The following is a 60948-nucleotide window of genomic DNA, read 5'->3' as shown; positions in this document are numbered from 1 at the left end:
TTTAATAAGTTCCTTATGCAAGTATAAACAATAAAAATAAAGGAACAATGTAATATTTTTTAAGAACGTGAATATATATTATGAAAAAAATTAGCTTTAAAAACAAAAAAAGAAGAAGATCATGGGGAATTGGAACTGGGCAATGGCTGACAGCACGGGGTCATAAATATCAACATGAGATCTACATAGATTCAGTTACATGAGAGAAAGGCAGAACAGAGGTTGACATACTAGTGTTTCGTTGATGAATTAGAAATTAGTGTTAAATACATTGTTGAAGGCTTCTAGATTATAGACCAATATTGATAATTTTCCTTGAGAGCATAGGGCGGGCAAGGGTTGAATCCATAGGGAAAAAGTATTGAATAAGTGAATTTATCTTTAATTTCTACCTTAAAATTTTATATTTATTTTTATGAATTAAAATTAAATTAACAACAGAAAAATAGGGAAAAGTCAAAATGATTTTAGGGAGGTCAGAAAATATTAATCATATATAACATAATTTATTCAATTTTTATAGAATAACTTTGAGAATTTAATATAAGTTTTAGTGGAAAAATACTAATGAATTCTAACTTACACTGCCTTAGCCGACACTTTGGAAGAGGTGGATGACAGAAGATGGAGAAGAGTGGAGTGGAGCAGATGAAAGAGACATCATGCTGATTGGGACATAGATGATGGCCTATACACGTTGATATACGGTGGAGCGAGGGTGAGCGTTGATGATTTTACCGTCGCTGGTGCAATGGAGATGTAGCCGGATACATCCTGATAAGCGGCACAGTTGGCGTTGGCATGCATGATAGAAGAAATGTAGGTTGTCGGTGATGATTACTTGGGAAAGAGGACAAAGAAGTAAGTTAGAAAAGACACATATCAACCTAACTTTGTTGTCACGTGCCCAACTCACTGAGTGGTGGCTTTATACATGTGTATTGATCTTAACAACAATCATTCAATCCTTCACTCTTAGAGTGCAAGAACAGACCCCAATAAGATTTTGAAAGAGAAAATCACTCTGTTAATCATAATTAGGAAAAAATTCAAGGGTGCCTATTTTAAAAGGATGGGGGTCCTATTTAGCGATCCAAGATATAAATGGAGAGAGAAAAGAAAGTTGGAACTACCCTCTAAATTTCAGCCCAAAACTCATTTTGGATTGTAAGATCTCATCATTTCTATTTCGAGCAATCTTAGGCATCTTATTTTCTCTCTCCTCTGATTTTACTGCAGACTCGCTGTGTGGTGTGCAATTATGGAAGTTCTAAAGTTCAATAAATTCATTAAAAATATTTAAATAAATTCAAAATTATATTTTCTAACTTGTAACATGGTGTTCTTCAAGAATCTAACATCGGAAAATTCTGTAAAAATACCAGAAAATCTAGAAAATTCAGAATATCATTAAAAAATATAATGCCTTAGATAAATATTCGATTTTAGAAATTTATGTCATAAAATTATGTTAAAATACAGTACAATATTTTTAAAAAACTTCATCTGAAAAGTGTATTAAATAATTTTCAGACTTAAGATGAATAAACATATATAATTTTAGATGGAGGTTGTCTAAGTGCAAAGCCTTTCAAACGAAAGGTATAACAGCCGTGAGAACAACTTTTTAAAGAAAAGTTGCCTGGCAACGAAGTGAACAACGGTGAGATAAAGGTGAGCCAATGTGTTGGTGATTGTCATGGGGGGAACGTTTTGAGGATTGAATGGATGTGGTAACTAGGGATTTAAGTTGGGTTAAAAAGGAACTTAAATTTTGTTTCCTACTTAAATATGAAGGAAGAATGATGTGACTAGCAACAAATAAAACAAGGGTGCCAAAGATAATGTGCATTTTGCCTTCCATTATCTAAGATGGTCCACATTGAGGTAGTGATGGGTTCAATCAGTTATACCAATAAAAATCACAAAGCTATCATCATCAACACATTCATCAACAACACAAGTATTAGCGCTATATTCTTCCTTATCAACACACTGATCATCAATGGAATGCTGAAGTTTATAACAATCATTTCCAAATTGCAATGCTCTAGACACAAACTGGGAGGCTCTATGCCCACACCATTAGCATTTGAAGCATATCTTCCGCAGCTGACTAACCTGAGATGGGAACAAAGTGGCAGGTGATAAGGCAGAGGACCCAAGGGATGACAAGGTGCATCTAGTGGGGGTTATATGGTAGAATACTGGTCTATTGGAATAGTAACACATATGTAGAGGAGAAGGTAGTTGGGGGGTAAGCACATATATGTAGAGGAGAAGGTAAGAGTAGGTGAAATTGGGGGTAAGCACATGGAAAAGACTGAGTTTGGTAGGATGGATTAAGAGTTGGTATGCCAAAAATGGTAGAAGTAATATGAGATAAATTTTGATAGATTTCTAGATAATGTAAAATCATGTCTTCAAGTGGATATGGTCTGTTATAATCATGACGAGTCCAATCTCAGGTGTTTAACTAACAAGTTTGTTGAGCATTCCGATGAGTGGCTAGATGGTTCCACGTGTTGGTTATTCATGTATTAACATCGCAAAAAATTTTCAGGACAATATTTAACGCATGACCAATATCATCACACGGTGGAAAAATTCAGGATATGGTTAAAGATCTATATAAGGATAAACGTCTCATGGTAACCTACAGAATAAACAGCCATGGCAATAGTTCATTTTTCTGAATGTAGATGCATCCAAGGTGATATCATGGCCAAAGTAAGGTCTTGATACCAATTTGATACACAATGACTAGGTTTAACATGGGATGAGATGAAGGACAACCTAGGACTGTACAAAACATAATAAAAATCAACACAATCACTTGAAACATTTAAATTTGAAGTAAATAATGATGGTAGAGCTCTGTTTCATGCTCAAGAGTGGGAGTACTATCTTACAACCATTCTGATATATCAAAACTCCAAAGCCAAAATCCCAAATGGTTAAATAAATGGTGACACAAATCTATTCTACTAGTATATTATACTAAATTAGATGGCGGACAAAAAATATGTGTAACACACTAGATGGAGGGAAGAAAGATAGGTGACCCTAATTAGAAACTCTTTTGGATCATTTGATATCACCTTCGCCCTGGCATTCTGAGATGAGGAGAGAATTGAATGGAGGAGATTGCTCAAAATTCAATTGGTGATATCAAATGATCCAAAAGAGTTTCTAATTAGGGTCACCTATCTTTCTTCCCTCCATCCATTCACCAGCTCAGATACATAAATAGACCCCCATCGTTGTAAAAACTCTTGTATTTATTCTTAATTACAATGAGAGCAGTGATTGGTTCATTCAAAATCTCTTTTGACTTCACTCTTGTATTCCAAGAGCAAGATATTAAATGAGAGCTGTTCGGATTGGTAATTGTGAAGAAAATGAACCAACCAACCTGTTGAGAATGTGATGATGAGATTAGGGTAATATTCATATTTTTTTACTCACATCTTTGTCCTTTTTTCTAGGTTATCATCACCGATAGAATAGGTTTTCATCATCATATACTCCTCCACGAAATTAATTAATAGAAATTCATTCTAAATGAATACCTTCACTAGTGATTCAATGGCACCACGTGACGGTTGAAGGTGATGGATGTGAGTGGATTGGAGTGGACTAGATGATGAAATGCCACCACTAATTACAACAGAGAAGGTGGCAAATACATGGTGGCAAGTGGCTGAGTGAAAGCTAGTGATGCAGATTTCCCATACATGGTGATGAAGGAGATGAGGCAGAGATCCACTAGCGAGAGGCAGAATTTTGTTGAGGTTGATGTGATAATGAAAACCTAGGTTGTCGACAATGATAACTTTGGAAAAAGGACAAAGTCAAAAAAGACAAATATCACTATAAACTCATCATCACATGCCCAACAGGCCAATGGTGTTTTTTATTGACGAGTCTTGATTTGAACATTACTCCTTCAATCATTCACTATTGGAACTCAAGAATGGACTAAAATGAGATTTTGAATGACCAAACCTTCCCCTAATCATAATTGGGAACAAAATCCAGGCGTAACCTTTTGTATAATGAGGGGGATATTCTGATAGATCCATGATTTGTGGATGAATAGATGGCATAGATGGCATAAATCCGTTTGGATCGTTAGATATCAGTTGTGAATTTTGGACAAATTAAGCATCCAATTTCTTCCTCCCGTTCTTGCGGCAGATTGTTTGTATGATGCACAATTTAAATGTCAGAGAAGTCAAAAACATCTTTGAAAATATTTAATTAAATTTAAAATCACATTTTCATCTATATAGGGAATATACATAGGGAAATTATCCCTGCTAAAATTGTAACTAAGAGAAGACATGATTTAACAACTAATATTAGAAGGATGATAAGGAAAAATATATGTTATATTTAATGTAAGTATTTTTTATAAAAATGGAATGATGGATAATATGAATTAGAAGAGAAGGATGTATGTTGATGGATGTATGTGGATAGATGAATTTATGTAGATGGATGGATGCTAAAATTATGATGATGGCATAAGTGCAATAAGACTCACTACAGATCCTTATTCCAATAAGATTAGGGTGATTGTGGCAATGGGAGAGACCCTCCCTTTTTAACCTAGACATTTTTGTGGATAATGGAATCATTTCCTTCACTCAGTCTACAAATGTAGAACAAGTTATAACATAATTTTACAAGAATAGAGGTCTCTGGATGGATAGAAGGGGCAGAGGGAGACAAAGGTGACATTAAAATGTGAACCTCAAACACCTAGATTTTTATGTATCACAATGTGAAATCATTTGTGTTTTTCAGTCCTCAATTTTTCTAAAGATCCTAATTGATTCCTAAATTTTCACCATCAATATGACTGGTTTATTTTTCAAAAAGGCACTTGTTTGGTGAAAAGTCCTTGAATATTATTCTGCAATCTTCTTGTCATAGGGTCACATGTGTAATTGTACCTACAAAAAGAAAATACACCATGTTAAATCACATTTGATGTAAGAAATGGTGACAAGGCCACACCAATGCACAATTTCTTTCTCAACCAACAAACCATTCCCATGTATCCACATTCTTTTTGACTCGTGCTGACCATTTTGTTTTCTTATGGTGCTTCCACGTGTCCTTTTTTTCAAACTGCATTTATTCTTTTTTCAATCATGGTTTCTTTAGTGAGCCATATATCCTGTACATAAAACCGCAAACATGAACTGGCGATTGGGCCCTTATGAAATCATTATTTATGGATTCCATAATAGCATCTTTGTAATGATTAGTGCTGCAAATTATTTGATATTACACACAGGTACAATAGGTGAGGGCAATTATTATATGAACACGAAAAAAATTCAAACGAAATAGTGACCATGATAGACATTTTTATTCCTCGTGTTATAAGGACCTCCTAATTTCTATGTTAGTTTTTGCCTTATTCTGTCCACAAAATTGGATTCATGACTAAGATATTTGAGATGTAAATATATGAGGATTAAGAGGAAAGAGAATTAAATAATAACTTTGATAAAATGATTGATAAGTGCCATATTTTGAGTCTATAAATCATGTGATGGTTGAATATTTGGCGGATTCAGCAATCTATTTCCATGTACATATTAATGACATTTTATTTTAAAAATAATCATGTAATGGTGAAGATTGAAACATGGACAGAAAGTTCAAGAAATGGATACACAGATAATGAATGTGCTATACAATTTGAATGAGGTATTATCTCGTGGATGAATTATGTTACATCAACAAAGGTCAAGAAATGAAAAAGATATTATGTTATGATCCCTAGGGACATGATTTAACTCCTACATATTTTAAAATTAATATTTAAATTATTGTGGATTCTACACACATAATAAGGATCTGACCAACATCATTGGAAAGTTAGAAAAAAATTTCATCCAATTCCCTTACTATCTTTGTTAAATCCTAACAGTATGCACACCATTTGATTATCATGATTTTGCTTCACTTCATTAAATATCCTAGCCACTTGGATGTTAACCACATCATTTGAATTCCTCATGCATTTTTTTAACATTATGTTTGATACCATACACAACTCCTTTTAATCTGCTATAAGAGTCCACATGATTTGAATTAAGCCTAAATTTCTTTACACAATGTTATACTTGCATCATAAACAAGGAAATTTTGAGTAGAAAACTAACCCATTTTATGATGAGTGGATAAACAATATGGAGGTGAAAAAAAATGGTATTAGTGAATGCGAATTTCTGCCATAGCTATTAGTGAATGATTATAATAAAAAAAAGTTTGTGCATCATTTTTTAATGATAGTATGATTCAAGAGTTTTCATTTTATAAGCTCTAATAGACTTTACTTTGGGCATTTGTATACTGACCCCTCTTGAATTCCAACAAGTCAAGTGGTAATATCTATGCATATTCTTGGGATTTTGAGTGAATTAAATGAGCATTATGGAATCAAACGGGAGAAAATAAGTCCAAGCCAAAATAGACCCCAGGAAGAGGTCTAACCGTTAAAATCGGCACTCAAGTCACAAAAAAGTCTTTATAGGAACCCAATTATAGATATTATGTAGCCATAAAGCGTACCACACTTCCATGCCATGTTTAAGTTCATTAAAATAAAATTTTATTCATTAGTAACCTCAAGTTGTGTTTATCATTAAATCCTTGAATTTTTTGAATGACCTATCCAACTATAATAAGACCATAATAAATTGATTTCTGGTCTTTAAACATGTATTCTAAACATTTATATTGAATAAAATTTTCAAAATTAACATCAAGTTTTCCAAAAAGAATAGCAATATATGTTCCTACTTGTACAATAAGTATGGCTGATATGTGGCCATTAGGGTAGATTCTCAAATGATGGAAGTTGGGTTCTCTTCATGAAAAGAGTTCACTAAATTGATTAGTATGATTTATGTATGAATCTCTCATCACAAAATTCATATGAGTCTAGGCTCAAATATAGAAAGAAGTACACATAGGTGATTAAATGGTCAAGATGATGTCGTCTGCCCTAGGCACCAAAGGACATTAACTCAAGGAATAAGATGTATTATATCCTTAGAAAGGAAAATGGATGTATCAGAGAAGATGTTCTCTAATGATTTCCCTGTTGGGTTATGATGCCTTGATTGGAGGGTAGAAAACTCTTGTCTATGTAACAAAAGTTTTCATCGATTACAAATCTATCTCTAAAACATCATACATCATATGTACCTTCTAGATAACTTGTTTCACCCTTGATTTTCTCCCTTGGAGTTTGTTCTAAAGGTTTTCAAGTGTTCAGAATTTAGAAGTATCCACGATATCAAATTGCTCTTGGATCTCCACTTCTTCTCGAACTCTTCTTGAAGCTCCAATAGATCTTTTCACCATGAAGAATCTACTCTTGGATGAATGAAGAAACTGAGAAGGAAGAAGGGGGGTACGCTCTGGATGGCCTAGGTGCCTAAAATGAGTGTCCTCCCCTATTGATACTTTATTTAATATTTTTCGTAAAAAAACTCTTTTAATAAAATTTTAACCACCAATGACCCTATGATCTTATGTGTGTGACCCTCTAAGCCCATTTTTTGTTCTATTTAATAACATTAGTGGCACAATAATAGTTATAAGTTAGCCATATTAATTTACTATATCAAAATATACATTAGTTAACTACGGATAAATTTAACCCAATTGATAAGTTAAGTTTCAAGCCCACGAGGTGCCAAGCTACACCACGAACTATAGAAGATGCAAAATAGTTTTTGAACTCTACCATGGAACCTTTACAACTATTGGTTACCATATATGTATAATCCTTCATTCGCATAAGACTCTCGAATGACTTAGGGTATGGTTAATTGTCAAATCCTTATCTGTTATTCAGTTAGGTCTAGTGTGTAACATAGAGCATTGGAGAACGCCTTCTCTAACATCCTCACTAGCCTAGCTAGGGTTTTAGCTACATTGTCTTCCTACCGAGACCCTATTATCCCCTCTTGACCACTCAATTACCTCAGTGTGCTTCTTATTCTATCCAAGATAAGACATGTTTGAATCCTATGGTTAGGGTCTCGTAGGGCATAGTCAAAACATACTCATCCATCTTTGAGATGTCCTTGGTATATCAGGTCAATGGATTACAAACAACTATGACATGAATCAACCTGATTGGCATTTGGATACAATACCATTCCGGGATTCATACAGATCTATTCAGTGAACTCTTTCTCCAAAGAGCACCCACCATTCGTCCATAGTGTTTTTACCCTAATGGCCACATGATCAACCATTTTAATCGTACATGTAGGATTAAAGAGTGTTATGCTATCTCTAAAGAAAGGCAAAGCGATACATTGTACAATACCTAAAGAAAGAGCGAGCCAGAGAAAGATGAGGCCATAGAAAATTAGGCTGGAAAAATCAAAGGCTCACCTAGAGTGGAAGGTTACTGCACTGCTATTTATCAAAATTTAATTTAAGATAATGCAAGAAAACACACAAAAACAAAGAATATTCCAATCGCCAATCGAAAATCATTTCAAAAAATGCAAGCGAACACAGAAAACGGAGTTTATTCCAAAGAAGTTCGACGTGCGATCAGAGATGTTCGACGTGCAATGAATTTTGAAGTATTATTGGCTGCATGATTAGCGACTTAAACCACACCACAAATTAATAAAAACTAAGGCATTCAATGGGAGCAAAAAACAAAGGATTAAGGATCTTCAGTCGGTTATTCTTTCTCCCTCTCTCTCATGGTATTTCTCTTACTCTATCTCTCGGCTAATCTTCCTCTCCCTCTCTTTCTCTCCCTCTCTCTCTCTTGATTACTCTTCCTCTCGATGTCGCTTTCTTTCTCTCTCTCCTTCAATCTTCCTCTCGCTCTCTCTCTCTTTCGATTTCTCGGTCAATCAATTTTGAACAGCTTGGCATGATGTGGCAACACCAGATCTATGGAATAACCGATTTCTGTGGCAACACCAGATCTGTGGCAACACCAAACAGGTTGTTCCAGAGAGAGAGAAAAAGAGACAGAGCGAGTGAAGGATTGACCGACAGAGAGAAAGAGAGAGAGAGTGAGAGGAAGATTGACAAAGAGCGAGAGGAAGATTGATGGAGAGCGAGAGGGAGATTGATGGAGAGCAAGAGGGAGATTGACTGAGAAATTGAAAGAGAGAGAGAGAGCGCGAGAGGAAGATTGACCTGCAAAGTGAAAAAGTCCGGAGTAGCTTCATCTGCAAAGTGAAAAATGCTTTACAATCCGACTGCATCTCTGAACAACTGCTTCTCTCTTGTGCACGACATAACCTACGGAACAAAAGATTCTCTCTCTTGTGCACGCCTCCACTTACGCATGACATATCCCGCGTCATGACACGTTGCCAACGACAACTGCAGAACCATTCGTGACGTGACGAGTCGACATGTCGTCTTGTCCTTGACGGTTATTTTATTTCTTATTTTCTCTTTCCTCCAAGGCCTATATGTAGGCCAATGTTGCAAAAGAACACTTAGAGAGTTTATTTCAAGAATTGAAGTTTTTTCTTCTTGGAAGACTCGCCCCATCCTCCCTGTCCCATTCCGATCGTCGTCGCCACAGATCACCGCCACGTACAGTGCCCTTGGCCACCGCCTTGCGCCCCAGCTGGCTGCGCCCAGCACTCTGGCCTCCGCGCCCCTTTCCTTGGTCCCCTGCGCCCTTGGTCGCTGCCCCACGCCCAGGCCGGCCCATGCCCTAGGTCGTTGCCCCGCGCCAGGCCACCCCGCACAAGCGCCGGACGCATAGGCATCCGCCCTGTGTAGGCGCCCGCCCGCCAGGCGCACGCACAGGCGGTCACCCGCACAAGCCGCCCGCCTGCACAGGAGTCCGCCCCGCTCAGGTGCATGCCCGCACAGACGTTCACCCCGCGCAGGCACCTGCTGCACCCCGTCCGCTTGTGCCCGCAAAGTCCCCGGCCCCCAGCCCACGCCCGTTGTGCCCCCGGACGCCCTCGCAGCCACTGGTCGCCACGCATACCGTTTAGGTGTCAGGGCGCTGCCCCGCACCCCGCAAGGGGGCGACTCCCCCCTTGACCCCCCGCCAACTGACACCTTGTCGAAGCACACGTCATTCATCCCGCCAACGATGTGTCAAGAATTCCCTGCAGCCTCTTCATGCACTATTGAGTGCCTAGGTACTTCTACACTCTTTGGTGCCATGTTCTTCGTCCATTATTCTTTGGGTGTTCATCCACCGCCTTTGAATTAGATTTGGATTTGAATCTTCAAGCGAATAGATTTAATAGGTGTTTGAATCTTCTAGCGAACGCCCATTCAAAGTTATTGATTTTGGTGCTTTGCGTCACTACGGTGGTTGTAAGACAGTACTCCTGGCCTCGACGAGGAGAGGGGCTGCACCATCAGTATTTTCACCGGATTTAGTTTTCAAACTCGATCGTGTGATTTGTGGTCTGTTTTATCTCGTCGTCCCTAGTTGTCTAGTATCCAGTTCCCGTCATCACCTAGTTCTGTCACATCTAGTCATTCTGCATCAATAGCTTGGTGTTTACATTTTTTGTAGTTATGTATTTGCATATTAACATATTCATGTCATTTGTGTATTTGTTTATTTACATTATTTGTGTATTTGTATATTTGTATATTGATATTATTTTCATATTTATGTATTTTCTGTATTTGTTATTTGTGCATCTTATTTTCGAATTAATGTTATTTGTGTATTGATGTTACTTGTGTATCTATCTTATTTTTTGTATTTATGTATTTTTTATATACGTTAATTGTGTCTTTATCTGATTTACGTATTTATGAATTTTTGTATATGTTATTTGCATATTTACGTTTGATGTAACACGGCATACGTTAGGACCATTTGGCATGTGTTACGACACAGAAATTGCAGTTTAAGACTGAATGCTAATGAGATGATTGCTGGATTGATGAAACTTACGAGAAGTTGTAAAACATCTGCTGAGTAAGAAGGTGATCAATTAAGGTTGGGGATTGTGGACTAATCAAGCTCAGACTCCCAATGACCAGGCAAATTAACTGGATGTTGATAACATGCAAATTTCTGACATAAAATCATCCATTTTACACTTATATTTGGCTCAAAATGACTACATTTGCATGTTATATTGAACTAAATTGATTAATTTTGCCTTCATTGTGTTTTTATGATGTCGTGACATTTCCTGATTTTTGTGTAATTTATTTCATATTTTTTTTTCGGGGTAAAAATCATAAGGAGATGAACCTTTAAAGGCAAAATATAATTTTCTGTTTCTTTTTTTTAAAATGATCTAAATGATTTTTAAGGCTTTTATTTATGTTGTAGGGGTTATTTATAATTTTTCTATCCTTGTAAGGTCGCAAGGGCATAAATGCAATTTATGCCATTTGAGCCGAGAAAACCCCTAACTCTTCAAATAGTTTTTTTTTTCTTCGATGGGGGTCTTTTGGCATTCCTTTGACTCAGGTCACCATCAGGAAAGGGGGGAAAGCTTAGGCCCAAGCTTTGGTATTGGCAGATGCTCAAGTTTGCTCTGGAGAGGGAGACCAAGTCGAGCTCAACATCGTAGCGGATCAAGCACCACCCGGCCTAGGACTGGCATCAAAAACGGGGTTTGTGTGATGGTTCTGATGAGAGATTTCCTTGTAATCCCCTCCAAGGAGAGTGTACTAGGACTTTTTTCTTTATCTTAGGTTTGGTTTGATTCTCATTCCAAAGTTCTCAAGGAAAATAAACATCATTTCCATCATTCATACACACACCCATTCCAGTTCTCTCATCTCTCCATATCACCCTCTACACCATCATTCCGCCATTCATTCATCACTATTTCGACTACAAAGAAATATATCCTCAGTTCTGCGCCCATATCCATCATTTCTCCTCTCCATTGTCATCAAATTCGTCCACCTTTCTCATTGCCCATAACGTGTTTGATGAAATTCCTCTATGGGAAGTTTTCTCTAAGAGGCCCCTAAATCCTGTAAAAACATATTCCTCTCATATCAGTATTACTACGGTAATTAATCTATCTTGTTTTAACCTCCTTAAATCTTTAGAATACCTCTCCATTTTCTTACCTACAAGTATCTCTTCTTCTCTTTATTAATCATCTACCTCATTACCTAAGCTCCCTGAGGATTCAACCCTTACTTGTCTCTATACTAGTGAGGAAAATATAAATCTATTGCATGAACTCAATACACAGCAACGACACAAATCAACGCAATTTTGAGTTTATCAATTGGCTCCGTTGCCGGGGAGCAAGGTGTCCTTGAGGTTAGTTATTTCTTTTCCCTTACCTGCATCTTATTTTCTCAAGTATTGCGTAGTAGGAATACCTTTGTGAGGAAATAAGAGAGTTGGGATATATTTACTGGGGTAAGAATTTGATTTTGGTTTATGCAAGGAACTAGATCGAGGAAACCTACATTGATAGATCTCAACTCTCTAGGAAGATCATCAAATTCTGAGGAAAGTTGTAGCCGAGTAGAGGAAATGGATCAAGATCAAAATCAAAGGAATCAAAATGACGATCAAAGGGAGGAGAGGAAGAAATATAAGGAACATTACACTCCTATAGGAAGTGGTGGCTTCACCAAGATCACTACCAATTTGGGAGACAATGTTCACTTCAAAATAGATGTTTCTTTCTTAAATGCTTTACCTACCTATCATGGCTTACCTAATGAAAATCCTTATACCTTTTTAGAGGAACTGATAGGTAGGTGCTCCTTATTCCATATTCCGGGGGTTTCACAAGATGTACTCAAGATGCGGATATTTCCAGAAACCTTGAGAGATAGAGCTAGGGAGTGGTTTAGGAATCTTTGCCGAAAATTTGAGAGTTGGAATGAAATTGAAGAGTGTTTCATGAAGAAATTCTATACTCCCGGTAGAACCAACCAAGTTAGACAAGAAATACAAGGATTTAAACAAGGAGATTATGAGTCATTTTGTGATGCGTGGGAGCGGTTTAGATCCTCAGCTAGGAAATGCCCTCATCATGGGTTTAGCACATGGCATTTTGATGAATATTTTCTATAATGGTTTAAATGAGAATTCTAGAAATAGAGTGGATTATTCATGTGGAGGTTCAATCATGGAAAAATATGATGATGAGATAGAGGAAATTATGGAGAAACTAGCTGAAACCGATAGCCATTGTTTGAGTCTAAACCATAACGGAAGGAATGAAGAACCAAAGAAAGGTGGTGTGGTTGATGTTCATGGTAAGGAAGTTGAGATCATGGTAGAAAGGAATGAGCACCTGATAGGGAAAATTGAGACAAATATTGAAAAATTGACTAATTTAATGGAAAAGATGGTGACTCATGCTAATGTGTCCAAGGTGCAAGAAGTTCCTTGCTCTTTATGTTTGAGCAGGGAGCATAAAGATGGAGAGTGCATGGGGAGGGAGGAGATCAATGCAATGAATCACGCGTACCCGTACAAGCCATGGAATGCACGAGGGAACGAGAACTACACTAAAGAGCATCGACCTCCTTACCAACATAAACAATATCCTGCCTCTTACAACCAGCCGCCTAAACAAACAAATGACTCCAATATTTCTGATTTTCAGGTCATGAAGGCAATGATGGAGCAATTAACGAAGAACATTCAAGGGATGAGCGAACAACTTAACCTTGTGCAAAACCAAATGGATCAAATGGAGGAACATATTCAACAACCCATTGCATCCATGGGAAATACTAGAGGTAAAGAAAAAGAAATGGGCTCCAACAAAGGTCAATTCCCAACTCAACCCTCTGTTAATCCTAGGAATGTGTTGACTATTGAGTCACAAGAGCTTCCTTTTTCCAAAGAAAAAGTAGGAAAATCGTCGCAAATCCCCCTTGATAGTGCGCGTGCCATTACTAGATTGAGGAGTGGGAAGCGATTAGAGAAGGATGAGAATGAGGAAATCGAGGAAAGAAATGAAGGAAGAGAACCTTTGGGGAATGCAGCTATACGGAAGGAGTCGAGCCTAGGTGCATATCAGCCCCCTATACCTTTTCCCCATGCCTTAAAACCCTCAAAGCCTGCCATTGAAAATAATAAGCTCATAGAATCCTTTAAGGAAGCGACCATAACCATTCCTTTAGAGGAAGCAATTAGGTATATACCATTATTTTCTAAGTATGTGAAAGAATTATGTACACCCCAGAGGAAAGCCAACCGGATTAGGCTTCCCGAGAGTGTTAGTTCGATAATCTTAAAAGAATTACCTGAGAAAAAGAAAGATTCAGGGCCTCCGCTAATTACATGTGATATCGGGGGGATGAAGTTTTCAAGATCCTTATTAGATTCAGGAGCGAGTATCAATCTCATTCCCAAAGCCCTATACGATCGATATAAATTTGTGGAGATGCAACCCATTCATGTGGAGCTACAATTGGCTGATGGATCTATCTGAAAACCATGTGGGGAGCTAGTAAACATGATGGTCAGAGTAGAACAATGTGTCTTCCCTGCTGATTTCATTGTAGCCGAGATAGAGGTACCCGATGACGTAACAAGAGCACCCATCATTTTAGGGAGACCTTTCTTAGCCACGGCTAGGGCCATCACCGATTGGGAAAGGGGAAAAACAATTCTAAGAGTAGGAGAGGAGAGGGTAGAATTAAACATTTCTAGATTGATGAAATATCCTAGTAGTAGTCACGAAGAAGTGGGAACTTTAGACTTATTAGAGGATGATCATGACTTGGGGGATGAAATTTTGGAAGTTTGTGGAATAAATCTAGTGAACGAAACTTTAGATGCTAATGATCCCTTTGATTTAGAACTTAAACCACTACCATCTTCCCTAAAATATGTCTTTCTAGGCCCTAGAAATACATTACCTGTCATCATCTCTTCGTCCTTAACGCGAGATCAAGAGGAGAATCTAATGGGGACATTAAAAGAGTATAAAGCAGCAATAGGATGGTCATTTGACGACATAAAAGGGGTGCCTTCTAGCATATGTGAACATCGAATCTTTGTCGAGGAAGGATCTAACCCTACTAGAGAACCTCAGAGACGATTGAACCCCAATATGATAGAAGTATTGAAAGAGGAGATTCTAAAATGGCTTAAGGGAAATGTTATATATGCTATATCCGATAGTTCATGGGTGAGTCCAGTGCATATGGTTCCAAAGAAATCGGGAATCACAGTAGCAAGGAACGAAAAGGGGGAAGAGATTCAAACTAGGTTAGTTACTAGTTGGCGTGTATGTATAGATTATCGAAAGCTAAACCTAGTAACTAAAAAAGACCATTACCCTCTACCTTTCATGGATCATTATAAACATCACATGTGAATAATAATGAATAATTATTTCATTCAATGAACTGAAATAAAATCAGGTTGGCGCGTTTGACGACCACATCAATATCCACCAATCGTTTATGTATCAATACTTAAACGATATGTATCAACACTAGAATAAAGATTGGTGTTAGATAGATAACTTTAAGTCATTTGGGAGTCCCAATCGCATGAAGAATCATAAGCATATTGAAACCAATGATGGTAAAGGTTCAAACACTACATTGGATCATCTAGAACTTGGAACTCCATGGGATGGAGACGCGTTATTGATTGGGTTAAATAAATTTGATGATGATAAAGTAATAAGTATTATCGGATTATTAAATTTATTCACTAGATTCATACATTGTCTCAGAGAGTTATGTAAGTCAGATCTATGTATGTTGGTGGATACATTTAAGTTATATCCACTTTTATGAAATATTCCAAAATAAGTATAAATAAGGAGGACTTATTTGAGGTTCCCATGTCAGACAAATATGAGCCGCCCTTATCTTCCCTTCTTCTCAAACCATTGTCGTCCACTAGTGAGACATGATGGTGGGAAGATGTACAATATATTGAGGGAGAAATGGAGAAATTCAAATGAAGATCCAATGCCACATCGATCACGTGGATATGTCTAGAGGCCAAGCATCTGACCATCTTGAAGAGACACTTACAAGAAGAAAAAGTGAAATGGAATGAGATCTCCACAAGGCACATTCTTATGCTCGATCTTACATAAAATGAAGTGGAAGAGGAAACAGGGATACTCTCTAGGGGCTAAACATTTTTGGCACAACCCAGCCTATGATTGTCACAAAGGGGCAGTCTTCACCATAAGCCGTAGAGGAATTAAAAGTAAAATTCATATTGTTTGTAGATTAGAAAAACTTTTTCCATCCTCAACTCCAGGTTTTCACCCATCTCACCTACTCTACGTAACATCAATCATTTGTCTAATGTATCATCCTAAATGGGCCCCACTACTCCATAATAGCTGCATGTAAACAGCATTTTCAACACTCTCAATTGTAAATACACATACAAAATCCTCCCTCTTAAATATTTTTGTACTAATCCCATATGCAAATGCCACTATCAAACCCTTTTCGTCTCTACTCACTGTGCATGCACTTATCCTAAGTGTGACTGTGCTTTTGCATGTCTATCATCAAATTTTACCACAAGCACTTTCATGTTATTTCTGCAAGACACCACCACACACCATACATGTCAAATCACCAACCAAACATCATTAAACACCCTCCATCACTAGCAGAGGTATTATTTTTAGTTTTTGATGGCTAAATTATATATAATCCATCACTTCAGGGAAAACAGTTTTTCATGGAAAATTTAGAAAAAATTAATTATAGATATATATAATATTTATAAACCTAGCATGACTATTTGATGTGTTAATTTATTGATTTCACTACGAATCATCCTTAGGTATAGCACCCTATATTAGATATAACTATTTATTGATTCTTAGATAAAAACTCTAAACCTGAATTCTGGTTTATTGGTGGAAAAATCATGACACGGCCATGAAAAAAATCCAAGCTCAATAATTTAAAATTTTCAAAAAATTATGCAAGAAATGGAGCGAATGAGAGGTAAAAGACGCAACCATAAAATGAAGATTAATAAAAGTGCATCCATGGCTCATGTAACCTCCGAACTTAACCTGAATTTCTTCCTAAACAATAGTTTTCATAAAAGTAATAATTTTTATTTAACAGACTCCTGAAATTATGTGTGTTATTCCATAAGTGTGAACTACAAGATTTGTTACTGAAATATAAGAATCTAAAAACAAAATTTTAACCACGTCTAATAAAAAATGGAAGAGAATGATAAAGGAGAATCCAATTCATAGGATTTCATTGCTTCTACTTTATTTGCATATGATTTTATAATTATAATGTACAACATAATCCTTTTGAAAAGAATCTCAAAGAAATATTCAAGCAATTCATTAGAGATAATTTGTCGATGTAATCTACATTAGATTTTTAAGTTCAAACCTTGATAAAATTTCTCATTCCCTAACCTACTCTCTATAAATAATATTTTTCGAGGTTGATCATATGGGAAGCTATATTTTAGGAAAATAAAAAATCTCTTTTGAAAGAAATACATTTAAAATCTCCTTTCCAGGCTCTATAATATAGCTTTCCATGTGTGAGAATGACAATTCACATATTTAGTGAGTTAAATTGACCATACTTATATGTTTTCATAAACTGAATTAATTATATGTACTTCTTATCATGCCTATAATATTTAAGTTTATTTTCAGAATATATTTTTTTAATTTTGTAGATTTTAAGGTCTTTCTGTAGAAAATTTTGACATCATATTCTTAAAGAATTTTATTTGGAGTCATAATATAGTTTTTTTATGAATTTCCTAATATTCAATTCTCAAAGATCTTAATATCCTATGTTATAAATATATATATATATATATTTTAATCTATATTTGTATGAATTTATTAAGATTTTCTCAATCTTAAACATTTTTCATACCATGTGATAGGGATCTCCGATATCCGATACCGGTATTGGAGTACGGTATTGGGACGGATACGGGAAATCAAATTTCCCGTGTCCGGTTTTTTCTGATATCCAGATATCGGATATCGATATCAAATATTGATATCCGTGTTGATGTCATCATCCGCCTTCGTCTCAGGGGGAGGATGACAATATTGGAAATCTATGTTGGATATCGAAGTTCGATATACAACATCTATAGCGGTATAACCTAAGTTTCTTTTGAAAATCTTGAAATTATTGGCGGACGGCGAACGGTGGACTGCATCAGCGGACAGCCGGCAGCAGCAAGGCGGCAACGGCGGCACGGCGGCATCGGTGCATGGCGGCAGCACTGGTAAGCAGTTCTCTTCTTCTTCTTCTTCGTCTTCTTCTTCTTCTTCTTCTTCTTCTTCTTCTTCTTCTTCTTCTTCTTCTTCTTCTTCTTCTTCTTCTTCTTCTTCTTCTTCTTCTTCTTCTTCTTCTTCTTCTTCTTCTTCCTCTTCTTCTTTCTTCTTCTTCTTCTTCTTCTTCTTCTTCTTCTTCTTCTTCTTCTTCTTCTTCTTCTTCTTCTTCTTCTTCTTCTTCTTCTTCTTCTTCTTCTTCTTCTTCTTCTTCTTCTTCTTCTTCTTCTTCTTCTTCTTCTTCTTCTTCTTCTTCTTCTTCTTCTTCTTCTTCTTCTTCTTCTTCTTCTTCTTTCTTCTTCTTCTTCTTCTTCTTCTTCTTCTTCTTCTTCTTCTTCTTCTTCTTCTTCTTCTTCTTCTTCTTCTTCTTCTTCTTCTTCTTCTTCTTCTTCTTCTTCTTCTTCTTCTTCTTCTTCTTCTTCTTCTTCTTCTTCTTCTTCTTCTTCTTCTTCTTCTTCTGCTTCTTCTTCTTCTTCTGCTTCTTCTTCTTCTTCTTCTTCTTCTTCTTCTTCTTCTTCTTCTTCTTCTTCTTCTTCTTCTGCTTCTGCTTATGCTTCTGCTTCTTCTTCTTCTTCTTCTTCTTCTTCTTCTTCTTCTTCTTCTTCTTCTTCTTCTTCTTCTTCTGCTTCTCCTCCTCCTCCTCCATCCTCTTCTTCATCTTCTTCTTCCCCTTCTCCCCTCTCTTCCCCCTCTTCCCCCTCTTCCCCCTCTTCCCCCTCTTCCCCCTCTTCCCCCTCTTCCCCCTCTTCCCCTTCTTCTTCCCCTAATTCTCTCTTCTTCTTCTTCCGCTAATTCTCGTTTTCCTCTGATTTTCTCTTCTTCTTCTTCTTCATATTCTTCCTCTTCTTCCTCTAATTCTCTTTTTAAGTTGAATGTCTCTTGCAGTACGGCGGAGGATAGGCTCGTGTCTCAATTGGTTCAGGTCAATTCGTTTCTTCCTCTGCATTGCCATATTAACTTCTGTTTCATTATGGAGTTCTCTTACAGTTCTGATTGCTGTTCCTTTTGCATTTCTTTGCAGCATTTTGAAGCGGTGGAGATTGGAACGCTGTCAAGGTATTTTTGTGCTCGTGTCGATTTGGTGTCATAAAGACCGACAAGCGTGGGACATCTTTGTCCAACGGGCAACAGCAACCAAGTAATTTCTCATGCCACAAGCATCATTACATGCCATTTTTCCCTCAAATGGTTTCAGCTCTATGGTGCCTCGATTCATGATTTTTGTAAATTGTTTTTATATACCCGCCTGATGCCATACTTTGTAGTTATTTTTGCTGGTCTGTTTGCATAATAGTTCAGAGATGGTTTCTTGTTTATTTCATAATACATAAACCCTTAGGAATATTTCTGAACGTGACTGGACTTCGTACCAACGTGGCTTCCGCTCATAAATTGCTCCTAAAGTCGTGCCTTATTACAAGACAATAATTAAATATGGATTCTAGTATTTCTTTTTCAAGTTGAGTGTTTAAGTTTTTGTATATATTGTATGCCTATTTTTTCTGGTTTTAGGACCCGTAGGTAGCTCCAGGGATCAACTCAGTTCTCTCAAATTTATCAGATGCCTATTTTGCAATGCATATTGATCCGGTTTCAAGATCTAAGCTCTAACATAAAAAAAGAGAAGAATAGATAGGGATGAGCTGATAGCTGGGTATGATGATGGGCGATATAGGGTCACTTACGCGATGTTAGGAGCGTTTACTAGCGAGAGTGGTGAAGTCGAACAGTCTCAATTTTACTACATGTACAAAGTAAGGGCTAGGCCACCTCGAATGGCATGTGCTGCATGCGGGGGACCCCCATGTACGCTTTTAAGGGGGATATCGTCGAAAGACTGGCCAACGCCCACCCAACTATAGGAACTAAAAAATAATAGAGTACAAAACTTATCTTCAAGATTTACCTTATTCTGATCATTTAGAGGGTGATCGCGTTGTCACTGAATGAAGTCCTCCGTTTATTTCAGAGGTTCAGCATCTGAACAAGGCAGATATGACTAAATAACATATGGACTTTAGCTAATGATCATTTAAAATGCTTTTTAAATTTTTTGTGAAAGGAAAAGTGGAAAAAACAGACTCAGGTTTCCTAGTCCAAAAGAACTCGACAAAGGTTTCGAAAGTTATCCGTGCAGTGGATAATAAGTCGTGTAGCGGTTACGATTAAATACATTCTGAACTTTCATAACCTTCTTCTTCTGAATCTGAATCTTCATTGACTTCCGAAGGCTCCGAAGGTGCGACATTAGGAGCAAGAGTTCTTAAATAAGTTAATCAATAAAGGCACGAGTTTACGCCCGGAAGCGGAGTAGAAGCGATGGCAGTATGAAGTAATGAAAGGAAGCGCGAGTTTACGAGCGCTTTACAAAGTCAATGAAGATGAAGATGAAGAAGGCGCGGAGCGTTCTCGCTGATAAGAAAAACCAAATTTGATGTCGATTCATCCACATTTCCATTCCTTGAAAGCTAACTGCTGGCTGGGAGCTGTATGAGCGTACAGCTCCGTGAGAAGGTGGGGTTTCCTATTCCCTCAAGGATTTAGAGTCTTCTCGTAGACAGCATTCACTTCCACAACGCTCAAAAAGGCAATCATCAAAGTCTGCCGCACCGATGGGAAATAGAGGACTTCTTTTTTATATATCATTAGCTAATCGTAAACTCTTGAACATGATTTGCTTAATGAGGCTGTGCAGCTTTCAGTTCCATACTGTTCTGTGGTGAAGCTGCTTCTCCTCCTCATCATATTCTTCTTCTTCACTTCTTCTCCCTCTTTTCTTCTTCTTATTATTCTTCTCCATTCATGTTTTTTGTTAATTGATTTTATATACCCCCTTGATGCCATACTTTTTCATTGATTTTATATACCCGCTTCTTCTTCTCCTCCTTTTTTCTCTTCTCTTCTCCTCCTTTTTCCTATTCTGTTCTCCTCCTTATTTTTCTTCTTCTCTTCTCCTCCTTTTTCCTATTCTGTTCTCCTCCTTATTTTTCTTCTTCTCTTCTCCTCCTTTTTCCTATTCTGTTCTCCTCCTTATCTTCCTTCTTCTCTTCTCCTCCTTTTTCCTCTTCTCCTCTTCTTCCTCCTTTTTCCTCTTCTCTTCTCCTCCTTTTTCTCCTTCTCTTCTCCATCTTTTTCCTCTTCTCTTGTCCTCCTTTTTCTTCATCTCTTTTCCTCTTTTTGTTTCCTCTTCTCTTGTCCTCCTTTTACTTCTCTTGTCCTCCTTTTTCTCCTCTTCTCTTCTCCTACTTTTTCCTCTTCTCTTTTCCCCCTTTTTCCTTCCTCGCTTCTCCTCCTTTTTCTTCTTCTCTTCTCCTTCTTCATCATCTTGTTCTCTTCTCCTCATTTTTCTTCTTCTCTTCTCCTCCTTCATTTTCCTCTTCTATTCTCCTCCCTTTTTCCTCTTCTCTTCTCTTTCATTTTCTTCTTCTCTTCTCCTCCTCCATTTTACCCTTCTCTTGTCCTCCTCCTTTTCATCCGCGCTTCTCCTCCTCCTTTTCTTCTTCTCTTCTCCTTTTTTCCTCTTCTCTTCTCCTCCTTTTTCCTCTGCTCTTCTCCACCTCGTTTTTCTTCTTCTCTTCTCCTCCTCCTTTTTCCTCTTATCTTCTCCTTTTTTTCCTCTTCTCTTCTCCTCCTTTTTCCTCTGCTCTTCTCCTCGTTTTTCTTCTTCTCTTCCCCTCCTTTTTCTTCTTCTCTTTCCCTCCTTTTTCTTCTTCTCTTCTCCTCCCTTTTTCCTCTTCTGTTCTCCTCCTTCATTTTCCTATTCTCTTCTCCATCTTTTTCCTGTTCTCTTCTTCTCCCTTTTTCCTCTTCTGTTCTCCTCCATTTTCCAATTATCTTCTCCATCTTTTTCCTCTTCTCTTATCCTCCTCTTTCTTCTTCGCTTCTCCTCCTCCTTTTTATTCTTCTCTTCTCCTCCTTTTTCCTCTTCTCTTCTCCTCCTTTTTCTTCTTCTCTTCTCCTCCTCCTTTTTCTTCTTCTCTTCTCCTCCTCCTTTTTCCTCGTCTCTGCTCCTCCATTATTTTCTTCGTCTCTTCTCCTCCTTCATTTTCCTCCTCTCTTCTCCTCCTTCATTTTCCTCTTCTCTTCTCCTCCTACTTTTTCTTCTTCTCTCCTCCTCCTCCTTTTTCTTCTCTTCTCCTCCCTTTTTTATCTTCTCTTCTCCTTCTTCATCCTCTCTTCTCCTCCTTTTTCTTCTTCCTCTTCTCTTCTCTTCATTTTTCCTCTTCTCTTCTCCTCGTTTTTCTTCTTCTCTTCTCCTCCTTTTTTCCTCTTCTGTTCTCCTCCTCCATTTGAATATTCTCTTCTTCTTCTTCTTCTTGTCTTCTCCTCCTCCTTTTTCTTCTTTGCTTCTCCTCCTTTTTCCTCTTCTCTTCTCCTCCTTTTTCCTCTTCTCTCCTCCTCCTTTTTCCTCTTCTCTCCTCCTCCTCTTTCCTCTTCTCTTCTCCTCCTTTTTCCTCTTCTCTCCTCCTCCTCCTTTTTCTTCTTATCTTCTCCTCCTTCTTTTTCCTAGTCTCTTCTCCTTTTTTTTCATCTTGTCTTCTTCTCCTCCTTTTTCTTTTTATCTTCTCCTCTTTTTTCTTCTTCTCTTCTCCTCACATTTTCCTCGTCTCTTCTCCCCCTTTATTTTCTTCTTCTCTTCTCCTTATTTTTCTTCTTATCTTCTCCTCCTTCATTTTCTCCTTCTCTTTTCCTCCCGTTTTCCTCTTCTGTTCTCCCTCTTCATTTTCTTCTTATCTTCTCCTTCTTTATTTTCTTCTTTTCCTCTCCTCCTTTATTTTCCTCTTCTCTTCTCCTCCTCCTTTTCATCTTCTCTTCTCTTCCTCCTCTTTCTTCTTCTCTTCTCCTCCCTTTTTCCTCTTACCTTCTCCTTTTTTTTCCTCTTCTCTTCTCCTCCTCCTTTTTCTGCTTCTCTTCTTCTCCCTTTTTCCTCTTCTGTTCTCCCCCTTTATTTTCCTATTTTTTTCTCCATCTTTTTCCTCTTCTTTTCTCCTTCATTTTCCGATTATCTTCTCCATCTTTTTCCTCTTCTCTTCTCCTCCTTTTTCCTCGTCTCTTCTCCTCCTTTATTTTCTTCTTCTCTTCTCCTCTTTCTTCTTCTCTTCTCCTTCTTCATTTTCCTCTTCCCTTCACCTCCTCTTTTTTCTTCTTCTCTTCTCCCTTTTTTCATCTTCTCTTCTCCTTCTTCATCCTTTTTTCTCCTCCACCTTTTCCTTCTTCCTATTCTCTTCTCCCCCTTTTTCCTCTTCTCTTCTCCTCCTCGTTTTTTTTCTTCTCGTCTCCTTCCTTTTTCCTCTTTTGTTCTCCTCCTCCATTTGCCTATTCTCTTCTCCTTTTTTTTCTTCTTCTCTTCTCCTCCTCCTTTTTCTTCTTCGCTTCTCCTCCTTTTTCCTCTTCTCTTCTCCTCCTTTTTCCTCTTCTCTCCTCCTCCTTTTTCTTCTTCTCTTCTCCTCCGTTTTCCTAGTCTCTTCTCTTTTTCATCTTGTCTTCGCCTCCTCCTTTTTCTTCTTCTTCTTTTCTTCTTATCTTCTTATTTTTTTCCTCTTCTCTTCTCCTCCTTTTTCTATTATCTTCTCCTCCTTGTTCTTCTTCTTCTCTTATCCTCCTCCTTTTTCTTATTTTCTTCTCCTCCCTTTTTCCTCTTCTGTTCTCCTGCTTCATTTTCCTATTCTCGTCTCCTTCTTTTTCTTCTTCTCTTCTCCTTGTTTTTCTTCTTCGCTTCTTCTCCTTCATTTTCCTATTCTCTTCTCCTTTTTTTCTTCTTCTTCTCTTCTCCTCCTCCTTTTTCCTTTTCGGTTCTCCTCCTCCTTTTTCCTCGTCTCTTCTCCTCCTTTTCTTCTTCTTTTCTCCTCTTATTTCTTCTCGTCTTCTCCTCCTTTTTCTTCTTCTCTTCTTCTATCTTTTTCCTCATCTCTTCTCCTCCTTTATTTTCTTCTTCTCTTCTCCTCCTTTTTCCTCTTCTCTTCTCCTTCTTTTTCTTCTTCTCTTGTCCTCCTCCTTTTGCTTCTTCTCTTCTTCTCCCTGTTTCCTCTTCTGTTCTTCTCATTCATTATCCTATTCTCTCCTCCTCCTTTTTCTTTTTCTCTTCTCCTCTTTTTTTCCTTTTCTCTTGTCCTCCTTTTTCTTCTTCTCTTCTCCTCTTTTTTCCTCTTTTCTTCTCCTCCTTTTTTCTATTTTCTTCTCCTCCTCCTTTTTCTTCTTCTCTTCTCCTCCTTCTCCTTTTTCCTCTTATTTTCTCCTCCTTTTGCCTCCTCTCTTTTCCTCCTTTTCCTTCGTCTTTTCTCCTCCTTTTTTCTCTTTTCTTCTCCTCCTTTTTTTTCTTCTTCTCTTCCCCTCCAACTTTTTCCTCTTCTCTTTTTCTCCTCCTGTTTCTTCATCTATTCTCCTCCTTCTGCTTCGTCTTTATCTCCTCTCTTTTATGATTCCCTCTTATCTTTATTACGTTATTGATTAGTGGTTTCTTATTTGTTTTCTCTTTCTGCGTAGTCATTTTACCATTCTTAGGTTATTCTTGCTTTTATTTGTGTTTTTCTGTGTATAAATTTTCAATATTGTCTTCCTTGTTCAGATTTTATAGCATATCATATCATAATGCGCTCCTATAATCTAGTAGAACCAAACATTGATAACCGACTTATGCTTCTCAGAAGGATGAACATATCTAGAAGTAATACCCTGCCCCAAGACTCCTTTGGGGCAGGATCCCAAGGTCATCAGGCTACCAACGTTGGAGCATCGTTTGGTGCACAGAGTCACTCTAGATCAAACTGATCAGTCATCATAGACTACTTCGTACATATTGGTGATGGGTGCTATGCATGCTTACTATGCCTTGAGAAGAACTCGCAAAGTAAGAAAAAAGCGATCAAGCGTCAGGTTAACAAGAGCACTAATGTAATTTGGAGACATTTTTAATCTTGTCATCCTGCTCGTCATGCTTAGCTAAAGGGCATGGTCAACAAGTAGCAACCGCTTTTAACCAAGGCCATGGATGACCAACAACAGGGAGGGCAATCCGATGAGGACCTCTTAAAGGGCATACCCCTGATGAGGCAAAGAATGTCATTATGCATTTCATTTGCTTAACGGATTCCCCATGGAGCACCGTTTAGAATGTCACATTCAAAGAGCTGTGGCGCTACACGACACAGTTGGACTTGGAACCCCCCAAGTGCGAAGGTCATGAAGCAGTGGACGATCCAAATGCATGGCCACATGAACGAAGACTTGAAGAAGCTATGGAATAGCGTCGATTGACTGTCCCTCACTGTAGATGCATGGACTGCGGCGAAGGGTATTGGTCTTCTAGGCATCACCAATGATTGAGTGGATGAGAAGTGGGTGTACTAAAAGAAGTACTTGCCATCCGAGAGATCCTTGCCAAGCACGATGGGGACACCATGGCATCTATCGTTCGCCAAGTCCTGGAAGAATTTTGCCCACAATCAAAGGTCATCATTCAACAACAAACTTCTCTTTTAAGTTAAAAATGTGTTTTTATTCATAACATGTATTTATTCAGGTTTATGATGTGACTATTGATAACGCCTCTGCTATAGGAGGAGGTTGTCGGTGATTGCAAAGAAGATGAAGAGTGTCAACCTGACGTTTAGCACCAAAGGACACATCCCATGTGTCGCAGACATATTTAACATTGTTCTCCAAGAGGTAATTAAAAGCTTTGGCATTCTAATGGCGACGACGTCAATGCACCATCTTCAGACGCGCCGTCACCGTCATCCGAGACGCCTCGCATGCTAACCCATCATCAACGTCAACTGAAGAACCGCCATGATGCCGACCACATCAATGCACCGACGACGGACGCGTCTCCACTTATACAGGACATATCCCGCGTCATGACACGTCGCAAACGACAATTGAAGAATCATTCATGACGTGATGAGTCGACACGTCGCCTCGTCCTTGATGGTTATTTTATTTCTTATTTTCTCTTTCCTCCAAGGCCTATATGTAGGCCAATGTTGCAAAAGAACACTTAGCGAGTTTATTTCAAGAGTTGAGTTTTTTTTCTCTCCTTGGAAGGCTTGCCCTATCTTCCCATCCTATTCTGGTCTCAGCCATCACCGATCACCACCGCCGCTGATCGCCGCCGTGCCCTGCACCCTTGGCCACTACCCTGCGCCCAGCTGCCCGCGCCCAGCGCCCCGGGCACCAGCTTCCTGTTCCCTGGCCGCTGTCGTGCATCATGGCCCCTTTGTGCCCTAGGTGCCAGCCCGCACAAGCGCTCGTCCACACAGGCGCCCTCCCTGCGCAGCCCACCCGCGCCGCGCCCCGCCGCTGCGCCTGCCGCGCCCGTCGGGGCCAGCCGCGCCCCGTTCGCTTGTGCCCGCAGAGTCCCCGGTCGCCAGCGCGTTTCCGTCGTGCCCCCCCGGACAGCCTCGCCGCCACAGATCACCGTGCATACCGTTTAGGTGTCGGGGCACTGCCCGTCACACCGCAAGGGGGCGACTTCCCCCTTGACCCCCCACCAGTTGACCGCGCAGTTGGATCTGCAACACCCTGTTAAAGCGCACATCAATCCTCCCGCCAACGACGCGTCAAGAATTACCCGCAACCTCTTCACGAACTATTAAGTGCCGAGGTACTCCTACACTCTTTGGTGCCGTGTTCTTCGTCCAATATTCTTCGAGTGTTCATTCGCCGCCACCGGATTAGATTTGGATTTTGAGTCTTTTAAGCGAATCGCCCATTCGAAGTTATTGATTTTGGTGCTTTGCATCACCACGGTGGTTGTAAGACAGTACTCCCGCCTCGACAAGGAAAGGGGTTGCACCATCAGTATTTTCACCGGACTTAATTTTCGAACTCGACCGTGTGATTTGTGGTCTGTTTTATCCTACCCTTTCCTTAGTCGGCCAACATCCTATATCCATCATATCCCATCCCATTCCCTCTAGTCATCCTGCATCACATTCCTTCAGCCCACGTACTAGAGCCCAAAGAAGGCAATGTGGGCAGGACCGCTGAACAATTTGATAGCAATGAGGACAATTTGCATGGAGATATATTCCCAATGGCTGAAGACAATGGAGTGCATTATTTGTTGTATTTGGGTGATGCAGTAGCAAAGGAGCGGATGCTAGTGCGTGGCATTTGAAGCTCTGCTCAACGGTGAGAGGAGTACACAAAAGCGTGTGAAGACGACCGTGAAGTTGAAGAAAGCGACATGGTCATATTGGATTGTCCGTCCCGTTGGAACAACAAATTTGCTATGTTATCTGCTGTCATGAAGAAACATGATGTGATTAATGAAGTGTCGAAGAATTTTACTAGAAAAGGGAAGTTGACAAAGATGTCGAAGGATGAGTGGGAGTTGGTGAAAGAATTTTGTCACATTCTTAGGTGGTTTTGTATATCAACTGATCATGTTTGTCGGATAGAGATGTCGGCCATATGTGATGTGTTATTTATCATCGACAATCTTGTGCCCATATGGAGGAGGTAGTCGAAAAAACTAAAGAGGGAACCTTTTTCTCCTGTGTACGGAGATTGTATGAAGGGGATCACAGCAACATGGCACAAGCGTGCAAGGCGATCTACGCAAGTTAGCGCAGTTTGCAGAACCCTTACGGGCAAATGAAGCAATCACTACTATGACATTAATGGACCCATTCCACAAATGGTCCATGCTTCGTGAGGGCGTCAGAGTGTCAAACATTGTCTATATATGATCCCTCTTGACACGTGACTTGCAATGGTTGGTCCCATTGAAATGGATCACCCAAAAGGAAGAGAGTTGGACTCTTGGCTATAGAGCACTATGCGAAAAGTCCAACACACCCGCGTCAGCGAGGTCAGTCTTAAACTAGTTCAGCCAATATCTGACATAGGTCATGGCTAATGAGGGAGTCTTCACACCACTATCTTGGTGGGCCAGCACAGGGGCAAAACACTTCACTTTACTTGTCGCGACTACAAGAGAATTTTTTTTCATGTGCAAACAAGCTCTCCTATTGAACGCATGTTCTCTACGGGAAACACTATTGTCATGTACAAGAGAACACGTCTATCACCAATAAGCATTAAAACACTCATCACTATGAAGTGTTGGCTGTGTGCAGATAATAAGCGATGGTACAATGATGGCAAGCTGGATTCGGATGGTGAGGATGGCAAAGATGGGGTAGTTGCATCATGTCAAGGTAACATCCCTTACATCACCACCCGTATAATTCATATTTTAAATAAGCGTCGAGTTTTATTTGTTGTCTTTGACTATGTAGGTGATGACCAAGTAAGTACAAACTGTTGATGGAGGCATGGAGAAAAGAAATACTACGATGGAGGGCGTACTTTGAAGGCGAAAGATTAGAGAAGAAGCTTCTTCTATTGCAAATTATTGTGTTGAAAATTATTGCAAAATTATTGTAGTGAATGTAAACAGTGAATTTTAGTATCTCGTACTGTTCCAACATGATATTTGGCTTTAGAAGTACATAAATATTCCAAAATTCAGAAATATACTGGTGTGCAGAATATAATAAAAGCTTCACATCACTTATGAAAATTATGATATAAACACTACAAGTTAATAATGAAAGATGGTAAATAATAACTGCTAATGAGTAATGCTTCAAAATATTTTAGCATAATGCCCTATGTTCTACAACCTCTACAATGATATATTAATTCTAGATTAAATTAAGATATGTAAATTAAAAGAGTGTATACAAGAGTTGAAGACAGGTGAGAACTCAAAGTTCCATTCCTGGTTAGCTATGCTCTAGGCCTCATTTTGGGCCCAATTTTTTTGTGCTGCTCTAGTATGCTATTACAGAAGCACACAAAATTTGGTGCCCAACGAATGTTGGACGAGGTAGGGTCCTTTGAGAAAAAACATTCAAAATGATTTTTACCAAAGCTTTAGGCATCGGTTTGGGCTGAAATTTGGTGTGCGGCTCTATTTGCTATTATAGACATGCACACAAAATTTGGTGCCCAACTGACGCCGGATGAAGGAGGTTCTTTGAAAGAAAAGCCTTCAAAATGATTTTCCTAGAGCTATAGGCCTTGGTTTGGGCTGAAATTTTGTTGAGAGGTCACTCTCGGTGCAAGAAAGCTGCTTTCAAATTTTCAGAAAATTCTGTTCAGAAAATTGGGAGATCGTTGTTGCACCCCCATCCTTTGTGGCGGTTCGTGTGGCGGCGAGCGGCGGCGGGGACGGTGCTCCAGCGATCTCCTAGCAAAACTCATTTTTTCTGGGTCATTTTTCTTCCATTGGATTCTACATGAAATTTATGCATGTTTCTGAAATTTTGGCGACAATCCGTCGCCGGACAACGGAGCTTCAGCGATCCAAAAAAAAGTGGCTGATCGAGTCCCATTTATAAGTCCACGTGTTGCAGGGGGAATTCTAGTTTGGGTATATAGAGGAGTCAGTGTATTTGAGGGAAAAAGTCCAGACTCCCTCAGTAATGCTAGCTATTGGACGCCGAGGTCCCATTGTGTGCCGTGTGGGTTCAAAAATGTCAGAAAAGTTGAAATTGCACCACCGGTCCCGCTGGCAACACTGCCCTCGCACGTGCTAGATCACGACCGCATTGTGCTGGTCGGAGAGTGCACTGTGGTGTCGTGTCGACGTCAGGGGCGATGAACACATGGTTCCCTGAGTTTCCCCAAAATGGGTGCGGGCTCAAATCATGCTTGGAACTCGCCCGCCCAATCCTCCTGGTAACGCCACCACGCACATGCGATTGTGTCGGTCGCTCATGCGACCGTCAAGCCACCAGCGTGGGCATCTTTCGGCAGGCCTGAGTGGCAAGAGGGGGGCATTGGTGCCCGTCGGTAATAGCCAGCCGACCCGTCTTCTCTTCGACTCTCCTGCGCAGTGCGAGTGCGCCAGTCGCGCCTATGGCCGTCCACCAAAATCAGTGGGGTTGTCGATAAGGGGATCGGGCTGGCAAGCGACCCGGCGTGCAAACGGTGCCATCAATGTGGAGAGTGCGGTCTGGGTCCAAACCCATCCAGCCAACCATTGCTCTCTGGTGGGCAGCATGCCAGGTCGCGAACCACGGATTTCTCCTGGGGCAGTAGCGAGCAGACGTGTGTGCGCACGATGGGGGGCATCGCGGTGTGCAGTTCGGTCCGCGATGATGGTGCCTACGGGTTGGCTAATGGTGCCCTCGGGGTTCCAACCGACGCGCACCCAGTTGATTGGTTTCTTTCAAACGAAAAGAACTTTCGTCCCATGGGCGCTTGGCGCCACCATTGTGTGATCGTTAATTGCCACATGGGACAAAAATATATGAGCTGTGCCATCTGTGTGCACCTCCGACGTGGTGGGGTGAATGTCACATCTTTGGAGAAACACTCCACAATAACCAAAATGGCATCGTGTCACATGGTCAAATCCCGAGCTAGGTCTCTTGCTCAAATCTGACGTGTGTCGGCCTTAGTGCTTGGAGCAAAACATTGAGCAACCTTGATCTCTTACAGCGGAAGTCTTTGTAATTGTTTAAGATCGCATAGAATGGGTTAGAGGAGATGGTGGGGACGCAGCCCCATTAGGGAAAAGGGTCATTGCATTCATATCATGAAAGGTTACATCATAGTTGGGACAATTACATGGGGAAAGACAAGGGGTGATACAAACGAACGAGACACGACGCCTTGCGCCAAGGTAGTGTTGCCTCTTCGCCTCGAGACCGGCGCCTTTGCACGCGTGCAACCGCTTTGCCACTACACATGTGCCTTGGGCGGGGCACCGCTCGCCTGCTGGCGTGACCATCACACACGCCACCCCTACCTTGACGATCACACACGCCACCAGCACCCGCGATGACACCTTCACGCGCAGTCTCTGCGGCGCCGCCGCATTCGGCACCTCAAGTTGGGCGCTGCGCGCCCAGCACTACCTGCGGGAGCACTTCGCGCCCTCTATGCTACCTCGGTGCTCTCAGTGCGCCACATGCCTTAGTCTCTTGGTGGGATATCTCCCTACCCCGCGCCCCGCACATGCAATGCGCGTGCTGCCCGTGCGGCCGTTGTGTGGCACCCCGCACAACTCCGCGCGTTGCACTCGCGGTACGCCGCCCAACTTGTAGATCGCGCCCGCACACAGCACTTCCCGCTCCCGCGCGGCGCTTGGCGCTCGCGCATAGCGTTGGCAAATGCGCGTGGCGCTTGGTGCTAGAACACAGTGCTTGGCGCGCGCGCTCAAGCCTATCAGCCTGCGCTCCCAGCACGCGCGGACTTCACCTGATCTATCCCGCCTTGGGCGTGGGCAGGCACACGCACCGTCTGTAGTGTATCGCCACATACAGGGGCGATGGCCTGAAAGATCAGGTTTGGGCATCGCTACCCATAATGACTCATTCCTTTAATACCGTGAGTCTAAAACGCAGACACGGCCTCCCAATAAGCACACAGGTCTCTAGGGAGGGAATGGCGCCTAGTTAGGGGCCTAACACGCCCCCATCGCCTGAACTTGTCGATGCCCTCATCGATGCCTGCTGCTCCGCTTCATATGCTCGTAGTAGGTCCTCGAACTACCATAAGTCGAAGTCATGCTCCCAGGTTACTGATTTGGCTAGTCTGTTCTACCACTTTATTAGGTACTCAATCTTGTGATAGCAACCGCGACATCCTCCCCAGTCAATTTTCCTCTTCGCCAGGACTGCTTCTACTTCCTGATCAAAATGTGTCCGCACGTTCGGTGGTGCACGCTGGGGCTGGTTCCTCACCACGTCTTCGGGATCTGGTACATATTTCTTTAGAACTGACACATGGAAGACATGGTGGACCGCCAGCCAACGAGGAATGTCGAGCCGATAGGCAACCCGTCCGATCTTCGCTATCACCTCGAAAGGTCCATCATAGCAGGGTACCAAACCCTTGTGATGTTGCTTTGCTTGTTTCGTCTTCAACATTTGCGTGTTGGTCTTCAACATAACCAGGTCACTGACTTGGAACTCTACGTCTCTTTTGCGTTGATCGGTGTACTTCTTCATTCTCTGAGCAGCATGTTCTAGTGCCTCGCGGGCTTCCTCAATGTGAGCATGATAGTCACACACAAAGCAGAAGGCCACGCGGAAATGTCTGTTCCCCTTTCTCTTCACCACTTCTGGAGGAGTTAGTGGTTGTCTTCTCGTTGCAATCTCAAACGGCGAGTGGCCTGTAGCCAACCTCTGGCTGATGTTGTGTGCAAATTGCACTGCATCAAGCAGCTCCACCCAATTCTCCTGATTGACCAAAACTTAATGCCGTAGATACTCTTCAAGCATGGAGTTTACACGTTCTGTCTATCATCTGTCTGGGGATGGAAGCTCGTAGAAAATTTGAGCTTGGAGCCCATGTACTTGAACAACGACTCCCATAAATGACCCGTGAATCTTGTATCGCGATTGCTAATGATGTCCAGTAGAAGACCCCAGTACTTCGCCACATGGGACATAAACAGACGAGCCACACTGATGGAGAGCATCAAGACGACGCCAACGAGTCAATAGCGGAGCCATCATCACCGTCATCAGCCTCGCCACCTGTCAGTGTCCAAGTGCAAAGTCAAAAGCATTAGTGTGTACCTCATATAGTTTGTCAAACTTGGGCAATCGGAGCACCAGTTCTCTTGGCCTCCGAGTTGATAGCCTTGATCTTCCTCGTGCTTGGGGAAGGTTTCAAGCCGAGCTTCTTCACGTCTCCCTCCGCGAGGACGTTGTGCGTCGCCCCCGTGTCAACCATGTGTGTCGCTCCGTAGGAAGACGGCGTGTGTGACGCGCTACGGAGCGGCGGCTTCGAGGCGGAGAGACGACACTACCTTGGCGCAAGGCGTCACGTCTCGTTCGTTTGTATCACCCCTCGTCTTCCCCCATGTAATTGTCCAAACTATGATGTAACCTTTCATGATATGAATGCAATGACCCTTTTCCCTGACGGGGCTGCGTCCCCACCATCTCCTCTAATCCCTTCTATGCGATCTTAAGCAATTGCAAAGACTTACGCCGCAAGAGATCAAGGCTGCTCAGTGTTTTGCTGTGAGCACTAAGGCCAGCACACATCAGATTCGAGCAAGAGACCTAGCTCGAGATTTGACCGTGTGACACGACGCCATTTTGGTTGTTGTGGATCATTTCTCCAAATATGTGACGTTCATCCCCACCACGTCGGAGGTGCATGCATATGGCATGGCTCGTCTGTTTATGTCCCATGTAGCAATTGATGATCACACAATGTTTTCGTATTGAACCTGATTAGTCGGCGGCACTGCAGGTCGCGAAGCCCAATGGTTGGGTGGAGCGCCCTCCAAGTTCCAGATGAAGAATGACAAGAAAAAATAAATGCCAATAATAAGAGAGTCTTTACAAAATTTAAGGATCTGAAACCCTAGATGTGATGCAGCAGCAGTAATGATTAGGAGGGAGGAAATTATAATTCAAATTATCTGCTAGGATTCATCTAAAGTCAGGGCTTGATATCTATAATATTAGTTTTTTATGATCAAGAAGGCTGATCAAGATGAAATTCTAAGGTTATCTTCCTATTTTTCCTTTCTATCCATTCATATGATTGGACCAATTACATGATCTACCAATATTCATAAAAGAATAAATTTGAAATAACTTCTTACCTTAGTAGGCTGATTGAAAGAGAGTGAGCGTTGGAAGATCCATCTAGTGTTCTTTGATGTCTCGAGTTCTTGGAGAGGGGAAACAAAGAACATGTTGTCTTTGTAGAATATATGAATCTAAGGTAAGTCCTCCAGTCTTGTATTCTTTTGTTTCCATCAAATTATTAAGTTAGATCTAAATAGTTCTTTCTTCACATGTCATTTTGTCATCACATCATCTCTCACCCAGTCATCTCTACTTTTTCTCATTTTCAATCAAATCCTAAACCTTAATTTACACATTTTGTACATATTTTCTTTTAATCATCTTCTCACTTGATCCTCTCTTCTTCATGTATTCATCCATCATGTTCCCCATTTTCACCCTTTCAGTTCACATCATATTATCCTAGACTCGTATTAGTACTCACCTAGTTCTTCTGAAATGGTGATTATGATCTACTCATCTCAGCGATCTCCCTCATTTCACTATCTACTATTATATATATATATATATATCCTCATTTCGCTATCAAATTAAATGATATACCTTGTCACCATAACTCACGGAAATGATCCATACTCATCACTATCTAGATATATTTACTTGTGTACCAGTCTATGTATATTTATTGATTAAACTCAAAAGAAAAAAACTACATAATTTAACCGTAATTTGAGTTTATCAAACACCTGTAGCTTTACGTAGAAATCATTAGCAGAAAATGATCTAAAGAGGATGGCCATCTACTATGCCAGCGAAAGCTTAAGAGATTCCCAGGTACAGAACCTAAAAAAATGAGTTTACAAAAAAAGAAATCCATATTTTTATAGGAATTTAAACATTTGGATTTTATAATCATACTGAGTAATTACTACATGAATAAAAAATAAGGTACACCTAAGTTAATTAGTAGATATGGTTATTGAAATAATTTTATCTAGAAATAAAGTATCGGAGTGGATCTAGGAATATGTATTGGACCACTTATCTAAATTTCATTTGAATAGTCTGCAACTAGTTTCATAATTATTTTCATGGTGATGATTCACATAGAGTAAACGCTAGAGGAACCCTTTTTTTCCGCACAGTGAGTTATTTAGTTACAAGATCAGCCTCAGAAGATTGATTAAGTCAGCATAAGCAAGCTTAAAGAGATTAAACATGTGGTTAGAATGATAATATATTATTATGTATTCAGACTTTTAATGGAACTTCCCGTGATCAAATTTGTTAAGAAACAGATTTTACACAGGAATGTGCTTTTTGGTTTTTTTTAATTTTTTTATCATCAACTTGGTTTATCCCCAATGAATCTATTTAGGACGGGGGAAGCACTACAACGAACTCCATCTTTGTTGAATGCACACGTGAAAATATCGAAAATGCGATTGTAGAAGAAATGTACCCAAAAGCCCTTGACACCAGGCAGCACGATGAAACTCAGTTCTTAAATCTTAATAAATGCGTTGTAATTCCAGTAACAATATCCATCATGCGTCGCCAATGAAAAACGCCAATTGTCGGAACTGATGTCATTGTCTTTGTTCTTTTTGCTGGTCCTATTAAACCTTCAAACATGAGATTGAACGAAAATCAAAGAAATTTCTGGCGGCGGAAATTTTTAGAGTAAATGAACTATCTAACGAAAAATAAAGATCGTTAGACGCGGACGTCGAGACGTGGTGATACGCGCGAGAAGCAGTGCAGAATCTTCGGACCGAACGAGGATGTGGGAAATCGATGCTGATCTGGCTGCGACACCGACGATTCACGAAAAGTTTGAGGCTGAATGAGTGGTGATTTCTCTTGTCCTCTGTCTAACCATGTCCCATATCTATAAATAGATCCCAGGACCTTGGTGTAAACTTCTCTTGAAAGAGCTTATACTTTAGAGGCCATGTGCAAGAAGGAAATCTGAGATCCATCAAGAATCATTGGTGTTTCGAAGTTGATCGAATGCTGAAGTCGATGGAGAGGTTGATGAGTTTATCTCAAAGGAGTAAATAGTTTGATCTGGTGGCAGATAAGGACCCAAGGTGAGTTCTTTACGTCCACATTGTGATCGTCTAATAAAAATCCCTTCAGTTAGTTCATGACTTTCTTCACATCAAAACCATTCATCAGTCATCCATTCACTACCAACATATATAAATATCCCTTCATTTATCCGTCCACCACCTCATTCCCTCATCATTCCTTTGGTCACGCCTTCATCCATTTATTATCCTAACTATTAATATCGGTGTCCATCAATATGTCAATTCTTAATCGGTATTCCCCCTGGATAAGACCCTTTTCATCAGTATATATTCTTATAGTCCAAGATTCAAGGTCTAATATAACTTTTTTATTAATGAATAATCACCTAAAATTAAATTCAGCGACACTTGTTGCCAGAACATGGGTGCATCTCTTATTTGAAATCCTTCTTTCGTCGTCTACTGCAGTTTGGTGGATCGAGTGGGACTCCTGCTTTCTAGATGGAGGATCTGATTGGGGACCTGAATTCGAGCATGCGATTGGCAAGGAAGATTGGTGAATCTAGCATAGTGCAAATCATAGGCACAGCGATGGAGGAATCGTACAAGAGGATTCTCCGTGCAAGAGAGGGAAGTCTGGATAGCCTAAATGAGAAGTCTAGATTATGTGGCTTGGCTATTGTGCAGATTGATTGGAGCCTTCGTCTTATGGAGGAAGAGATGGAAGCTGGCAGCAACGATGAGCGAGAGGAACTGGTCCACTACCTTCAGGCCACTAGAGACCGGTTCTGCCATCGGATGGAGGTGATTAAAATTGCCATTACTGACAAGGAGAGGGAGATAATTAACCTCCGTCATGCATTGGAGTCTAAGGATGAGGAGCTGAGATCTCTCCGCTCAAACCAAAATCTCAATGGAGACAACCTCTTGGTTTTCAATATGCTAGATGGCGATGAACATCATTTACTCGGAAGCATTGAAAAGGAAGTCACTCACATTCTTATTGAAAACTTCATCAGACACGTTAACGAAGAGATCACCGTGGCCAGAAGTTGTCAAGTTGCCTTGGAAGAATCAAAGTATGATGCAGCAATATTCATGTTGGATGAAGATCCCCTTGCTTCGGATGATGAAGTGTTTTGCTCAGCAAGAGTTAAGCTCGAAAAGGCCCTGCAGCAGATGGCCATGACCAGGGTTCAACTACAAGATTTTGGATCAGATCTTGGATTGAATATTAAGGATGAGCAGGCTTCTAACAAAAAAGAAAGAGTTTGCGTCGTTGTGGAGAGTAAAGAAGATGACCGGGAAGAGCGTAAGCAGTCAATGGCGAGCTTTATCCACAGTTTCTCACAATGTATGGTGAACCTTGAACAAACAACCATTGCGAAGGCCCATGAAAATCTTGCAAGGTGGTCTCGCCCACATAAAATTTGAGAAATTTTTAGATAAAAACTAATAAAGTAGAAGATATGTATGATTCCTACTTTTAAACAAGAAAAATATACAAATCAAGTCTTTTACAGGTTGGAAGAATTCGAAGGTCATTTGGAACGTCTTGCTCGACGTGCCTCGTCACTTAGAGGATCTGAGTCTGTCTATCGGATGGCTTTCATAAGGAGATGCTATAATCTCCGAACTGCGGAAGCTGAGGTTAGATGGGTAATTTTTTTAAAAAAATTATTGCTTAGAAAATGATTTTTTGAGATATGTTCATGATATGGTTCATTTAAAAGAGGATCATTGCGTGATCTGATTATTTCCTCAACATCTCATCTTTTTTTCTGAAACTTAAAATTGCGAAAAATGTTAATTCGTCTCGTGGGATTCAGGTTGACCTGCTGGGAGATGAAGTTGATATGCTCGTCAATCTTCTTGAGAAAATATATATTGTGTTAGACCATTATTCTCCAATTCTGAAATATTATGAAGGGGTAAGTATTTTTTTTTGAGGTTTGTATATTTTTTACTTGTGAGCAGATTTTATCTTTCACAAAATTTTATTCCCTAAAAGTTGACATGACGTTGATATTTCTCACTAAAATTTCCCTACAAGAAAATGTTCTGAATATCTCAAAAAACTACAGTTATTTGCCCAAAGAATCAAAAGTTCCACCAAGTTAATCATATTCCCATCTGGGACTGATGAAGACATTGTACCGATTCTCTTCATAGGGATCGGGTATCAAATCGAATCGGATCGTTCGAAATTTGGTCGAAAGTTTCGAAAGAACAAAAGTCTCATTCGATCAGAACGGTTTGAAACTTTTCCGTCCAACAATGAACCATTTCGAGTTCGATCTAGAGATCGAATCTGTTCGACTTAGGTAATCGAAATATATCGACAAGGTGATCGAACTGTTCGATCGAAATTTGAACAGTTCGAGAAAACGGGTAAAATCGATCTCTCTCGCTCGCTTGCTCTCTTCTCTCTCTCTTGTTCTCTCTCTCTCGCTTGCTCTCTTCGCTCTCTCTCTTGTTCTCTCTCTCTCTCGCTTGTTCTCTTCTCTCTCTCTCTCGCTTGCTCTCTTCTCTCTCTCTCTCTTGTTCTCTCTCTCTCTCGATTGCTCTCTTATCTCTTTTTCTCTGTCGCTAGCTCTCTCTCTGTCTCTCGCTTTCTCTATTCTCTCTCTCTCTCCCTTATTCTCTCTCTCTCTTGCTCTCCTCTCTCTCTCTCTCTCGCTTGCTCTCTTCCGTCTCTCTCTTGCTTTCTCTCTCGCTTGCTCTCTTCTTTCTCTCTGTTGAAACAAAAGGGATCCAACGAGAGTGTAGAAGTAGGAGATTGATTCACAAAGAAGAGAAGCACAATGTTAACTTGAACGAAAAGGTTCTTCAGAGAACTTGAGAGAGTGCTTTAGAGAAGCATAAGTGGTTCTCTTTATAGAGCAAGGAAGACAACGGCCTTGAGGCTTAACCAGGGTTAGTTAACTCTGGTTTAGTTAACTGTGCATTGGGAAGATGCGTTGTCTTGGAAGCTGCAGGGTTCGTAATGGACATTTTGGGTGCATGACTCAGCGTCGTCATCATTTCTTGTGCTTCTCAATCTCATCAAGGGGATGAGATTGAGCTTGTGACGAATGCGGAGAAAAGATTGCTTGGGCAGACTCTTCGTTAGAATGTCTGCCTGCTGATTACTGTTGGAGGTGAACATGACTTGGAGTTAATTAGTAGCCACCCGTTCGCGAACAAAGTGGAAATCAATTTCCATGTGCTTCATGCGGGCATGAAAGACTGGATTTCGGGTGAGGTAGGTTGCTCCAAGATTGTCGCACCAGAGAATCGGCGTTCTGATTATTGGAATTTGCAGTTCTTGCATGAGGGATTTTATCAAGATAAATTATGATGTTGTGTTTGCCATTGACTTATATTCCGCTTCAGTGCTTGAGCGTGAGACAATTCCCTGCTTCTTAGAGTTCTAGGAAATTAGATTTTTTCCAAGGTAAAAAAGGTAGCCACTAGTGAAGCGCCTATTGCCAGAATCTCCAGCCCAATCTGCATCTCTAAAAATGCTCAAGAGAGGGTTAGATTATTTATAGTAGATAAGTCCGAGATTGATGGTGTTTTTGAGATAGCGAAGCAGATGTTTACTGCCTACAGTGCCCAGGATGTGGATTATACATGTGTTGACATGCTTTGTTGACGGCATAACATATGTCTGGGCGAGTGAGGGTAAGGTACTGAAGTAATCCAACAATTTGGCGATAGAGAGTGGGATCACTAGAGTCAGTGGACGATTCATACGAGGAGAGTGGTGTAGGAGTGACGGTAGGTTTTTAATTGATCATGTTGGCACGACGAAGGATGGTGGAGAGATAATGAGACTGAGAAAGAACCAGACCTTTAGGTTGGGGGAGGATCTAAATACCAAAGAAATGACGTGCCGGTCCAAGATCACGAATGGCAAAAGCTTTAAGAAGTGCACTGAGGAGAGTGGTTACCACCTGGCGATCCGAGTCGATGACCAAGAAATCGTCGACATAAATAAGAAGATAGAGACAGGAAGTAGGGGTTATTTTAAAAAAGAGAGATGAAGTCCAAGAGCCGGTAGACCCGAGATGAAGAAGATAATCGATGATTTCATAAACCATGCCCGAGGAGCTTGCTTCAAACCATAAGGAGGTTTACGAAGAAGACAAACGTGAGAAGGAAATTGAAGATGAGAAAAACCTGGAGGTTGACGCATGTAGACCATTTCCTGAAGGTCGTAGACGTCTAGTTGATGAATACACCTGCCTTGGGAGATGGGGGTAGCAAGGAGACAACGAATGGAGGTAATTATAACCACCAGGCGGAAAGTATCAGAGAAGTCGACGCCGTGGATATGTCGATAGCCTTGAGCGACCAGCCGAGCTTTATAACATTGAGGGGAGCTGTCTGGATTCAACTTGAGCCAATAAATCCATTTGCAACCCAACACGCTAGTGGAAGGTGGAGGAGGGACGAGGACCTAGGTGCCGTTGCAGAGAAGAGCATGATATTCGGCAAGCATAGCTATTGAGTTGCCACATAAAAGGATGTGGGTTTGGAGGGAACTGAAGATGCACTAAAGTAGCGAGGAGAATGGGGTTTGGGGTTGATAGGCTGGGTTTGAGCGTAGATGTCGTGGTGGGATCAGAGAGGTGTGGTCATTACTGACGTGGGGGTGGAGACAGATGATGGAGCAGAAGAAGGGGATGAGAGGGGAGGAGTTGCAACGGATGGGGGGGAGGGATGGACTGATGAGGGGGGGTCACCAGGGAGTGGAGGCGTATGAGGCAGCCAGGGGGGTGGAGAGACGAGTAGAGGCATGATGAGAGGGGGCGAAGGCCCGAGAATACCTGTCGGGCCGGCAGAGGTTGGTAGACATGCCGTTGAGGAAGAGATGTGGTGGAACGGGTAAGTTTGTTCATCAAAGATGACATCACGAAAGATAAAAAGTATACCGGAAGTTAGGGAACGACAGCGGTATCCACGATGATGTGAGCTGTATCTTGTAAAGAAACAACAATCTGATCTTGGGGATAGCTTATTGGCTGAATAAGCGCATCAATTGGGAAAACAAAGACAATCGAAAGTTTTGAGAAATTAAAATCAGGGGTACCGATGAAAAGCCTCTGGAAGAGAGACTTGTGAGCCAAAATAGGTAGGGCATAAGGTTGATTAAGTAGGTTGCGGTACTGGCTGCTTCGTCCCAGTACTAGTGCGGTAGAGATGCTTGGTTGAGGAGAGTAAGCATAGTCTCGATGATGTGCCTATGTATCCTCTCAGGTGCCCCGTTCTGTTGAGGCGTGTGGGGACATGAAACGTGATGATGGATGCCACATTGTTGAAGATGCGTAGGAAGATCTTGGAATTCACCAACCCAATCAGATTGAAAGGTGAGAATTTTGGACAAAATTGTCTTTCAACCAAAGATTGAAAACGAAGAAAGGTGGCAAATATGTCACTTTTGGACTTTAACGGAAAAAACCAGGTAAAGCGACTATAGTCATCGATAAAGATAACATATGTAAAAAATTTTAATGAGAGCAGAGGGGAGCAGGACCCCATGAATCAGAGTGAATGAGTTGAAGGGGTTTCTGGGATTGAGTCTGCGTTGAGAGGAAGGGAAGTTTGTGAGTTCTGAGGAGAGCACATGATGTACAAATATAGTGTTGTGGAAGATGGGTATCATTAACGAGGTAATGAGTAGGATGAAATTTAAAAAAAATGATTATCAATTGTAAATTGTCGAACAGATAAAAGATTTTAGTTAATAGTGGGAACATGCAAGATGTTTTTAAGCGTTAAATTGCATGAAGAAGTTTGAAGAGTGGTATGACCTGTTGAGTGAATAGTCTAACCTGAGCTGTCGCCTATGTAGAGTTTGTCATGGTCGGAGTAGACCTATGGGTCAACAGGTAGGTTAGGATCGGTGGCAACATGATGAGTGGGCCCACTGTCGGGGTACCAGTGAGAGGAAGTTGCGACCGATGATGCGGGGCTATATGCTTGTGGCGATGGGTGAGACGGAGAGTCAAACTGAAAATATGAGCGTCTGTAATTTCTCCGAGTATCTCAGAATGCCACCTGATTAGCTCGTGGGTCTTGTGGGACAAACATACGGTTGAACCGATCGTAGCACTCCAGAGCCCGATGCCCAGTACACGAACATATCTGACATTTCAGTGGTGGCCGTCTAGTTTGATTTCTATTGGATCCCCATAACCATGCCCGTTGTCCCTGCTAAAACCACCATACCCACGATTATGGTTGCCATGCTTACCTTTTCTCAGATTCGTATTTGTTGGAGCAGACTGGACTTGATTCACCACGGCAGGAAACTCAGATGATTCTTTGATGGACAAATGGCATGTGAGCATTGCATAGCGGTCGTGAAGATGGGAGAAAACTGTTTCTAGAGAGATAGGAAGTGCCGATTGAACTTATGGTTTTAATAATTTTAATCTTACCCCCTAAACATGAATTTTTGTCAAAGCATGTACTCCCAATCTTAGGAATTGATCGTTTGGTATATTTCTTTATCCCAGATAGAGGACATCAAGAAGATGATCAGGAAAAAGCTATTTGGTGATGTAATTGCCAGATCATTCTAGTGATGGTATCTTGTATATGATGATTTTTGTATGAGCAGCTGATGTAGTAAACTTATTTGGCACTTTGAATAATTTTTCATTTTAGTATTAGTTTGAGAACAAGTAAAAACTGAAATGATATTTTGGAAGGATGTGTTTCACTGAAGAAACGCACACATAAATTCATATTTAATAAAGTAAGCTAATCCCTTAGATTTTGTGTTAGATATCTCTTTTGAACTGGCTAAATAAGTATTGGCATAAATATTCAATTAGCTGAGGTGACTGTATATTATTTCCAATAAATTTAGCATCAAATTTGATTTATGAGTGAATTAGGTTTAATCTATGAATATATGTGAATTATTCTCCAATGACTCATTTAAAAATCTGTAATGAGCTGTAACATATAAGCTTTAATTGTCTTAAAATAGATCCATCATACTAAAGGGTAAATAAAAAAAATTCCATGGGAACTACTGATATTTTTTCTTAGAAATTAAACCCTCAAGGATAATGGTTGACGTCTATGTATAAGAAAATTTATACATATTATATATTGGACAGGATGACAACACACTTATTGTGAAACTGAAATATTCTACAAATGGAATATACAAGAGATCAACAGCTTGTTCAGTTTCAACTGTTGGATCCTGTGTATGAGGATGTGCATTAATCCTATCCAAAAGCTTCAGATAAGTGGTAGGTTTCCTCCAATACAAGTATTACACTCTTATGGGTTGATCCCCTCTAAGTTTAAATACAATATTTTCCTGAAGTAAAAGATATGTGGACCATTTAATTCATTTATTATCACACCTGAGAAAAAGGGACTCCAAGAGAAAATAATGAAAAACATGTGGAGCACTTATAACCTGTGGCCCACATATATATACACATAAATAGAAAAAAATGATGCTATGAGACACTTATAGCTAATATATATTATGAGTGTCAAGGCAATCACATCCCAATGTCTTGTTTTAGTTAATTGAAATAAATATGTGTTTCTTATTATTCTTATGTAATGTTTTGAATGAAGTCCTTGAATATATGTAGTGACTTAGTGAATGATATCATACTACTACACAATATTCTCTAAACATGTATTTTAAATATTTCTATTTGAATGATACTGGAGATGGACATCAATCTATCAAGAAAGAATAGTGATACATAATCAGACTTATATGATAAGTATGGTTGATCTTGTGGTGTCTAGTGTAGAGACACTAAGGACAAATAGTGAGTGCTTTGTAGCGAAAGAGTCTACTGAATTGATCTGTATGAATCTTGGAAAGATATTATGCATAAATATCAATCAGTTTAATTCATGTAATGATCATGTAAGTGATTCATATATATGGGACACAAAACACAAATATTTTGGATGGAAAATGATGTTTTAGACTATTTTTTATAAGTCCCCACTGATCTTAGTTTCAATAAAGCAAGAAATATGATGAGGATATTGAATGGTCAAGATGGGATTGTTTACCCTCATTATAAGAGGAGATTGACTCGATGAAGAAGGTGTTGGATTTTTTGGCTTTGATTGAATTTTTTAAATTGAATTTCATATAGATAAAGGTGTAAATCAATTCATAATTTATCCAAAGCTTTAGATAATCACATTACATTAAATTTGTTGCACTCTTGACTTGCTCATTGGGTGAGTCTCTTTAAGCATTTCTCCTGTCGAGCCCCAAGATGCATCTTCACAATCGATGCAATGATGGATTCCCTCTTATTTTTCTTTTTGTTCAACTTCTCTTGAAGATCTATTGGCTCTTCTGACGGAGGCAAATGGCGTAATTGTTTTAATTTTTCGTTGTAAATTAATTTGCCTACAATCAAATAAATTTGATAAAATATAGAACTTACTCAAATGTATAGTTGGAGTAAGGTCATCTCCACAGGGACTGGGCTTTAGGAATGTATTTGATAATTGAGTTTTAGTTAATAAGATATAGTAATAATACTATAGATAATAAGAATAAGAAGAGATAAGTAATACGTAAGGATAGGAAATATTAATTTAATAAGATAACTAGAGAAGAGAGAATATCAGATATCATATGTATATGTATTTTGTAGATACTAAGAATAATAAAGAATGAAGAGATTAGATATTATATTTAAGAATGATAGTAATATAGTTAGTGAAAAGATGGATAAGTATTTAATAAGATTAGCTAGTTTAATAAGAGTAAGAACAAGAAGAAGAAGAAGTTAGATAGATAGGGAAAGAATATTTAATTAAGTATAGATAGGTAAGCTAGAGCAATACATAAATATATTAAGAAGATAGATAGGGAGATAATTAACTAATTTCCTAAATATAACATAACTAAGTAAGTAGATAGGTAAGTATATAGACGAAGAGAATGTATTTTTTATGTATTTTTATATATGTTTACTTAGTTATCAAATAGTTAATATCTATATATTGTATTTTCTTTATATTTTTATATAGTTTTTATAATCCATTTAATGAAATAATGGGCTGATATAGTCGAACACCTGAGAGGAAGCAAGATAACAAAGCAACCTGCACGGATTCAAGCTAATCGAATCAAAGATCCTCCAAATCACATTCTTCGGAGTGATAATCGAAATGACTGAACTAGAATGGACAAATAAATTAAACCCTCTAAGACTATCAGAATTCCTCAGATCAAAAAACAAAATATTTGAACATATAAATGAAATTTTGAACACCAGGAAGCAAGATACCAAAGCAATCTGCACAGATTCAAGCTAATCGAATCAAAGATCCTCTGAATCACATTATTCAGAGTAATAGGTGAAATCACTGAACTAGAATGGATGGATAATTCAAACCCTCTAAGACTATCAAAATTCCTCAGATCAAAAAACAAAAATTTGGAAATTATAAATGAAAAATCGAACACCAGGAAGCAAGATACCAAAGCAGTCTGCACGTATTCAAGCAAATAAAATCAAAGATTCTCTGAATCACAGTCTTCGGAGAAATAGGAAAAATCACTGAACTAGAATGGACGGAAAAATTAAACCCTCTAAGACTATCAGAATTCATCAGATAAAAAAACAAAAAATTAATAAAAAAGGAATGAAGGAGAGAAGAAAAAAATAAGAATAAAATAAGGAAGAAAAATGTAAGAAAAAAGAAGAGGAAGAAGATAAAGAAGACAAGAAAAATAAAATTAATAGCCATAAGAGAAGACAGAAGAAGAAGAAGAAGAAGAGAACAAAGAGGCAGAAAATTAAACAGGAACTAAAGAATAAATTGGCAGAAAATTACAATTAAATTCGAAGAAGGTACATGAAGAGGATCGTAGAACCAGTCAAAATCAGAAGCACGACGAAGAATAATAGATCTCAGCCCCTCCAAAGCAACCCAGATGGAAGAAGAAGAAGAAAAGGAGATTCTGGGGAAGCCCTCTGCTGCTAGAAAGCACGCCAAATGGAGAGAGCGGGGGGGGGGGGAGAGAGAAGATGGATTTGGAGAGATTGAGGTGAGGGGTAAAATGGTCAGAATTCATAAGGGAGAAGGGGGGGGGGGGGGTACGGGGGCACGAGAGGGGAGGGGAGTCACAAAAAATTTGCATAGTCGCACATAACCGCACTGCACAGACCCGTGTGCTGTGTGCAGTGCGGTGTGGGAATATTGTGTGTGATTTGATGTGTGAAATTCGCACCGCACCACACAACCGCACGAAAAAAAATTTGCTCGCACATTTGGACCTTCCCTACATAGATGGATATACTTAAAATCATAAATATTTTTGTGAAAATTTCAAAATAATTATAAATAATTGTGGCACCCACTTAAATGTGTACATGCCCTCGACTTCTCCCCTGCTCAGAAATCCCAACCGCTAGTAAAACTTGGAGTGAAGGTATATTATGTATTCATTGAAAGTTTAAAAAGTTCAAGAGGAAATCCATCATCACAATGATTGTGTGGACATATATACAGGTTTCACTCCTGGACTAATTGAAGTAACTTTTATACAGAGCACTGTGAGAATGGAATTGGTTCCACACACGGTGATGTGATCGTCTAAAATTCCATAGATAAATTTTGAATTTATTTAATTATTCTTCTATTTCAAATGATATTTTAAACATCAAATCAAAGCCCAAAACCCAAAAATAAACACCTCCTACTTAAAACTTATGAAGAAATAAACAAGAGGGAAATAGAAGTTACAAAGGAAAAGGATATATACTAACAGCCATAACCATCATATTTGTTGTTCCATATAAATAACATGATTCAGAATTTATTTTTCCATATTTTTAATTACGTTTAAATTTAAATTTATTTATTTATTAATTACCATATCATGTATATGTAGTGGTCTGAATTATAGATGTAAGTTTACTTTGGGTTGAAAATCATTGCATTCACTGCCAATTTGGTAGGATGTCTAGAACTTGGATAAATAGAACCACCTTTCAATGCTTGCCTTTTTTAGGAAAAATGATAATATTGGGAGAATATTTATAAATATCCAATTATATTTAAGATAGATCTAAGTATTTTAGTTAAAATATGTAAAGAATTATTAAACATGAATAAGCTCTGTGGAATAAAAGAGAATTAACAAATCAGAACTTAGAAATAGAAATTATTCAAAAAAATAATGGTTCATTGTATACAGTTTTATCAAGTTTTATAAATGTAAATTGAAGTTTTGAAAGATTAACTAAATTTTCAAATCTCATTCTTTTTATACTAACATTATGGCCATGATTTATGTTTCTCATTGTAAAAACTATGTACTCACACTAATGGGAGTATAATAGCCCTTCAAAAACAATTAATATGGATATAAAAGCAAAATTTATAAATTTCACTTATTTATCAAGTTTAGGACAATAAAAACTTGTCTACTTGAGAGTTAAATGTGGTGATGATAAGATAAGATATTATTTGATGTTTAAAGATAAATATCAGGTGATAGGATGAAATTATTTTATATAAATAAAAAACAATACTATAAAATTAAATTCAACAATATTTATTCAGTAGAATTAATTTTTTTCATATTTAAAGTTTAATTACTAAATTGATATGTTAATTTTAATATATTATAAGGACTTGAAAAAAAGATTTAGGTGTCCTTTTGAATTGTCATAAATTGAATTCCTCTAGTGGGAACATGAGCATAATAAATATGAGAATATATTCTAACCTAATATATACCTAAATAAAATTATTCATTTTGCACTGAAGATTTATATTCAGAAGTGTAAGGCAATGATAAGATACATATTTTCTGAATGAAATAAATAGCACAGTTTGGAAAACAAATTGGACAAAAAAATAGATAAAATTATTTGTTAAAGTTTGAAAGCAAACATTAGATAGATTGTGGGGAGGACAAATCTTTCAAAGATTTAAACTATTTTTGGAGGATGCCAAAATCTGATATCAGTATTGATATCTGGTATCCAGTATCAGCTACGGCCAAGGTATTTGGTATCCAACCGAGTCATCATAGGTGCTAATAATCAGGTAATAAATACGAAAATAGATATTGGATAATAACATCTGAAGCTACTTTGGTTAGCTTTCATTTTGTGAAATTTCTCGTAATTCAAACATTTTGTTAAAACATTTCAATTAATGTTATTTATTAAAAAAAATTGATATAATCTGGTATTTGTAAATAGTTTTTAATTATACACATTTTCTGTCTCATTTCATGATGCATATACTTATTCATCTCATAATACATTTGGCATTCATTGTTCACTTCAACAAATGTCACGTCGACAACGGAGAGTGCATTACCTCAAACAGGGGAGGAATCAGCAGAGGAGGCAGCTGTAGGAGACATGGCATATGACCTTTCAATGGTCCATAGATGTTCAAAGAAAGCCTCGATACTTAAATATTATACTATTATCAGGGATTGCATATATGAATGTGATTTTTTTTCACCGAAAGTGCGATAAAGATATCCCATCAATGAAAGTGTGCATAGCTATGCAAACAAAAATTATAGTTTACGAGACACTATTTGGAACAACAATGTTATCCTTTCTGTTTCCCTAATTGATCCATTGTTCAAGGACATGATGTTTTATAAGGAAATCTACTCAAAGGATGTGTCTTATATCCAAGCTATCTTCCAAATTGGACCTTTAATCACATAATACAAAAGCTATCTGAATTCTTTCAGCCGTCAAGAACCACCACCACAGGCATGAGTTAATCATTCCTTTACCAGTTGACTCATAACATGAATGCCAACACCCACTCAGCCAGGGAAACTTTAACATTTTCCTACGTATGTCACATCAAGGAGGCAATTCAACTGCGTGAAAATGGTGGGGCTCTAAAGGTGTTCTCATCTACCCTACACTAGCAAACATTGCCCATGAATATATGCATGTGTCTACAAAAAGGGCCCTATAGAATGGACGTTCTCGCAGGGCGTGATGTTGTCCGTAATGAGAAATTCTGGCTAGAGCACCTAGTATTAATGTGCTTGTGTGTGTGAAGTGTTGTTGTCGAAGCAAAAATAGAAATTGGTATGACATTTGTCTCGATGGTGACATCAATGAGAACCACAATCTTCAGGTCTACACATTTAATTTGGATTTGTGTTGGCCATATAGATATTGTATTACATACATTAACTTACTTATATTTTACTTTGTTACCAGCCCCCATGATAGATTAGTGGGTGATAGGGTGCCAAGGAGAGGAAATGTTTGGGTTCATTGGTTGCAGGATACATTATCTCATATTAATTGCAGACTCTCCAAAAATATTTTTAATGCTTTACATTGGGATGTCTCCTTTCTTTATAAAATATGAAATGTCACTGGACACAGGTTGACTTTTTGTGCACGTATTTGCCTTTTAAAGATAGGAAATGAAATCTTGAAAATAGAATGGAGTTTGTTGTCGCTAGTCTTGACGGCTCACCCATGGCGTTGGTGGCATCATGTAGCCACTGGAGGAAGCATTAGCCCAACCTCGATGCATACCACAACAAAGTGTGTGCACCTCCCACAGCGACTGGCAAAGCAACACTGAGACTCTAGTGTAATTGTGCTCAACTCAGATTCTGAAATAGACATTTACAACAATAATAACATTGAAGCAATGAACAATGGACCAAATGCCAGCACAGTCAGATCGTTATTCTCAAAACCGAAGGCACTTGCTCATGAGAGTACCAAGCATCTCCTTGTAGACCTCCTTTACCTAGATCCACCAGACTCCATGATCATGCCCCACATATCAGTTAGGCATGGAGGCCCACTTCCCTATGGAATTGATGCACACTCCGTCAGGTGGGTTGGTGACATATTTCGAAGTCATTATAACTTCTCAGTGGCAATGCTCCTTGAGTTCAACAATAAATTGGTCAGCTTGTCTTCCCAATAGTTGACCCATTCAACAAGGCAGACAGAACTGGCAACAGATGGCTCTACAAATGAAATGATTTCTGGTCTCTATCATACCTTCACTGGATTCTATTTTAATTTAACTCTCTTAGAAAAGGCACTTCATATGTTAATCTCTTAGAAACCCATCTTTACCTTAATTCCTCATTTCTTCCATCCTAGTCGTATTCTTGTATTTTATTCCTCTTAAGAAAATTCATGTATTGGCCCTAAAGAATCCTTCAAAAAAATTTCCTTCAATAAATCAGGTCATTTGTAACTTACACTATTGTCACGCTTATTTTAACTTTATTGTATGGCACAAATTAGCAGTGTTACTTTTATATATTAACTATCACCCTTCTTTTAATCATTTTTCCTATGTGACATTAGTGATATCAATTTTTAGCATTACTTTAGATTATTAATTTTATTGTTAATCATCATATACTGATGATAAATCTTAACAAAATCTGATAACGGTTATCGAAACAAAACTGTGTTTCATATCACCATCTGCTTAATGATGTCGGTATCCTTTCTCACTATCTCTTTAACAATATCCAAAATCATAATCCAGTTAGAGACCACCAACCATTATCCCTTACCAATATATGTTAAAATTATTGGGCACCTTTTTTGTTTTTCCAAATCACAAATATTGCAATATTCAATAAGGGGTGCATGCAGTCATGCTATATCGACCGTTATCCAATATCAGCATCCTTATCATTTCCATGTTCTCAGATATCGGTCCTGACACTTTGGCAAACCCTAACATAGTCATACAATAAACATATCCTTGGATCTCATAATCCACTACAGTTCGCTCAGGATAGAAAATTTCTTAATGAAGCATAGTGGATTTAAAAAGTATATATATTCCATAAAAGAGATGAAGAAAAAAATCGCACAACTGTTGAGTGTATATGAAATATGTAACCATCAAATCATGGAGCTCATGAGACCCCTATACAATAGCATTAACTAATTCCTGGATCCATGGTATAGACCTCACCACTGAAGTAAGAGACAACAGCAATTGACCCCTCGTAGGATGACTTAATCTTTGTAAAAGTGCAGTACCCTGGGTAGAGCATACAGAAAAATGGACTTATTTGTTTATTTAAAGATAGCAACATGGCTTTCATATCTGCTCTCAATAGCTTTCCCCCTTTCTTATGATCAACTTTGTAAATTCTCACAACCAGATAAGCAATCATTTAGACTCTGATTTTTTTTAATATATCCCAGGAATATCTGAGGAAATCTACAGGCAATAATTCATACGAATGGATACACAGTTCAATGCAATGAAAGTATGTCGAACAAGGAATATCTGAAGAGATACTGCACACTTTACCAAGATGCCTTGACCTTCTTTTGTTTGGGGGAGTTTTGAGGTGCCACTGCATCCTCCTCATCTTTCTTATTTTCAATTCTTACAAAAACGGGCTTGGCTTCAGCCATGATCTGTCCTGCTTTTAGACCTCCCCATTTAGTGTCATCCTGCAGGGTTTCAACAAGTTCAACTCATTAACAACAGTGTTGGCAGACGATATTAAATTTTGTCGTCTTCATCAACAAGCCTAAATTTTCTGGCATCACCATCTTGATCCATGTTTGGCTTGGACGAATGACGGTAACATGATTCAATGCTACATCTTAGTTTGGAACCAATGTATGAATATGATGACAATGCCATCTCTTGGAAAGAGAATGATGATGATGATAATGACTCTCGGAAACCTGATGACAATCACCGTCGTCATCTTCATCATCATCGTCATCATCTCTTTACATCGTCATTGTTCCCATCAAATCCTAATGAACAATTGAGGTATGATTTTTTTAAAAAAAATATGATGACTCCACCATGGTGGCATCCGACACAAAAGAACCTATCTTCAACTTCAAGGTCGCTCCATAAAAAACATATTTAAAGAGTTTTTCTTCAATGACTCCTTGGTGGAGAATCCTTCTAAAATTATAGAGCTTTGAGAAGAAAGCATGAAATTCACAGAGCGTGGCAGGGCTTCATTAATGAAAATAAGTAGATGCTCGGAAAAGGAATATTCCCACAAAGAATCTTACCCAAGTTAAGGTTTCGAACTGGTCCTTTGAATAGCCCAACTGCAAGTATATTCTCAGGCACAAGCTTGGAGCAACAGGAGATAAAGCAACTGCAATGATTCTCATGGTTTCTAGGATAACCACAAGATCCTGTCCGCAGAAAACGATGATAGAAACCTTAGAACAAATCTTAGTTTTTTAAAGAAGTTCAAGACGGACTCAATAACACGGACCCTTATCTGCAGGAGCGAGGAACAAAACTGGGACAATTATTAACGGATAACTAAAAATGAAACATCAAAAAGTAAATATACGATACACGTAAATAGGATACCTATCAATCTGCTTTGACTTGAACACCAAACAGCTATCTCCACTAGAAAACTCCCTTTTTTCCTAATTTTTTTTCTAGTTCCCCGAATTCGAGTTATATGAATAGTGGATCTAAAAATACTAGTCGATACTCTTATCGTTACATGTATGATACTCAATTTTTTTTCTTCGGACATAGAAGAAAAACTCTTTAAACATAGAAGAAGTATCCTGATGCAGTAGAATAATTTTTTTCTTTTTTGAAAGAAAAGTAGGGCAGACCACCCAGAAACCGGTGGTCCACCTGATGCTGTAGAATAAACAAATTTCTAACTAAACTGTTCGTTAACAGAAGTCGTTAAATAAATTTCTACCTAGAAGACCAGAACAGTTCGTTAACAGATCCCATTTTTTCCTATTGAAATTCAGCATCTAACAGAAGTCGTGCTTATGATACCTTCTTTGCAGCTTCAGCACTGGGACCCCCTTGCTTAAATAAGGACCATGGAGCGCGTTCATCAATATACAGATTTCCAGCATTACCGATTTCCAGAATAGATTCACAAGCAGATGACAATGATAAGTTATCATAGTGGTCCTTTGCTTTGGCCACCTAGAAATTAAAAAATAATTTAAACAAACGACTAACCAAAAGAATATGGTAAATCTCATTTGTCCGGTCATTTTAAAGCGATTGAGTAGATGAAATGCAAAGAGAATGAATAAAATAAGCGACTGTAAGGATCAATCTACCTAGAAATCTGAATTCAAGTTTATCAGAACTCACCAGGTTTCCTACTGTGTCCTTAAATTGGATCCCTTCACCCGCAACCGCAGCATCAAAAGCCAACGTTGACTGACAGTTCTTTTTCAGAAGCCCCAGCGTTCTATTGAGGAGATTTCCTTGAAATAACTAGGGTCAGTTTATTCTCAAAGTAAAAGTTTTATGACGTAAAAGCACAGAAAAAGTAGGGACGAGAGCAACGTGTTAAGTCATTACCAATTGTATTGGCGAGGTGTGCGTTGACTATATTGATAAATCGATCTTCAGAATAGTCTCCGTCGCTCCCGAATTCAACTTCCCTCAAAAAGAAGTATCGAATGGCGTCAACTCCAAATCTATTCACCAGATCCTTAGGTTCCAGCGTGTTTCCCAAAGATTTTCCCATCTTCATTCCATCCTATACATTTCAAAATAAAAAAGAAAGCTGCATGAAATGAAAGCAACATATGAGACAAAACTAAAAAAAGAGAATAATCTTCTGTAAATAAAAACAAGAAGAAATGGAGTGAGCTTTTTGAGACAGATATCGCCAGAGGGATATCACTTAGGAAACTGGAGCAGATTGATTATTCATAGGTGGCAAGACCAAATAGCAGAATAAATAGCAAAAATAGGTCAAGATGAAGTACGCCAAACTCGTAGATGGTTTTATTCATCCCGGTCCTGATTTTTATTAGTAGGAGAGGAAATATTGAGTTCCCATTGCTCCTACATCATACAAATGCCAACTGGCCCTCGACCGGCATCTTATCGACAGGGTGCCCTGTGAGTCCATCACAACCACTATCCTTAAATTTTGTCATTACTATGTCTAAAGAAACGTCTTTTGCAGATGACGAAACAAACTACTTAGATATTGAGATGTTTAGTTAAAACCAAAAAGTTTGGCACTTTCGCTGCTGATCAAGCAGGAAACCAAGAGAGTTGGGTTTTTTTCTAAAACACAGAAAAGTAGGAAATTTTATGTTATATTTGATGGTTAATGACTGCTGGAAATCACCATAGGATCAATGGAAGTGGGGATCAGAGGGAAAAAATCAAGTAATAGTTGATAGAAAGAAGGATGGATGCAGGACAATGAGAAGAGCCTGCCGCACTGGAAGCCTTATAGAGTAGAACGGTAAAACCACAAACTCAAATTACAGTCCCATCTTCCATATTCATAGGGGGAAGAAAGTCCTATCTCTGGAACATAAAAGCCCACAGAAGGGGAGCATAATTACTACGTTGACCTCACCAATAACACTCCCCCACACTTCCAACAGCAGCCAATAATGATTAGATTTTGGGGACAGGACAGGACATGAACTGCGCGTTCCCATCTCATCCCACCCCATCAGTCGATGTGGGATGAGACACATTGAGGAGCTCAAGGAATGGTAAAAGACCTGATGGATTTTGATCGGATGGCATAGGCTGCTTCGAGCACTTCCCATCCAGGGAAGCATCCCATCCCAGGACGCTGGACGCTGTTTGGAAGGAGCTCATCCTCTCCTGTCCCGTCCTGGTGTCCAATCCATGCATCAAATTGTAATAGCAATAAATGAAAACTACCAGAATACTCGTTGGAAAAAATGATTACACAATCCACCCCCAATGATCTTATTGGGTAGTTAATGAGGAAATCTAGGACTTGAATGAAGTATCCTATGTTTCTTTTATTTTGACTTCTGTGGCATGGGGGTCGACAGCAGGCCGTTCTATTGCTATGCTAAAAATCTAAATTTATGTGACTTCTGAAATCATTGAAGTGACACATAATGCCGTTCTACAAAGAATTCCAATATGTATTATTTTGGATCGATTTTCTTTGAGTCAACAATTTGGTCTGGGATGAACTTTTAGAGAGCGCGAATTCCCAAACAGAGCTTCAACGATTGCCAATAAATACATTATTTTATTATCTGTATCCTTGAACAACCGATCCTACTATCAATCGCAAAAGAAATCTGATTACTTGAGATGTGTTTCCTTTCTAGATCATTCTGTTATAAAGCTAAGACAATGTTATGGTTAAGCCTAAAACATTATTTGTTCAGCATTCATGAACAAAAATAATAATTCAAGAAACCATGAAAAAAGTACCTTTGTTAAGAACCCATGACCAAAAACCATCTTAGGAAGGGGCAATCCAGCTGACATTAACATTGCAGGCCAATAAACAGCATGGAACCTTAATATGTCCTGCACGTGTTGAACAGAAAATCTCAAGCCACTGACTGGATAATTAAAAGAATGCCAGATAGATATACCGAATGATCAAATTTAAGTCTGAATATGTCAGCTGGGATGCCTAGGGCCTAACAGTCGCCAAAACCTCAAAATTGTAACTGTAGACTTTTTGATGAAATGGAACACTATAGCGACCATAGTGCATTGCAACACATCTTTAACGGTGAAAAACTTTGATATCTTAGAAACCTCATCTGGAAATCCAAAGGAAACGTGATAAACCAGTGGCTTTTAAGTTACGCAATGAATATCATTGGTTTGAGGCTAACTGAGAACGCAACAGCAAAAGATCAGAAAACGAAGACAAGAATTTTCAACAGTGAACAGTCAGCCAAATTGATGAACTCCGTCAACAAGTTTAGAAGGTAAAAAGTCAACACGCAGGACCCGGTCCACAGGACGCAAAACAGGAGGATCCCATACCTTTCCAATTAAGTGAAGGGAAGCAGGCCAACCAGAAGAAATGGCATTTTCCAGAGTTGCTTCCTCCCCTTCATTGAGTAATGCAGAGACATACCTGCCAACATTATCATTCTATTTTCAGTTTTCTAAACTAAATAAATAAAAAGGTTAAAATTTTGGATGAAGACAACCACGACAATTGAGCAGGGGATTTTTTCCGATGAGGATGAAATAATCGGATCAGTTTGTACGCATAGATTGAAAAGTCTGAACTTGACAAAGGGAATTTTTAAGTAGAACCCACTTTCTCTAGAAATTTTAAGTTGATTTGAGTTTAACTGAAAATCTTACCCCAACAAAGCATCGAACCAAACATAAATGGTCTGTCGATCGTCCTCAGGCACTGGTATACCCCACTCAACCGATGCACGGGATATAGAAAAATCCCTTAGCCCAGATTTCATCCAATTTTGTACCTGTGTCTCTCTTTCAGGAGATAATGGGAGAAAAGTAATCCAACAGATTAAAGAATGATATCCATACCTCGTTCAATCTAAATGGAGGTTGTACAAAATTGGAATTTTCTGCCAAATACTCTTCCAATGACTTTTGGTATTTTGACAAGGCAAAGAAATAGTTGTCCTCTATTCTCTTAACACAAGGCTTCAAGTGGATTGGGCAACAATTATTCTCCAGCAATTCCTTCTCATCCTGAAATTATTCCTTGATAATCAAGCAAATGTCAAATAGCTCTTCCCATGAGCAAAAAACATTTTCCGCATCAATACCAGTATTAATTGAGAAATGATATAAGTACAATGGGTCTATGATAAGTAGATCGGCAAGTCCTATCAAAGTAAGAGAATTAAGCGTGTGGGAAAGTAAGCTGCAGGTGCGGAGTTGGAGCCACTGACAAATCAATTTATTTCAAATCCACTGCGACTACAGTGGAGCTGGAGAAGTCAGACGGAGCATTCCTAATGGCCAGGAGGCCGAGATGCAATCCGTTTCTCTAAACTATATCTTCTTCTCTCTACCTACTCTTCCGAAAGGTTCAACAGAACTGTGTCTACTTGATTCCTATATTTGATTTCTTCTTGGAAAGGGTTGATTTGCCAGATCAATACCAGTTCTGGTCTACACAATAACAATATGAAAGTCATATAAGTGAAAGGAAGGAATATAACCAAGGGATAAAAGATATCTGCAGGGGAGTGTCCTCAAAAATACCAGGGTTTCTCCCGATTTTATATAGTCTGCCGTAAAATATAAGAAATGGCTAAGACTGAAACCTTGTACACGTTCACTATAATTTGAATGACCAAAATGTAACGTGAACAACCATGAAATATTCAAAAGTGAGCAAGAAAGTAATGCCCCTCAAACAAATGTGCATAAGAGATCTGCAAAAAGTGGAATGTTTTAGAAAGACGGAAGCCTAAAGAAAGTTTGGATTTGCTTTCATTGGTTTCTATAGATGTCACAAGGTCGGAAGTTCAGTCATCGACTGTTCGAGAGAAAATTCCCACAGTAGCGTGCAACAGATAAGAGAAGACATTGTGAACTTTTTCTCCACAAAATTACCGTTTGAATTACAGAGACTAGCTAGAAACATAGAAATTATGAAGAAAGAAGGAAAGTTCTTACCTTGTACTCCTCGCAGTCCACACAATAAAGGCCCTCATAATCTGCGCGATAAATATCTCCACTGCTGAGGACTCTTGCGTAAAACTCCTTGACAATCGCTTCGTGATTCGGATCTGTCGTGCGAATGAACTTGTCGTGCGATATATCAAGCTGCATTTGACAAATATCTTCAACATGTAGCTCACAAGAGAGATGTATCATTAAGAATTTAGCTCCATACCTCTTTCCAGAGAGCTCTGTACGCCAAAGAAATATTGTCACAATGTATATTAGGCGTGCTGCCACCCAAAGCCGCGGCCGCGGCAATCTTTTCACCGTGCTCGTCGGTGCCAGTGACGAAGATAACAGTCTTTCCCAACAGCCTCTGAGTAACACATTCAAAGACCAAGATGCGAAACGCAATGCATCAAATCGACTTCAAAACGACGAACTATAAGCGTTTCTAGTTTGAATTCCTTCATCGCATTCGCGGGCAATGTTCAAAAATTCGAAATTTACAGTTGGATTCAGTGAATTGTGGCACAATTGACTTCATAAAAATAATGATGATTCGTCAAAGGTTATTTTTCATTGCAATTCATCAGAATCACCTGAAATCGAGCGACGGCGTCGGCGGCGATGGTGGTGTAGGCGCTTCCCATGTGAGGAGGGGCGTTCACGTAGTAAAGAGGGGTAGTAAGCACAAAGGCCTCAGATTTGTCCGGTTTTCTTGGTTTTTCTTCCTTGCGAAGCTCGCTGCGGCAGAATCCGTAGGAGGGGGCCGCAATTGACCTCGAACCCGCACGAAGAGCAGTTCCCAAATGCCAGGCCTTGGACGAGCCAATGGAGGACAGAGATGGCGCCATTGACAGGCAACCGTGAGGTAGGAAGAGCGCTCTTCCCGCCATCTTCACCTTCCCTTGGAGCTTCCTTCTATCCACGGAGAAGTCCTCAGTCCTCACCACATCGCAACCTCCCCTCCTAAAATAAACCTTCAATTAATAAAATAAATCTCGTTTATTGAAAAGACCTGCACAGGGAATAACGGCCCGCTCTCGGTCCAGTCCTGCCCAACTTTGAAATTTGGCCCGATTGAGATCCAGCCCAATTGATGGGATAGAGTTTTTGGCTTGGATAGGATGATAATTAAATGTTAAAGTTAAGGTATGAAAGTCAATTTGTAAAAAACGTTGACATGGACTTTGTGCAAGGAGCAATGCATTACAAAATAATTTATAAAAAGGTTCTCGTTATGAGGGTTTCCACTAGACTTGAACTGTGCTGGGTGTTTCTTAGTTTGCCTCGGACCCATTTGGTTGTCTCATCGCATCTAACAGGGCATCATGTAGGCGTTGCTTCATCCTTAAACAATGATGGACGCACAAACAAATGGAAAACTGGACAAATTGCAGAGGAGTGAAGTGCTGATTAGTATCACCGTATCCAATCAGTTTGTGTTCATCTCTCTTATAGTAGAGGAGCCCGAGATCAAGATACCTTTGATGTACCTAAGGATTCTGTTGACTCTAGCCACTTGTTTAGAAGTTCATTTATCCATGTGTATGCTCAAAATTCCAAAGTAATACATGAAGTTGGGGGTGGTTTATGTTACATACCTCAAACTCCCAATTAATCTCTTGAAATTTGTACATTCCTCCCTGAGACCTGCTCCCCCTTCACCTCTCCCCACTCACTCAACTGCGCTCCCAGAAAGGGGGAAATGGGAATGGGAAGTGGATCCCATGGGAGAGGGGCTGGAGAAACAAAAAATGAGGGGGCTCCGGAAGAGGGGTGTGAGCAAGGTGGGGGAACGGGGGCAAAGAGCAATGTAAAATATTTGACAATTTTAAAATCCATAAAATATTATCGGCTCACCACCCCTAAACTGAATCTAGACTAGCAGGGGACAGTCCACCTGAAAATGGCTGTCCCAGTTCCGTCTAGTACAACAAGACTTCCCTCTAAAATGTATAACATTACTTGTGATGGCCACAACATGTGTGTGCAACTTGAAAATAGAATATTTAGTGGTATCATACTAGTATGGACAGTGAGAGTTATAAAAGATGCATAAAATATCAAAATAAATTTGATAGCTAGTTGATTTATCTTCCTCTCTATCTCTCAGTGTCTCTCTCTTTCCTCACAGCACTAGCCATCTCTCCCTTGTGTATGTATTTGTGCAAAACATGCGAGCAACATGGCCTCCTCTCCGCCATGATACCCCAAGTCCAAAACACTTCGATCGGGTCCACCCCCAACCGTACTATTTGGACGCTCACACTCGACGGCTTGTACTCATGCAATTCTTCTTGGGAGTATTTTCGTGAGAAATCTCCCATCCGGCACTTGGGTCGCCGCATCTGGCACTTGGCGATCCGTACCCGTCTCTCCTTTTTCCTCTGGAGACTCATACACTGTGGCCTCTCGACTGATGATCGGGTGATCCGTCTTGGCCACTCTCTCACCTCACGTTGCAACTGCTGTCCCGCATTTCCACATATGGAGACTATGGAGCATATTTTTTTCCATTGTGAGATAGCCATAAATGTTGGCGCCAAATCACGCACCTTTGAAGCCCAGTCCTTCATATTCCACTGACCCTGTTGGAGTGTTTTGGCAAGATATTTATCTTGACAATATGCTCTAAATGGAGCCCCATCCTCCACATCACCATAGCTTATTTACTATGGGAGATATGGAAGGGGAGAAATTCTTCCCATTTTTCAGGGACTCCCATGCGCGCCGTGGGTATCATGCGTCGCGTCAAGCTGTGGATACAACACATCCACCATCTCATCCCCACTCGCAACTGCAGCTTAGCACTTGGATGTGCTCTCCTTCGTGCATGGGGCATTCCGGTGACCCTTGCCCCTATCCGCATTTAGCTACATGTCATCCATTGGCACCCACCGCCAATTGGCAGTCTCAAACTGAATGTGGATGGTGCGTCCAAAGGGAACCCGGGGCCAGCAGGGGGAGGTGGTATCCTCTGAGATCATACAGGGAGTATTCTCTTTGCTTTCTCCTCTTTCTATGGCGTACAAACTAGCATAGTAGCCAAAGCTATGACGATACGTGATGGTTTACTCCTCTGCGAGGAACAAAACCTTCATAATATCATCGTAGAATCAGACTCACAGTGGTAGTCGACATGCTGCATGCAGGTACATGCTCCCAATGGCGACTACACCGTGTATGACAAGATATCATGCGGTGCCGCCCTTGCATAACTAGAGTTCGTCATCAGCTGCGAGAGGGTAACAAGACAACAGATGCCCTCGTTAACCACGCGGTACACATACAACTCCCTTCCTCCCTTTTCCTTTCTTGGCACGCGCTCCCTCCGACTGCTAGGGGATGCTATCGCGTCGAACATCTCGGCTTGCCGAACCTCCGCACGCGCCGCACACTTTCAAAGGAGGCCCCGCAAGAGTGGCGAATTGCGTGGAGCACTCGAGGTGGGAGCACTCACGCCTAATTCGACGATCACGACAGCGAGGTGAGCTGCGCCCACCTCGGATGAGGTCCTCACCACGCACTTCATCGATGCACTTGTTAAAGGCGGGGACAGCTCCACTATCTCTCCACCATCATCATGCGGGGGGCTCGTGTAAGGCGTCGACGCGAGTACTTTTCCGAGCACTTGCAAGGTATCACTTATGTATCATTTCCTTTCCTGCACATGGGTGTAGAAGAGTGGGATCCGAGTGTAATTGGGATATTTATACTCGCTCCACGCTTATAAACATTGAT

At 39.6% G+C, this 60948-nt stretch overlaps 2 protein-coding genes, 1 long non-coding RNA gene and 1 pseudogene across 3 annotated transcripts; 2 read left to right on the top strand and 2 right to left on the bottom strand.

Moving 5' to 3' along the window:
- Window positions 1-12919: 12919 nt before the first annotated feature.
- On the bottom strand, window positions 12920-13029 carry LOC144702831 (small nucleolar RNA R71; annotated as a pseudogene).
- A 5054-nt stretch (window positions 13030-18083) lies between these two features.
- Window positions 18084-28681, top strand: LOC144702191 (uncharacterized). Its single transcript, XR_013581205.1, has 5 exons — window positions 18084-18220; window positions 19152-19188; window positions 19288-19404; window positions 28349-28429; window positions 28511-28681. It is a non-coding gene; the product is annotated as an uncharacterized LOC144702191 (long non-coding RNA).
- A 7062-nt stretch (window positions 28682-35743) lies between these two features.
- Window positions 35744-37763, top strand: LOC144702545 (uncharacterized). The gene is made up of 4 exons (XM_078574595.1): window positions 35744-35871; window positions 36283-37223; window positions 37338-37464; window positions 37644-37763. Exons 2-4 carry the CDS (start codon window positions 36316-36318, stop codon window positions 37761-37763), a joined length of 1155 nt encoding a protein of 384 aa, XP_078430721.1. The 5' UTR covers window positions 35744-35871; window positions 36283-36315.
- Window positions 37764-50975: 13212 nt separating this feature from the next.
- OVA1 (methionyl-tRNA synthetase / methionine-tRNA ligase / MetRS (cpMetRS)) lies at window positions 50976-58177 on the bottom strand. Its single transcript, XM_078574131.1, has 12 exons — window positions 57804-58177; window positions 57434-57577; window positions 57214-57363; window positions 56110-56277; window positions 55918-56042; window positions 55588-55681; window positions 55018-55116; window positions 53149-53329; window positions 52936-53051; window positions 52606-52761; window positions 51858-51986; window positions 50976-51272 (listed from the first exon to the last, which is right to left on the bottom strand). The coding sequence occupies exons 1-12, from the start codon at window positions 58098-58100 to the stop codon at window positions 51123-51125; spliced, it is 1809 nt and encodes a 602-aa protein (XP_078430257.1). The 5' UTR covers window positions 58101-58177; the 3' UTR covers window positions 50976-51122.
- Between the last annotated feature and the right edge of the window lie 2771 nt (window positions 58178-60948).

The sequence above is a fragment of the Wolffia australiana genome, chromosome 4 (assembly GCF_029677425.1).
Source record: "Wolffia australiana isolate 7733 chromosome 4, ASM2967742v1".
In the NCBI taxonomy this organism is placed as follows: Eukaryota; Viridiplantae; Streptophyta; class Magnoliopsida; order Alismatales; family Araceae; genus Wolffia; species Wolffia australiana.
Note: the sequence above shows the minus strand (reverse complement) of the source record. Positions and strands in the feature narration are given on the sequence as shown.

What these genes read in the sequence shown, in the direction of transcription:
- LOC144702545 (XM_078574595.1), top strand. Translation starts at nt 36,316, where the DNA reads ATGGAGGATCTGATTGGGGACCTGAATTCGAGCATGCGATTGGCAAGG. An exon ending in GCCCATGAAAATCTTGCAAG is followed by an intron (nt 37,224 to 37,337) that starts GTGGTCTCGCCC and finishes AGTCTTTTACAG; the next exon opens with GTTGGAAGAATTCGAAGGTC. An exon ending in TCCGAACTGCGGAAGCTGAG is followed by an intron (nt 37,465 to 37,643) that starts GTTAGATGGGTA and finishes CGTGGGATTCAG; the next exon opens with GTTGACCTGCTGGGAGATGA.
- OVA1 (XM_078574131.1), bottom strand. Translation starts at nt 58,100, where the DNA reads ATGGCGGGAAGAGCGCTCTTCCTACCTCACGGTTGCCTGTCAATGGCG. An exon ending in CCCTTCACTTAATTGGAAAG is followed by an intron (nt 55,117 to 55,587) that starts GTATGGGATCCT and finishes CAACACGTGCAG; the next exon opens with GACATATTAAGGTTCCATGC. An exon ending in AGGACACAGTAGGAAACCTG is followed by an intron (nt 52,762 to 52,935) that starts GTGAGTTCTGAT and finishes TTTAATTTCTAG; the next exon opens with GTGGCCAAAGCAAAGGACCA.